Genomic DNA, 60,948 nt, shown 5'->3' with positions numbered 1-60,948 from the left:
GTGTTAACCACTTAACTCTCGTATAAAGCTTAAAGGACAAAAGCATTAAAATAGCTATGGCTGCAATAATTAAATGGATATATAATACAAAAAGTGTAAATTGACATCAGCATCATAAAATGGGGGATTTTTAAAAGTATAGCTTTTGGATGGAAGTTAAGTTGTTTTGAGCATAAAATAAACTGTTATATCAGTAAGATGTTTCAAGTAAGCTTCATGGTAACCACAAAGCCAAAACCTCAGTAGATACACCCCAGATAAAGAGAAGAGAATTAAAGTATACTTTATTCAAAAAAATGAAATTGGACTGTGTATCTTTATGCAAAAGAGTGAAATTGGACCCCTATCTTACACCACTCACAAAAATTAAAATGGATAAGAATCTTAAACATTAACTCTTGAAACTGTGAAACTCCCAGAAGAATTCTTAGAGAAAGAGCTCCTTGACACTAGCAAAGTTTTTTTGGATAATGACACCTAAAACACAAGCAACAAAAGCAGAAATTAACAAGTAGGACTGCATCATGCCAAAAACCTTCTGCACAACAGAGGAAACAGAATGAAACAGCAACATATGGAATGGGGGAAAATATCTGCAAGCCATATATCTGGTAAAGGGTTGATAACCAAAATATATTAGGAACTGATAAAACACAATGGAAAAAAAAAACCCAAACAATTTATTTTAAAATGGGCAGAGGAACTGCATGGACATTTCTCCAAAAAAATACATACAAATGGCCAACAAGTACATAAAAAGGTGCTCAACATTACCAAGCATCAGAGAAAATGAAAACCACCGTGGCATATCACCTCACACCTGTTAGAAAGATGCTTATCAAGAAGACAGTTAACAAATGTTGGTGAGGAAGTAGAGAAAATGGTACTCTGGTGCACTCCTGGTGGGAATGTACAGTGGTAAGGCTACTATGGGAAACAATACAGAGATTCATCAAAAAGTTAAAAATAGAATTACCATATGATCCAGAAATTGCCCTCAGTATATATCCAAAGAAAATGAAATCACTGTCTCAAAGAGATACTGACACCCCCATGTTCATTGCAGCATTATTCACAATAGCCAAGATATAAAAACAACCTAGATATCCACTGACAGATGAATAGATAGAGGGAAAAAATACACACACACACAGACACATACACACACACACACACAATGAAGTCTTATTCAGCCATAAAAAAGAAAATTGTGCTGTATGAGACAACACTGATAGACCTTGAGGGCATTAGGCTAAGTGAAGTAAGTCAGTGAAGGACAAATACTGTATGTTCTCATCTATATGTGGAATCTAAAAATATCTAACTCAGGAACAGAGTGTAGAATGGTGGTTGCTGGGGCTGAAAGTTTGGTGGGGGTGGGGGGGAGATGTTGGTCAAAGGGTACATAAGATGAGTAAGTTCCATGGGTCTAAGGTAGAGCATGGGGACTATCCAGTCAAGAACACTGTATACTTAAAATTTGCTGTGAGAGCCCAGCTTCATTGTTCACACATAACAACAAAATGGTAATTAATGTTAACAATATGTAGGGAACCCTCCTACACTTCTGGTGGGAATGTAGTTTGGCGCAGCCATTATAGAAAATAGTATGGAGATTCCTCAAAATCTAAAAATAGACCTACCATATGATTCAGCAATCCCACTTCCTGATATATATCTGGAGGGAACTCTAATGTGTAAAGACACATGCACCCCAATGTTCATAGCAGCACTGTATACAATAGCCAAGATGGAAGCAACCTAAATGTCCATCAACAGATGACTGGATAAAGAAGTTATGGTATATTTGTATAAATATGGAATACTACTCAGCCATAAAAAAGAATAAAATAATGCCATATGAAGCATCATGGATAGACCTAGAGATCGTTATTTTAAGTGAAGTAAGCCAGAAAGAGAAAAAATATCATATGATATCACTCATATTTGGAGTCTTAAAAAAAAAAGAAGAAAAAAAGGACACTATAAACTCACCTACAACACAGAACCAGACTTGCAGACAAGGTAAACAATCTTATAGGTACTGGAAAAGGAGTTGGGAAGGATAAACCTGGGAATGTTAGCCACTATACATAAAAATAGATGTTTTAAGTTTCTTCTGTATAGCACAGGGAACTATGTTCAAAATCTTGTAATAACCTTTAATGAAAAAGAATATGAAAATGAATATATGTCTGTATATGCATGACTGGGACATTGTGCTGTATACCAGAAATGGACACATTGTAATTGACTGCACTCCAATTAAAAAAGAATAAATAAAAAAAGAATAAATATTCTACAATGGTTGTAGATTTATTTTAAGACTACATCCAGTCAAATGTGTAATTCTTCTTATGGGAGAAACTACTTCTAAAATACATGGCTATTCATGCACTGGCTGTAGTAGAAACCAGTTTTTGTTTTTGCTTTTGTTAAAGTAGTAAGAATAGTAAGAATGAATATCTATATTCATTACCCAGTCTCCATACCATGCTTACTGAATTGAGACTCGAGGACAGAGTTTTGGATGAAGTAGAAGAGGCTGGTTTATTTCTTTGCCAGGCAAAGGAGATCACAGTGGGCTAATGCCTCTAAGACTGTGGGCCTGCTGGAGAGAGAAGGCAGGGGGCTTTATAGTAAAAGTTCGTAAGTTCAAGGGGTAGAACTAGTTTCCATAGAGATTGCATAAAGGGTAACAAATTTTTACAAAGTTGTTCTTTTTTTTTGGCAGAGGCAGTGCTCCCCTTCCCTCTGCTAAGTATGAAGTTCACCTCTGGCTTTGGGACTCTTTTAATATTCTTCTACCTAGAAGGAAGGATGCATAAGAAGGGGTTGTGCGGGAAAGAGCTCTAGAGAAAAACTTGTGCAGTTTAAAGTCAGGTTGATAAATGCTTTTAGCTTTTTTAAGCAGGCTGAGGCCTGGACTCTCCTGCAGCTTGAACAACAGGATACAAGGAAACCACAAGGGGTCAAGAGGAGGGCACTGAGGTCAAGAGCAGGGCACTGAGCATAATCCCTGCATGTAGCACCAGCACCACAAAGGGGTTAGGTGGACCACCCAAGCCTCCTTCCTTTCCAGCCTAACCCTGGTCAGCAAGAGCATGAGAAAAACCTTTTTAACTATTATACAGTTAAGTAGTTACAAACAGCAGTACAGATATCAGATGGTCACTGATGACAATAGGGTCCTGATCGGTTACAGTTTCTGGCAATCTTCCACATCCCTTGGCTTATAGATACAGCACTCCAATCTCTGTCTCCATATTCACATGGCATTCTTCTGTGTCTGTCTCCTCTGTCTTCTCTTCTTATAAGGACACTAGTCTTTGGGTTAGGGTCAACCCTAATCCAGTATGACCTCATTTTAACCTAATTACGTCTACCAAGAATCTTCAAACATAGTCACCTTCTGATGTTGCAGAGGGACATGAACTTGAAGGCAGGTGGCACTATTGTACTCAAAACAAAGAACAAACTTAACCACTTTATAACTGTGTAGTTCACCTTTCCCAAATGGTCTCTAAAATGTCCTTTACATCTTATTCTTTTCAACAGATTCACTCACAAACCCAGCATAGCACTACAGTAAACAGTAATTGCAGTCTCTGGCAATCCTGAAAGAATCAGTCTCAGGGAGCTCCAGGACCAATCAAGTCAGAAGGGAGAGACCCCCCCCCCAACCCCGCCCCGCCTTCAGGGTTAATTTTTCATACCCTCCCCGAGGTTGCAGCGCCCAGGTCTCATGGGAACTGTAGTCCTGCGTTGTCTTGGCTCACACAGCGCAGGGTTCAGGAAGCCCATCTTCCCGCTTGTTCTGCGCATGTGCACTTCGGTCTCCCAGGTGTCTTTCTCCGTCTTCTGCTTCCTGCGGAGAAAAATCCTGGAACCGCCAGGTCTGCATGCGGTCAGGGATGGGGAGCTGACCCAGTGAACGTGGCGGGTGCGCCCCAGAGTCCAGCCCGGGCCGAGGGGTGTCCTCGGTGGCTCGGTGGAAGGGTGGGAGGCAGCACTGGGGAGGAGACTCGCAGTGGGATCCCTGGTAAGTGAGCAGCCAGGGAGGGTCTGGGCGGCCTCTGCCCCCGGGAGGGACGGCAGGTGTCGGGGCGGGTCTGTCAGGGGAAGGGGCAGGCCTTGGCCTTGGGGACCCCGGGGTGCTGAACCCCGGGAGGCTGCAAAGTCCACGCAACTGAGGCAAGGGGTCGTGAGCTTTGTATCCAGGCAGAATCAGGTGTAAATTAATTACCACCAGCAGGATGACTAGGTTTCCTCATCTGTCAAAGGAGAATATTAATACGTGCCACACGGTGTTTTGAGGATTGTTTTACATACGTTTTAAAACTACGTACATAAAGTTGTTGCATATAGCGCAGAACTTAGTAATTAATATTAGCTGATAAGGTGTTTGGAAGATGCTTTGTTCTTTTCGTTAGCTAAATTTTATTTAATCTTCACAACAGCCTTTATGTAACTGTTTTCTATTTTGACAAAAAAGGAAACAGCCTCAGAGGCTTCAAGTGCAATACACAAGGTCACACAGCCACAGTAGACATCCAGCCTAAAACCAGCATTGTGTTCCCCACATCACCTCCCTCGGGGCACAGGCAGTGTTTGGGCTGAATCTCACTTTGTGGTCATGTATTCTGGGATTTCCTGGCATCTCAGAACCCTTGGGTCAGACTGCATAATGTCTTGCTTGGACTGCTGCACTGTCCAACCTTCAGCATCCTCGGTGGCCTTAGAGTTTAGACAAGTGAGTTCTATGAGATTTGGAGCCCTGGGATGAAGCTTGTAAATAAAATGAGAGCAGCTCCTGTGAAGTAAGAAGAAGGGGCCCTCAGGAACAGGAACCTGCCTTGAAGATCATTCTTCTGACCTGAAACTCTCATCACAGCTTCAGAGCAGAGTCAGGAAACTGTCAGAAAGGAGCAGATTCTGGGTTTGCATAGCCTGAAGTAGCGGTCGTTATCCGGCTCACGAATATCACCACATCCAGAAGGCCTCACCGTGATGGTGAAAGGTCTGCACCAAGTTTCAGGAAACAGGTGAGCAGGGCCCTGAGATGGTGGGCAAAGAAATAATAATTTTTTGGAGGGCTTGTGTGGGCATAGTCTGTAGGGAGAGATCACTATGCACAGCTTTTAATAAACATACCATGCCTCAAATGCCTCTCTTTCTCCAAATTCTGAGCTGCTCTCATGTGATGTCCATCATGATATTTGCCCTCTAGCCGTATGCTCCCACTCCATCCACCTGCCTTCATAGAGTCATAGAATAGGGTCATCTGTGTCTGCTTTACTTCAAAGCTGAGAAACCTTGACTGTGAGTGTACAAGTAACCTGCCCAGAATTACCCAGTTTGTTAGTGGTAGAACTAGGTGCAGAGAAAGTCTGTTTATGTTGTAACAGGTAAGTCGCCCACCAGGTTCTATTACATTTTAGTTGAAACAAATGTTTAAATAGACCTTTTCCTAAAGGAACTCTTATCCCTTTCTTCAGAGTGATTTCTCTGACTTGAAGGGTATGTAACTCAGTAGGAATATAAACAAACAGATATCTTGAGTATTTTTCCTGCAACATTGATCATGAAAAATAATAATTTGTCTTCTGATACAATATTATTTGTTAAATTAGTCCTGAGTTGGTTCTAAAAGAAAAATGACATTAATAAATCATAAGGAAGTAAATCCAGTGTTAAATTGCTCATGTGAATTCTCCTTCCACGTGGATCTGGCTTATTCCTCAGAGGCCAAAGAAATTTTTTCCCATAGAGGGACATTTCACCAGCTGGTAGGCAGAGGGTTTTAGGAAGCTGAATCTCAAAGATTCATAGCAGCCAGATCTTACCTGACCCACTTCTGTTTTCTTTTCCCACAGCTGTATGTTCCATCTTCTCTGTACTTTCCCAAAAGGAACAGAAAAAGAACAGATCCCAGGCGAGTTGTTTATTTATTCACTTCTCATATTGTCTTCCATTGCAGGAAACAATTAAAGATTAAAATAAAAATTATCAAGGAATATATAGAGTTAACAGATCTAAAACAAGGAAAAGTCAGCATTTAGTTATATGGAGATAATCATAATTATTTTATGTGAGTATTTATGTTACACATTAAATGATATAACTATCATTTTTGTAGTAATAATAATGTGCAGATTTATCTCTGATACTTTGTACAAAAGGAAAATGCTTTGCTTTGATTATAAGAATCAACAAAAGTAATTCTTCATGGAACATAAAGACCTCCTGGCCTGAAGTCTGAAAAGAATTTCTTTGCCTTAATGAAAGTAAGGTGGTTGACAGCCTTATTTAATAAGCCTGAAATGAATGCTACCTATGTTTTTCTTTTCTGATTGTTCTCTAGTGGGCACAGAAGGCAGGGAGCCAAAGCATAACTCAGTTATGTAAGTTGATTTCCTCTGTCTGCTTCATGGCATTGTCTTCGTCCTGTTGCCTTTTAGCAAAGCTTATCCCCACGCATTCATCCTTGGTCTCTTAGAATTCTTACCTTACTATTGTTCTTGACTGATTTCATACCATGTGGATTTTTAACTATATCAAAGACAATCACTCAAAATTTGAAACTCAAAAGCTGAATTTTGTGCCATTTAAGTAAGTGAGAGCTATCACTGGTCAGATAGATTCTCAATGAGCCAAGCAAACTTGATTTTCTATTGGGTTTTTGCAAAGATTTGGTGTATTAGTTTCCTGTGGCTGCTGTAACAAGTTACTACAAATTTGATGGCCTCAAACAACAGAAATGTCTTTTCTTGCAGTTCTGGAGGCTAGAAGTCTGAAATAAAGGTGTTGTCAGGGCTGCACTCCTGCCTAAGGTTCTAGAGGAGACTCCATTCCCCATTATACCTGGCTTCTGGTGGCTGATGGGAGAGAGGGAGGAGGTAGAACGGAGAGAAACTTAAGATGAAGAAAAATAAATATTCCTTAAACCCTCTATCAGTCAGGGTCTTCCAGAGAAACAGAACCAATAGTATGTGTGTGTGGGAGGGTGTGTGTTTACATATATACATATAATATGTATGTACACGCCCATATATATTCATACATGCACATATTCATTCATCTTAAGGAATTGGCTCATGTGATTGTGGAGGCTGGCAAGTCTAAAATTTGTAGGGCAAATCAGCATGCTGGAAGCCATTAGTTGTAAAAGTATATGGAAGTTAAAAAATAGTACAACTAATATTTGGTACCTAGTTCCTGGTCACTAAGTTCTCCTGGCTGCAGATCTCGAATGTCTTGAATGGCAGCAGTGTCAGCATTCCCACAGTCAGCTGTTTCTTCTAAAGCGTCATTTATATTCAGTTTGAATTTGACTCCTACTGTAATCACTTTTCACAGCTTTACTGCTCTTTCATCTTTTTTGGCCACTTTTGCAAATGCCTTGTTGCTAAGAGACAAGGAGGCAACACAACTACTTGCTTTGCTGTCTGTGTGTGAACTGAGTGATGGATGCACAGCAACTAGTCACTGGCGGACTGAAAATAAATGACATGGCTGATCATTGTTCATTATATAAACTTCTGTTATTTTGTATTGATCTGTGGACTGAAAAAAAAGCAGTGAAGTTTGTATTTAATTCAATTACTCACAGTTACCATAGTAACTAAAAATCTAACCCATGTTGTCAGGCTGGTGTTATGTAACTAAGTTATGGTAATTGAAATCCATGCATATCAGAGCCATGCAAAGGTGGACTACCTGTATAGACATTCGTACCTACCTATCTATTACCACAAAGTTTTAGATGCTTAAAAGTTTTTCCTGACAGAGTGGGTCATCAGATACTTAGGAGAATTCTTGTGTAAAGGAATAATCTCAAGATTACACATCATCTATTCCCTGAACAGACCAGAGCATTTTATATCATTAAAGCCCCAATTCTCTCCTGATTTTATGCTATTTGATAATCTAGTTTGCATCCGTACCAGATTCTAAGCTTCCTGAGGATAAAAACAGTGTTTTGTGTATTTTAATATCCACAGAAACTAGGAATCTTTCACACATATAATGTATTTTATGCTTGTGTGTAGGAAAGCAAAATCTGTCACCCCAAAATGTGTTTCTTTGGCATGAGGATTAATTTAAGCTGATTAATTTTAAGAAACAGAAGACTCAGGAAGTCTTTCTTTTTACATAAAGAATTTAGATATGGGGCCTGTTCCTGAAATAGAGCTATAGCCAGAGATACCTGCAGGTTAGGTGTGGTGGGAGAAACTCTGCATAGCCTAGAACCTATGTGTCCCATCATCTCTGCATGACCCAACAAACATTTGTTCACCAAACATTACTTTTCCATCTCCATGTAAATTGCCTTCCTCCCCTTTGAAGTCCACTACCCTCAACATCCCCTTTGTGGGAATGTAAATTGGTGCAGCCACTTTGCAAAACAGTATGGAGATTCCTCACAGAACTACCGTATGACCCAATTCCACACCTGGGTATGTGCCCTGAAAAAAATGAAAACACTAATTCAAAAAGGTATATGTGTCCCAGTGTTTATAGCAGCATAATTTACAATAGCTAAGACATGGAAGCAATGCACAAACCCATAAACAGATGACTGGGTTAAGAAAATATATGTTACTCAGCCATAAAAAAGAATGAAATTCTGCCATTTGCAGCAATGTGGATGGACCTAGAGAATATTATGCTTAGTGAAATAAGTCACATAGAGAAAGACAAATACTGTATGATATCACTAATATGTGGAATCTAAAAAATAACACAAGTAAATGTATACGCAAAACTCCAGCAGCCTCACAGATATAGCTTGACCTAGAGAATATCCTTCCTTTTGTTAATGTGGTCTATCATATGTTGAACCACTCTTATGTCTCTGGAATAGATCCAGCTTGGTCCTGTTGTATGATCCTTTTTATATATTGTTTGATTCATTTTGCTAATACTTTGTTGAGGATTTTTACATCCGTATTCATCAAAGATATTGGCCTGTAATTTTCTTTCTTTGTAGTGTCTTTGTCTAGTTTTGGCATCAAGGTAATGGTGGCCTCAGAATGAATTTGGGAGTGTCTCCTCCTCTTCAGTTTTTTGGAATAGTTTGAGATAGGTGTTTGGTAGAATTCCCCTGTGAAGCCATTGGTCCTGGACTTTTGTTTGCTGGAAGTTTTTAAATTACAGATTCAGTTTCACTTCTAGTGATTGGTCTATTCAAATTTTCTGTCTCCTCTTGACTCAGTCTTGGCAGGCTATATGTTTCTAGAAATTTGTCCATATCTTCTAGGTTATCCAATTTGTTGTCATATAACTGTTTCATAGTATTCTCTTATGATTTTTTTTGTATCTCTGTGGTATCTAAATTAGAAAGGAAGAGGTAAAACTCTCATATCAATTTAATTCTTAGACCAGCCAGAAGAACCTAGAAGAGTAGAGGAAATTTTCTTCCTCCCTGACAACGTTATGCATGAATTAATAAATTAATTGGGTATTTTCACTATGTTTCTATTTCTCCCACCATATATAACACAAAACAGGTATTATGGTAAGCATCTTATGCACACTTTTTCTAAGTTCACTCAACAGTGAACATGATGAAGAATTAGTTCCTAAATGTCTTTTCTCTGTCATACAGTTTTGAATACTTCAGATTGATCAAATATGTGCTATTACAGGGATCAGTTTCATTTGGGGATGTGAGTGTGAACTTCACCCAGGAGGAGTGGGGTCAGCTGGACCCTGATCAGAGGACCTTGTGCAGGGATGTGATGCTGGAGAACTACAGCATCCTCATCTCACTGGGAAAGTAGAGCTTCTTTGAGTAACACCATCAGGCATGTCCTTTCTTTGTTACCAAAGCATATGGGTCTTTTGTAGACTTTAATGATATTTAGGTTTGGACACCAGGAATATTGTTTGTGTTTTCACTTCCCCTTTGAAAGATTTCAGTGGGCCCCTTCATTGTGCACCTCCTGAAGCTGGACCTCAGTTTTTCTTCTGAGTTCCTGAAGCCAGGCAGCTTCTTCTACATCCTGTATCACTTTCTAGTATCAGGGCATTGCATTACCAAACCAGAAGAAGCACCATGGATATTAGAGGAAGAATTCGCAAGCCAGTGTTACCCAGGTGAGTAATCCAGGGGAAATTAGATCCTGCATTGTTGGTTTAGGTATAGACATCTTTGGAGCATTAAAAAAAAAAAATCTCTTTAGAGGCTCCATCTGTTTGGAAATGACCTAAGGATATTTAGCCTACATGCCTCAGATGCCTAGATTGACCAGATACACTCTCAGACATAAACGTTTTCTTTTTTGTTTGGCTTTTTAAAAGTTTAATCCCTATTTCCTGTACCTTAAATTTCATTCTTATCTCATAGTAAATATTTTATCTGAGTCTGCTTTTCTCTCACATTCTCAGTTACCCACATTCCCTCCTATCAAGGACTTCTTTTGTTTACAGGAATTAATTAATTCATTTAACCAGTACTAATTGAGCTCTCGCTCCATGCCAATCATGTTCCAAATGGCAGGGATACAGCGGAGGGTGAACTAAGTCCCCTGCTCTCAGGGAACTTACATTTTGGCAGGAGAGAGACACAGGAAGCTGACTGCCCTGTGAGAAAATGATTTAGCATGGCAAAAGTAGAAGCGAGCAGACCAGTCAGGAAGACTGAAAGCACCATTGACTAGGTTTAAGGGGACAGAGCATACAGAGTGATGGTTCTGGGTGCACATTGAAGGGAGAGTTAACAAAATTAGCACCAGGACTCTAACCCACCTCCTCTAAACACTTTCTTCCTCTGATAATTTCTTAGAACAACACCCTTGTCTACTTGTTTTCCGTGTCATATTTACTGCTTAATTCTCTGATTGAACATATCTAACTGTGAATTCCACTCTTGTAAGTCATCCATTCTTACTGAACCTTTTTTTCTCTATTATGCATGTTTCTTTCACCACTTCTATCCATTTTGGAAGGTACATTCGTAAAGAGCCACATAAACATACGTCCATTCATAGCCAACTTTACTCTCCCCTAGTTCAACACATTAGTTTTGTTTGATTGGTTGATTTATTGTTACCCTTTCCCCTCAGCTTCTCAGAAAAGTGGAGGAAATGGAAAGTTTTATTTGGAACTTTTATCTCAAAAGACTGATACTAAAACCAAAGAATCAGATAAATGAAGAGCATTTGTGTATTAGCCCAATTTTATAAGTAGTTTAATTCGTAAGGTATGTTTCATTTTCCTTATTTTTAGAAGAATTGAAAATTGATGCCATGATGGAAAGCAAAGAAAACCAAGACAGACATTTATGGTGCACTGAATTTACCAATAACAAAAGAGTAATTACAGAGAAAGAGCGTTTATTGAGCAAACCATTTAATTTTTGCACAGACTGTATTCCTTCTAGAAAAATGCCCAGTAAATGTAGCCTTGATAGAATTAGTTGAGAAAATATGTCAGAGGTAACCACTAATAATAGAAATTATTCAGGAAAGAAGTCTCACATTTCCAATGGGTATGAGAAGTCGATCCCTGAAATTAATCATGAGAAAACTCATACTAGAGAGAAACTTAGTGAATTTAATAAAAATGAGAGCACTTTCTATTGTGACAAGGGTTTTATTCAAGAGAACCACAGTGTGGAGCAACTATTTGAATACAAAGACTGTGTTAAAGCACTCCACAGTAATGCTCTCTCCATTACACAAGGGGAAACTTCTCACACAGGAGAGAAACTCTGTGATTATAATGAATGTGAGAAAACCTTCAGGGATGAGTCAAACCTCATGTTATGTCAGATGATTTACTCCAGGAAGAACCACTATAAACTTAATGAATATGGGGAAACCTGTGATAAGGCAGCCCTCTGGAAGAAGCATCATAGACTTCACGTGGGTGAGAAATGTCATGAGTGTAAGGTACGTGGGAGAACCTTCCTCTGGAAGTCAAACCTCACCGTGCACCAGAGAACACACACAGGAGAAAAACCCTATCAGTGTAATGAATGCGGGAAGTCTTTTTACCATAAGCCAGCCATCACTGTACATCAAAGAATTCATATAGGAGAGAGACCTTATGAATGTACCAAGGGTGGGAAAACTTTCTACCAGAACTCAGCCCTCCATCAGCATCAAAGAACTCACACAGGGGAGAAAGGCCTTATAAATGTAGTGAGTGTGGAAAATCTTTCTCCCAAAAGTCAGATTTGACTGTGCATCAGAGATCTCACATGGGAGAAAAATGTTATAAATGTGATGAGTGTGATAAATCCTTCAGTATAAAGTCAAAACTCATGATACACCTGAAAATACACTTGGGGAGAAGCCCTGTGAATGTAGGGGATGTGAGAAGATGTATTATGTGAAGTCCACCCTCAGTAAACATCAAAGACTTCACAGAGGGGAGAAAATATATGAATGCAATTAATTTAGGAAGATCTGCCATGGGAAGTCAGTGCTCCTTAAACATGAGAACACATACAGGAGAGAAAACTTAAGAATGTGTTGAATGCAGGAAAAGCTTTTCTGGAAGTCAACCCTCAGTAAACATCAGAGGATTCATACTGGGGAGAAACCATTTGAATGTAACAAATGTGGGAAAGCATTCTGCCAAAAGTCACAACTCATTCAACATCAGAGAATTCATACAGGGGGGAAATCCTATGAATGTAAAGAATGTGGGAGAATGTTTTGCCGCAAAGGATCCCTCAGTGTACATCAGAGAACACACACAGGAGAGAAGCCCTATGAATGTGATGAATGTGGAAAATCTTTCTAGGATAGTTCAACTCTTGTTAAACATAAGAGAATTCACTCAAGGGAGAAACCCTCTCATTGTAACAGATGTGGGAAGACCTACAGCCACAAACCAACTCTTGCTGCACATCTGAGAATACACACAGAAGAAAAATGATGGAAAGACTGAGGTGCAAAACACTCCTACCATGATTTAGAGCCTTCGGTGGGACAGGAAGTATATCTAGGGAAGAAACTATGCATGTAATGAATATGAGAAGTTCTACCAGAAGTCAGCCTTCAGTTTACATCAGAGAACTCACACAGGGGAGAAACTCTGGCAATGTTTTTTATTGTTTGTTTTTCTTTCTTTCTTTTTTAATCAATATGTGTTTCCTTTTCCTACTGGGCACAGAGCTAGTCTATATTTCTCTGCTTCTCTACTATTTCCTGGCATATATTAATGGGTGTGGCCATTGTTACTGAACTGCCTATTCAATAAGGAAGCCAACAGTATTTTTGCCAGTCACATGTTTTCTCTAATAATTATTTACATACAAAATAGAGGCTTACATTCACAATTTTTACCTTTGGCATGAGCCTGAATTTGAGAAAACAGCTGTGAACAGTAATGCTCAGTAAGAAAACAAGCCCATCTTTCAATATCCTGAAATGTTTAAATGAGGAGCCTAAGATGGTTTGAGTATGCCAGCCCAATTTAGATGTAACCTGGGAGTTACTTCTATCGTAACATGCTATATATCTTTGTCTTTACTTCTAGTATAAGTAACCATGGTACTGAAGTGGGAGGAAAGGGGGCAGGGCACAACCATTGAAGGAATGACACAGCCATTGGGCACAGGACAAACCGGTTAGAACCAAGATGGCAGAAGATTCGACTTCCAGTAGACCTGGAGCCTCATGGTGCACCCCCAGGCGCCATCACAGTTCCCAGGCTGACCATAAAAGGTCAAAAAGTGCGGTGGAGGGGGGCATTTCTTGGAAATCCTTGCCCCTTCCTCAAAGTAATTGGAATAATCCTCCTACTCATTAGTATGTGAAATTGCTGAGTCCATAAAACCTAACAACTCCCACACCTCGTGTTCACTCTCGCTCTGTTGCTCTCACCTTCTGAGACAGCCTGCACTCTGCTATGGAGTGTGTATCTACTTTTACTTTAAACACCCCACACCTCTCAGCTTCTCTCCCTCTCACCTTTCTGAGATGGCCCACATTCTGCCTATGGAGTGTGTATCTCCTAAGCCATTTTCCCTTCTGAGTGAGACAGGCTGCACTCTGTCTATGGAGTGTGTATTTCTCTAAATACACCTACTTTCACTTTACCATGCCTTGCTCTTGAATTCTTTCCTGCACGAGGCAAGAACCTTTTCTCCCCCAACAGTATGGTGCAGAAGTTGGCAGACATTTTCTGTAACAGGCCATATAGTAAACATTTTAACCCTGTTGGCCTCATGTGCTTTCTGTCACATATTCTTACAACCTGTGAAAAACATTCTTAGCTTGTAGACCATTGGAAAACAGGCTACTGGCCAGATCTGGCCTGAGGGCCATAGTTCACTGACCCCTGATAGAGCAGTTCAGAGCCTGGGCTCTGGAACCAGACTTCCTGGACTCAAATCCTAGTTCTACTACATACCAGCTGTGTGAGCTGGGGCAAATCCCTTACATCCGTTCTTCAGTTGCCTTATCTGCAAAATGATGATAATGATATTACCTACCGCATGGGGGTCTAGTGGAGATTAGGTAAATTAGTCAATGTAAAGTACTTAGACCATTGTATAGTGTTACAACTGTTAGCTTTTCCAAGACTAGCATAATTTCCTTGCAACAGATTTGTAGGAGCTTTTACAGATTTTTGATTTGTTATTCAACAGCTGTCTCTCACTTATTCCATGCCAGCAGAATGTTGTTTTTGTTTCATTCTCTGTCTTTCCTATGTATGATGCAAGAGATAACAATCTAACCAATTTTTTTCAGCTTTTTGGAGGTATAATTGACAAATAAAATTGTAAGATACCGTCAGCCCTTCACATTTGAGAGTTTCATATCCACGCATTCAACCAGCCACGAATCAGAAATAATCTAAAAATAAGTTCTAGAAAGTTCCAAAAAGCAAAACTTGAATTTGCTGCATGCCAGCACTATTTATATACTATTTACATTGCATTTACAACTACTTGTATAGTATTTGCTTTATATTAGGTATTATAATTAATCTAGAATTGGTTTAAGTATACAGGAGGATGTGTGTAAATTATATGCAGTTACTATGCCATTTATATAAGAAACTTGAGCATCCCACAAATGTCAGTATCCGAGGTGGGTCCTAGAACCCTTTGAGGACATTTGGTCCTGTCCAAAACATCCACTGAGACATTTGATCTACAAGAGGTCTTTGCTATTTGGTCCTATATGAGACATCTGCCCGCACCAAAAAGATCCTTGAAATTTGGTCCCATCCAAAATGTCCATTGGGATATCGGGACATTTGGTCCATGATTCATTAAACAATACAAACATTTAACTTCATTAAAATTTTATGTTATTTTTGTTGTATTTCACGATGGATTTTGGATTTCACATTAACTCTTCGTCCTCTTCGTGACGTTTTTAGCAGGGTTACTCTGAAGTCAGCGACCAATTGCTCTTGAGTATGTTTTGACCTGATCATTGGTTTCATATTCCTTATACCTGGGAATAATTTCGGTTATATGAAATTGATTTTGTCAGCATCGTTGTGAAGTTGGCAGCCATCTTTGAGTGTGGCCACCAGGAACCTGGGTGATGACGTGTTCATTGTTTTGCAGCTCAGCCTTTAGCACTCCAGTAAACTTCCAAATTGAAGGATGATGCACTATCAGCAGCTTTTGAAATCTGCTGTGCCAGCCTTTTACTGTGTTGTTTGTCCTGTGAACTCCATTTAGTACTGATGTATAAACCTTCCAGGTTTCTGGTGGAAATCTTACAGTTTCTGGTCTTCTGCCTCTGCCATGCCTTCCAGGAACATATACTCTTTCAACATACTCCATTAGGTTATCTACATTATCTTCTGCATTCTCCACCGTATATTCAAAAGTTTTATTTACACCATCCAAAGGCATAAATGGAAGTCCAAACAATATGGATGCACACTTACAAGTGTTACTTTCCATTGTCACATATACCATTGTGACAATGTACCATCCATTTAAGAGGCAAGACAACAAATGCTAACATCCTATGTACTATGTACTATGATCAGTTTATGATTTCTGTTTCACTAAATTCTGTGTTTCTGCTTATGCCAAAGATAATGTTTTAATTAGTATGGCTTTGTAATGCTTTTTTAATGTAGGGCATGTTCTTTATATTGCTTGAAGGTTTTTTTTTTTTTTTTTTTTTTTTTGGTCCATATACTTTTTGTTGTCAAAGGATCCAGCATTTGGTCTTGTCAATTAAAAAAAATTAGTCATTCTATTATGTGTGTAGTGTTATCTCATTGTTGTGGTAGACTTGCTTTTGAAAATAGTTTGGCAGGATAATATGAGCCCCTGTGGTCTGGCAATTTCATATGTGCACCAAGAGATATTGTAAGAGTAAAATCAAAAACTAGTAGCAACTGGGACCTTAGTAGACAGAAGAATGAATACATTTACAATGTTATATTCATATAATAGAATATTGTGTAGCAGTCTAAAATATTTAACTTACTGTATTACTTAGGGAAGTGTAAATAGCAATAAAACTATAATGAATATCTGGGTAACGATAAATAAATTATTAATAGCAGTTACTTTTTTCAGGATCTTATTAAGGAGTTGGTTATACTATTTTCCTTTGGTTGGGTAATGTGCATACCTGTGTCTGTTTTATTATTTTTATCTTATATATGTATTATTTACATTGCATTCGTTTTATAGTAGAGGCTAGTGGCATTGCCTTATTTCATAATGCAAAGAAATAAGTACTTGATAGGCAAAAATGTTAATTCTCCCTACCCTAAATGCTGCCAGGCTTTACTCATGTGTCTTTGTCATTGAATGTCAGTGTGCCATTGAAGGCCTTAAGAAAGGGAATTCTGCCTCCAGGAACTCAAGCTGAAGCATCCCTTGAGTCTCAGCCCCATGGCCTACCCTGCAGATTTCAGACATGTCGGCCCCCACAGTCACGTGAGCCAGCCCCTTAAAATAAACTGTCTTTGTCTACATACAGACACACACACACACGCACACTCACATTCAATTGGTTCTGTTTCTCTGGAGAACTCTAACATGTCCTTTATATCTATTTTAGAGATAACATTAAAAACATCTGAAAGTGCCTGTCAAATTGTAGGTACTTAATAAGCATGCACGTTTTTTCTCTGACTTCTGCTTTCTATCAGTGTTGTTTAACAGTTTCATGTCTTCTTTTCCTGTATTGGTTATTTATTGCTGTGTAACAAATTACCCCAAAACTTAGTGGCTTACAACAACACTTTTTTTTTTTTAATTTTAAAATTTATTTTTTGGCAGGGGAAGGAGGTAATTAGGTTGTTTTTTTTTTTTTTTTTAACAGAGGTACTGGGGATTGAATCCAGGACCTCATGCATGCTAAGCACACACTCTACCACTAAGCTATACCCTCCCCCCAACAATAACACTTTTATCTCACAGTTTCTGTGGGTCAGGATCTGGGCACAACTTACCTGGGTGTGCCTCTGGCCCAAAGTCTCTCACAGATGGCAGTCTCAGCTGTGACCATCTCAAAGCTCACCGGGGAAAAGCTCAGTTTCCAGGATCACTCACTGTGGTTGTTGGCAGGATTCAGATCTGTGCAGGCTCTTATCCTGAGGGCCCAGTCCCTTGCTGAGAGGAACCCTCAGAGGCTGTCCTCAGTTCCTTGCCATCAGGGCCAACCCACATGCAGCTTCCTTCATGAAAGTGTGCAAGCTGAGACGCAGTGGAGAGTATACTCACCGGAAAGAAGTCACAGCCATTTATAATTTAACCACAGAAGTGACATCCCATCACTTTTGCTAGATTCGATTCATTAGAAGCAAGTCACTAAGTCTGGCTCACTCTCAAGGGTGAATTCAAAGGTGTGAATACCAGTGGGTGGGGATCACTGGGACCATGTCAGAAGAGGCCTACCCCATTTTCATTTTCAAATCCATTCATTATTCAACAAATAGGTATTGTATATGCCAGGCACTATTCTAGCCACTTGCGATGGATCAGTGAATGAAACAGACAAAATTCCCTGCCTTCAGCAAAGAGGGATAGTTAATTACACATTTGTATGTTTCAAGGTGATAAATGCTATAAAAAGTAGGTCAGGATAAGAGCACTGGGAGAGCTAGGAGTGAGGGTAGGGGGTCAGGAAAGGCTTCACCGAGAGGGGACAGTTAAGCAAATGCTTAAAGAAGGTGAAGGAGTTGGCTACACTACTATCTGGAGGAAGGGGAATGGATGCAAAGACTCAAAGGCAGAAACATGCCTGCATCTTCAAGGAAGAGCAAGGAGGCCAGTGGCACTGAAGTCCAGTGAGCAGAAACAAATGTGTAACAGGAGATGAGGTTTGAGGAAGGACCAAGCCTGCAAAGCTGGGAGGTTATTGTAAGGATTTTGACTTTTTCCTGAAATGAAATGGATGCCTGTGAGAGGTTTTGAGCAGAAGAATGACATGATCTTATATGGTTTCGTTTTATAAACTTAAAAAATAAATAGAATATACATTCAGAAAGTACACATGTCACAAGCATACAGCACAATAAATATTTACAAAGTAAACACACCCATCAGTTAGCACCAGCTGCGGAGACAGATCAGTAGCATTTCAGAAGCTGTCTCCATGGCCCCTAGATTCACACGTCCCCTTCTCTACAAAATTAACAATTATCTTGACTTTATTGCCATGTGTTAATTTTGCCAAGTTTCAAACTTTATATAAATGGAATTATACAACATGTTCTCTCTGTCTGGCTTCTTTTGCTAAAAATCATCTATGTTGTTGCTCATGGTAGCTTATTTTCATTGTTACATATTCCATCGTATGAATACACTGCAGTTTATTCATGCTTTTATTGGTGGACTTTTGGGGTTTTCCCAGTTTGGACAATACTCTGAACATTCTTGTACGTCTTCCAGCATATATTTCTGTCACTGGCTTATAGAGTAGGTGCATGCTTAGTAATAATAGATATGCAAAACCATTTTCCTAAGTGCTTATCAAAATTTAAATTCCCAACAGTGCCTTATGTTTTAACAGGATCACTCTGGCTGCTGCATGGTGAAGTGACTGTGCAAGGGTAAGGGTAAGGCTAAGGGAAGCAGGAAGACTGATGAAGAGGTCATGCAGTCATCCATGTGGATAAGATGGGGCTCAGCGGTAATACTAACTGGTACAATTGGAGATGGTGATAAGTGGTTAGCTTCTGGTTATATTTTAAAGGTAGAATCAATAGGAGTTTCCTGATAAGCTGAGTATGGAGCATAGAAAAAGAGAGGAGACAAGGATGTGTCCAAGGTCTTGGGCCTTATTAACCTTATGTACATAACTGCTATCAATGTAGATAAAAGCAGGGCAGCTGGTTTGAGAGAGATCATTAGTTCCATTAGGGCATGTTCTGTTTGAGATATCTGTTAGACGTCCAAATGGCTATTCAGGGAGACAGCTGGAGTTCAGAAGAGAGGTCTGAGTGACTGATATAAAATTGGAAGTTGTTGGCAGATGATATTGTACTGATCAGCACCCAAACAAGAAAGAGAAACCACACAGTAACTTGAACAGGAAAAATTTGTATTAAGAATCATTAAGGGATTTTTTTTTTACAACAATTCAACAGAGTTGGAGGCTAGAACCTCTGTAGAATTATCTCTTTCCCCTCCTCCCCACCACTTTCCTTTCCTCTTTGGATTTTAACCTGGTGGATGTGGACGTATAGCTGCTGAGAGCCATCTTGATACCAAGTGAAATCTAAATACAGAACTCATGATAAAGGACAGGATAACTGCAAATGGAGAGGGCTTCCACTGTGTGTGCCCTTGAATCAAGCTATTCTTGAAGTTTTTTATACTGTTGGGGCTATCAGTTCTGTTACGCAATAAATTTTCCTTTTGCCCAATCCAGTTTGAGTTCTGTTTTCTCATATTACAGAAAGAGTTGTAATACAAATGCTTAGTCTTCAGTGTATTTGCAATATTTTCTTGGGAGATCTTAGCTTCAGATTTCTCCTGTATTAGCCCTGGTGTCACACTGTCTGGTGTAAGTCTGGACCCTGGCACTGTTACGTAATCACCAGCTACTAAAGCTCGCTTTGCCTCATTTTCCTTAGTAATAAATTGGCAGTGAAAATATACCTTATTGATAGTGGTTTTGTGAGGAATAAATAAGATGAAATGTAAAGTGCTTACTAATTGTCTTTCACGTGGGAAATAAATGTTAACCGTTTTTATTGCTTAATAATTAAATATTGTTATTTTTTTCTGTTTTGAATGCTAAGAGCTATCTGGTTTATTCTGCAGTGTGTTTTATTACAAATCTGCATATTTTTGGCCTTTAATCTCCCAATTACTGAATTTTAAGGCTTGTAGTAGCGGTTTATTAAATAAATCATGCATATCCCTATTGCTAAAGTGTGTGTAAACCTAATCTCATAATTTATTTTATACAATATGTCACTGGTGACATATCACAGCCTATGAAATTCTCTTATTTAAGAAATTTAAAACAAATGATAAAAGAAGAGTATAAAATTACTAAGATAAATGGGCAAAAAAATAAAAAACAACCCAAGAATTACTAACAACAAGGAATTGGAGCAATGAGGCATGGGCTTAGTAAGAAGAGAACTCTAAAGGGTATAGAGGAGGGGGAGGGTATAGCTTAGTGATAAAGTGCATGCTTAGCATGCATGACGTCCTGGGTTCAAGCCCCAGTATCTCCATTTAATAAATAAATAAACCTAATTACCTATCCCCTCCCCAAATTTTTTGAGGGTATAAGAATAGCAGCTCTGAGGAGCAGCCACTACCCTATGGTGGTGATGGAGGGTCCAGGAAGGGGTTCCCTGTCCCTGCACCTGCTCCACAACAGCTGAGATGCAGACCTCATTGGAAGGGGTGTGGCCATGGCCCACCAGTGTCAGGGGGAGTCCCTGTGGTTCAGCACCATTGAAACTTGTTGGAAATCCCTCTCTTAGGTACTGGAGAAAGGGGAGGTGTCTCAGGAGAGTAACTCCATGACAAAACTGCTGGGAGGTGGGAATGGGGCAGTGGGATGCTGCTGGTCACCACACACCAGAAGAGCAGGCCCTGCAGGAGTCACCGACCTGAAGAAGTGTGGCCAAAGCACAGCAGAACCAAGAAGGAAGACTGCTTCTTTCTGCAAAGTCTCTCCATCACACTCTATTGACAAAACCTAGGATCCCACTAGCGTCAAAGGAAAAATATTTAAAGGGCCAATTCCATTTTTGCAGAGTAGGCAATGAAGGGTGAATCTGTAGCAGAGTTACAATAAATTGATAACGGATACAGAGGGCATATAAAACTTAAAGACATGATGAAATCACCAAGGGAGTAAGTATAGACACAGAAGAGAAGACGACTAAGGCTGAGCCCTCTGGGCTCTAACGTTACCAGGCAAGGCTGAAAGAACCAGCAAAGGCCACTAAGAAGGAGCAGCCTGGGCAGAAGGTGGTATTCTGGGAGCAAAGTGAATCAAAGAGAAGTAGGACAGAAGAACCAGAAATTTTGTACAAAGGGAACAGACAGACGATGTAGCGACTGGTATAGGAAATGGGGTCAAGAGGTGGTTTTGAAGATGAGAGAAATCATTACATGTGGTATGATGATGATGATGATGATGATGTTGGGGATAGTCCAGTAAAAACTGCTGATGTTGAGGAGACAACAGACTGGCTGGAGTGATGCCCTGGAGCAGTAAGAGAGGATGGGATCCAGTACTCAATACAGAATTCCTTTAGGTGGTCACAGTGGTAGTTCATCTACAGTAACAGGCAGGCAGCAGAGAGGGACATGAGTGGATGTGGCGGTGGAGATCTCTGGTGGTGGTAGTCTCCACTTCCATTTTCTTAGTGAAGAAGGAAGGGGGAGGCGGTGAGAAGGACTGAAGAGAGGAGGTATGAAATAGTCGTTTGGAGGAAGGGCATAGACAGGCAAAGTCAGAATCATTAAAGTGAGAGCGCTCAGCATGGTTCTGGGTTTTCCTCCAGCCATGTTTAGTTGCATTGCTATAGCATGGAGTAGATGGGGAATTCGGTTTATCCAGGGCTCTCATTTTACCAAGCAAGTATGATGAGGTGACAGTGAGGCAAAGGAGTTGAAGAAGCATGCAAGACACTGATGATAATGATTGACCATGGAGTTTAAGCTAGTTTATTAGAGACGGAGAAGTTATCAAGGGAAGAAGGTAGTGCAGTTTGGATTGGAGGTATGGGTAGGGTTACAAAGTCTTGATTTCAGGGCATCAGAGGGAGTTACCTGTAAAGAAATCAGGTGGTGTTTTAGAGTGGGATGCTTCAGGAGTTCCAGTCCTTGGACCTGCCAAAACCTAGAGTATGATCACAGGGGGAGTGAGAATCTGAGGTAAAGCAGAAGATAAGAATGGGATCCATGGAGCCAAGAAGTTAGGATTATCTACCTGTATACTGAAATCTCCAAGAAGAGGATAGTGGAGTGAGTTACAAACTTATAAGCTCTTTACAGATGAGGGAAGTGTTTGCCTTGTACAGCAGCCTCCCAAGCACACCACAGAGTGTACAGGATATGCAGAGCGAATAGCTGTGGGATGCTGAGGGAGAACAAGACCGCTTTGAAAAGGCATGAGGCGTAGTGGGGTCTCGATTACCATAGTGAGTCTAGTACTGTGAGGTAGAAAAATTGAGCCTCAGGTGCCTTGGTGGGGTCATATTGAAAAGAAAACCTCCAAGACCCTGAAAATGTACCTAGTTCCCTAGGCACTGGCGCATCTCAGCTCACCGGAGAGGTGGGAATGGGCGGAACCCTGGGAAGATAATTGTGCTCCAAGGAAACTGCAAGAAGCTGCAGCCCCGCAGGGAAAGCTCCTTTCCCAGGAACAGGGAAAGCTCCTTTCCCAGGAACAGAGAAAGGCCAAGTCATTTCATGCAGGGTCAGAGACTGTTGGTCCCGGCAAAAGAGGGTCCCAGCACCAAAGACTTCCGAGAAATCTCTTTAAGTTATCTTTAAGGATGAGCAAGAGGACCAACTAGTGTGACTCCCAATCAAATGCTACTCCTTTAGGCCAGTTGGAGGACGGGTGCCTGGAGCTTTCAGAGCAGACGGGCCTGGTGACTCCGGGGTGAGCAGGCTAAATCTGTTGTTTTCGGCTTTTCTCCCGCACCTGGAAACAGATGCCAGGCGGCACTCTTCACCGAAGTCTCCGGGTAAACTCGAGCATGAACGCCGCTCGCTGCTCCGAGACCCAGAGCTGCAGCGCCGAGCGGCGGCGGGGCGCTGCTTTAGGTGGAGTGCGCCGCTCAATAGTCGCCTGCGACCGCCCTCAGCCAATCACGACCTTTCCTTTCGGGTTTTCCCTGAAAGTCGTCCCTCCGCGGAACGCTTTCTTTTGCTCCCTTTGTTTCCCGCCGGCGTATAGAGTTTGCTCATAGAGTGCATTTCCGCTTCCGGCGCTGTCCATGTGGGCTGGAGGAGGAGTAGCAGTTGTGAACCCGGTAACGGCCGCGGGCTGGGGGGAGGCCGCGATGGTGGGGTCCTCAGGGCTGGGGCTCCGGGAGGGTCGCGAGTCGCGCGCGTGGTAAGGTCCTCCCTCGGCCCTCCCGGACAGTCTTTGCTCCCGAGAAGCGCCTCTTGCCACGGGCAGACATACTTCGTACCTGCCGGGAAAGTGTTGAAGGAATTCGCGCAGAGAGCCGGGACTGGGAGGGGAGGTGTCAGGGAGAGGTGAGAGGTCGTTAAAGGGCAGGCGAATCCTAGCAGATAGCTTAGAGCTGAGCCAGATCTGTTGACTCCAAATTGTGCCCCCACTTCCGGAAAGAAAAGGAGAAAGGCGTCATCAGTACAAGTTCGGAACCAAAATATAGTAGAGAAGAAAAATAATGTCTCTGAAATCACACAGCTATTTAGTTAAAGAGTTCCTAGAACCAAGCTCTCCTAAGTCCCAGCCATTGTATTTTTGACATTGTGCTGGTATATGTGGACTTTGTATTTCCGCTGGTGTCTGTCCGTGGGAAATCTGACCGATCAGCAGTTGTGCAGCCTTCTGATGTGGCCCTTACTGCATGGTACAGGAGACATTGGTTTGGATTTCCTCCACTAGTTCAGATCATAGCTGTAGTCATCTCCATGCACAGTGCCTAGCGCATTATAGGCAGATATGAGTGCTTATTGAACTGAAATGAACCTTAATTGAATGAAATGAGCACCCCCTCCCCGCCTTTTAAAGCAAGCGCTCATATTGTATGTGACCTGATTTCCTAAAAAAAGTAAATAATCCAGTGATGCCCAATTTATGGGCCATGAATTCCTGGGACTCTCAGAAATTATTGTGAGGATTTTGCAAATCCATATGATGTCCAGGCATCATCTAGGGCCAATCATACTGCACACACGTAGGGATTGTTTTTTTAATGTATATACACGACTATTATGATGTAAAAGTTTTAGAGATTCTGCAGTAACTTTAAGTAATACTGCCATTATGTTGGAGAGTTATTAAAATGATTTACTTTTTCAAACTATCATAAACATAGTGTAAGTTTGGAAGCCACTTCATTAGTCCAATTGATATTTAGGACTGAGTTAGTATGGTAACTACTAGTTACATATGGCTATTTGAATTTAGAGTTGAATTAATTAAAATTAAATAAATTTAAAATTCAACTTCTCAGTTTCACCAGGTACCTTTTAAGTTCTCACTAGCTACACGTGGCTGGTGGCTGTATTCAAAAATATAGAATATTTCCATCATTGTAGAAATGAACAATGCTGATGTAGACATTTAAGACAAAAAGTAACCTAAGCAGAGGTAAATGATTTTTAGCATAATAGAAGTGAAATTGGGGATAATGTTAAGCAGTTTCCATCCCTAATGGGTGAGCAAATGCGTATCTCCCCATAAGGAGATAAATGAAATATACTGTTTTTCTCTGGGTGTTTTCTGGATTGTAAAATGTTTCCCCCATCCTTACCCCATTCAGTGTATTCAGTGTAGGTTAGAGTTACGTGTGAATTGGTAAAAAGCCACTATGGAGACTAAAGACCAGAAGAAACACAGAAAGAAAAATAGTGGACCCAAAGCTGAGAAGAAGAAGAAACGGCATTTGCAGGATCTCCAACTTGGAGATGAGGAAGATGCCAGGAAGCGAAACCCCAAAGCTTTTGCAGTCCAGTCTGCTGTGCGAATGGCTAGATCCTTTCACAGGTATGTTTAGCTGGAGTCTAGTAGTTTTTCCATTTATTCTTTTTAAACAGTAGGAGCCTCTCCAGATATTTGGGTTCATGAATCCGTTCCAACTCTGAAGGACATGGAGATGCATGCTGTATTTTTTTAACTAAAATGTGAGAAGTCTTTCCTTGCCTCTAGCATCTGCACACTTACTGACTTTTTTTTGCCCAAGAGAGAAGCTTGAGAGTTTCTTTATTGTATTTGTTTGTAAACTTTAATTTCTAGGTTAATAGATGTGGTATTACATTTTCTGGATATGTTTCATATAATTGTAATATGTAGTATTAAAAAGCTTTATCTAATGAGTGCTTATATGTACGTTAAAGGCAGTGTAATTTAACCATTATTGAATTCCATTTTCCCAGTAGAAGAGCCAAAGTTAACTCCAAAGCCTCAGCTCTTATTTATTATGGTACACTACCTCCACGTTTGCCTTATTGTTTTCTTTTTAAACTAGTACAGTCAACTAACAAAGCAATCAGACTTAAGGTGTATATGGTTTTCCGCACTGTACTGTCGAAGTCAGTCTGTTACATATAGTTACTGAAGTGGTTATTTGGATTGGGGCTAGAAGTTAACAAGTTAATTGTGCTCACATATTGTCTGTTCTGCTCTCTTGAAAATCTTTGCTTCTAGGAGTGATGCCTTTTATATTTTGAAAGTGAATTTACTTTTTTTTTTTTTTTTGTAAACAAATAGAACTCAGGATTTGAAGACAAAAAAGCATCACATTCCAGTGGTTGATCGAACTCCACTGGAGCCCCCACCAATAGTGGTGGTGGTGATGGGGCCTCCAAAAGTTGGAAAGAGCACTTTGATCCAGTGCCTCATTCGGAACTTCACCAGGCAGAAGCTGACCGAGATCCGGGGCCCTGTAACAATTGTGTCAGGTAGGAGAGTGCTGTCAGAGACTGACGTGGCACATCCTTTCGTCTGGGGGACATGCATGTCTTTGTTGAATATTTTCTTGACAGGTGACTGTTAAAGTAATACTGTCACTTCATATTACCACTCTTGTACTTTTAGTAAGGTGGTTGTAGCTTCAGAAAAGGATAGATAATAATGATGTAGATGTATACCTTCTTCTGACTGCTGTATGGATTTGCCAGCTGTGGTCCTCTGAAGGGGTTGGCAGGCCTAGGCAGGCTGGCTTGGTCAGAGTGGAGCACCTTCCTTTAACAGATAGTGAGTCCCTGCTACATACCAGGCTTGCCCACACGAAGCCACGTTCTTGTGGAAGTGAGGGAGTTTTTCTCTTTTTTTCCTGAGAGCTTGTCTGCTCTGGGAAATGGTGACCTTTCTAAACTTTTAGGGACACTGAAGCAGATTCCCAAATGGCAGTGGTAGAACCTGAAATCTCTTATTAGAGCAATAATATAGTTGAATTGAGGCTTTTCTTATTAAGGCATTCCCATTATTTTGACTGATTTCTTTTAACTTAATTTAGAAATAATGATTATGCCATGAACATTCTGTTGCATTAGGTTTTAAGATGTTTTAGCTGTGGTGAGAACAGAGGAACTTTATTAGAGAGAGAAGCATTGGCCCACTGCTGAAAAGGAGGATCATGATCATCATGAAGCCTACTTGTCTGCCCATTCCAGTTGGAATTGTACATGTTTGAGCACTTGATTCATATGGCTAGTCTTTTGGTATTATTTTAAAATTAGTGAACATAGCAAGAAAACTAAGATGGAATTTATTTTTTATGATCAGTTTTCTCTTCTGCAAATGAATTTCTGGTATACTCTTTGTAAGTGTGTAAGGTGCTTTAGTGAATGCAATTAAAAATGATAATTAGAGTTAATAGATTTTTTTCCAAGGTTTTTAAAAGTAAAATTTTTATCTTTCTACTTACAGGTAAAAAGCGCAGACTCACCATTATTGAATGTGGGTGTGACATTAACATGATGATTGATCTGGCTAAAGTAGCAGATTTGGTAAGTTATTGGGGACGGCGTGAATTTCTGGTGGGGACTTGCTGCATTATGATAGGTTGTTAATCCCATGTTGAAGGGAAGAGGTTTATGATTATTAAAGGAATGGTGCGTATCATCAGGGATACAATAGATGTGTTTGAATTGATGGTAATGATAATAATAATTGTTGTAATAAATGGGTAAATAATATAAATGGAATGCACATAATGAAATGTATTCTGAAATCTAAAAGCAAACCATAGGACAGAGAAAAAGTTTAATGAAAGTACCATTTTTTGGACCCTCGCTAGGCACTGTGCTAAAGGCTTTCTACAAATTTAGCTCATTGAATCCCCCAGCATGCCTTAGAGGTAACTGGGTCTCCAGTTTACATATGATGAAATCGAGGGTCCCGGAAGTTAAGTAATTTATCTGAGGCTGGGAACTTTGCTCTTGATGGTATCAGGAACTCTGTTCTTAACGGTTATGGTAAAAATAAGTACATGGATTACCCTTGAGAAGTTGTCAAAGTTTATAATAGAAAATCTAGACAGTACTCAGCATATGGAAGTTGTTTAGTCATGAATGCGCTTACAAAATGGTCATGTTCATTAATTACCTTTTAAACTAGCAAAAATAAAGCTAAAAAGAAAAAAAAATTAAACCATATTGATTAGGAAGTGTGGGGTGACAGATATGTTGGATTTTCTTATTCATTTTCATTGGTGACAAAGAAGATGCAGGTTTTATCCTTTGGTTCAGGAAGTCTCCTAAAAAATAAAAAGTAATTTAATATAGTTATTATAGTTGTGCCATCTTAATATCCAGAAACTAAGTACCATTCACATTTTGCTTATGTAATTCTGCGATTAATAAAAATAAGTATGTCGTTGGCCACACAAAATAGCACAGTGTTATTAAATCTTGTATACTTGACATGATTGAAACAATTCAGCATGTCATTAATTTCTTTTATGTAACATATACCATATATTAATTTTAAAAGCATACACATATTAAGAAAGATGCCTTTCGTATACATCTTTTTAATCTAGAGCAGGAGTAGGCAAACTTTTCAACAAAGGACTGTATATAAAGATAGTAAATACTTCAGGCTTTGCGGGTCACAGTTTCTGTTGCAGTTACTTAGCTGTGGTTGTAATGCAAAAGCAGTTGCAGGCAATATAAAGAAATTAATATGTCTGTATTCCAGTAAAACTTTAGTTGCAGAACAGGTGATGGGCCAGATTTGACCCGTGGGCCATTGTTTGATGATGGTCTGTTTTGGGTAGCCTCCTTGAGAAATTTTGTTTCTCTTCTGTTTTTAGGTTCTGATGCTTATAGATGCCAGCTTTGGGTTTGAAATGGAAACATTTGAGTTTCTAAACATCTGTCAAGTACATGGCTTTCCTAAAATTATGGGCGTTCTCACTCACCTAGACTCCTTCAAGCATAATAAGCAACTGAAGAAGACAAAGAAGAGATTAAAACACAGGTTCTGGACAGAAGTCTACCCGGTAGGAATAGTACTATAATCCTTTAAAAATAGAATGAAAAGGAGAGATTAACAAACCTCTCTACAGGATCGCCTCCTTAGTTTCCTTTATATATCTGTTCGTAGTCCCTGGAATATTTCCTCACGATAGTCTTCATTCTGGGCCTCTTGGTGTGTCTTATTTATCTCTGCTTCTCCCAGCACCAGCACGAGGCAGCGTCTGGCTGTATGTCTTTTGGATTTGTGATTTAGTAGAATTTGTCCAAAGTTTTTCCTTGTCACAGGACCAAGAACTGTATTGCACACACACTGCCACTGCTTCCTCTCCCCAAGACCACTGTGTCCCATTGGTCACAGAATTTTTTTGCTGCCCAGGAGCCTCATTTCTCCTTCTGTGCGATGCTGCACTCAAATGTCACTGCTTGACTTGAAACTAAATACATCTACAGCTCTGTCCCTACAAAGCCCTAACAAGATGAGTCCTGAAAGAAGCCAGAGGCCTTCCGGAAGCGCTGGCACAGATGGGTTGCTAGAAGTCTCCCTTTCTTACCGTTGCAGCTTCTTTTTTTTTTTTTTTTTAATTTTCAGTTTACAATGTTGTGTCAATTTCTGGTGTACAGCATAATGTTTCAGTCATACATATACATACATCTATTCAGTATTGCTTCTTATTTAGAGGCCTTTATTTTGGTGTGGTAGTGACAAAAATTCAGTTGAAATTTAATTGATTAATTAATTAATTTTTAATATTTAGGGTGCGAAGCTGTTCTACCTTTCTGGAATGGTGCATGGAGAATATCAAAACCAAGAAATTCATAATCTGGGCCGTTTTATTACAGTTATGAAGTTTAGGCCTCTTACATGGCAAACGTCTCACCCTTATATTCTTGCAGACAGGTAAAAAGTGAATGTAAACTTCGTCTTCCTGACCCATATGTTTCAAAGCGAAAAAGGTTAGAGAAGGAACAGTACTAGAGCTTATTTTGTCTTAGTTTTAAACAGTGAAGAGAGAAATATAGTTGATGGAAAATACCTGCTTTTTCGTATCCTTTCTTAAAAATGCTATGGCTTCAGGAGTAAATAAAGAATAAATGTTTAGAAAAATGTGAGGATTTTGAAGCATTTAAGGCTACAGGATGTAGTCTTCATTTTCAGTGATGCTGCCTTTGGACCATGCTGCTCCTGTCACTCAGATGTGCCCTGTGCTTTCCTTCCTTTATGCTTTCTTCGTATTTTTTTTCTTGGCCTGGAATGCCCTTTCTCCACCTGCCAGAATCTAAGCCACACTAAGAAACCCAAATCAAAGCTTAATCTTCCATAAAGGGTTTTTCTGGATATGTTCTCCACTCTTGCATAACCCCAGGTGTATGTCATTCCCCATTTTTGGCATCTTGCTTATAGAGTGTGTATCATGTAGAGCTTGAGAGAGAGGCAGTCATGTGTCTGCTCCTTTTGTTCCGGTAGATGGTGAACTGTTCTTATTTCTGTATTTTCTATAATTTTCTAAACAATATGTTTAGTGAACTGCTGAATGTGATGAATCATTGAAATGTGAAGAGAGATATAGGAACTTTGACATTAATTTCTGCCATATAATTGAGTTTTATTTTTCCAGGATGGAAGATTTGACAAACCCAGAAGATATCCGAACAAATAGCAAGTGTGACCGAAAGGTGTCTCTTTATGGTTATTTAAGAGGAGCACATTTGAAAAATAAAAGCCAAATTCACATGCCAGGTATCCTTTTGTGGTAAAATATACTGTATTTGTAGAGCTCTTGGGATGACTTTCTTTCTCAGGATGCTTCATCTTGCTGGAGGGTTTAAGAGTAAGTCAGCTCTGCATCGTTCAGCAAAGGTGTTAAGTTGACCAAATTTCCTCCGCTCTGATGGTGGTGTTTAGCTAGAGAGGCACAGTGCTGGTGTCAACCAATGCCTTTGTTGTGGCTGAAGCCTTCTGACTGTGGGCCATTTCTGCCAGCGGTCACTTGTCAGCTGAAGCCATCTTTCTGGGTCTGTCTTCCAGGTGTAGGAGATTTTGCTGTGAGTGACGTCAGTTTCCTCCCAGACCCCTGTGCGCTTCCTGAACAACAAAAGAAGCGCTGTTTAAATGAGAAAGAAAAGTTGGTGTACGCACCTCTGTCTGGAGTTGGTGGTGTGCTGTATGACAAAGATGCTGTCTACGTTGACCTTGGGGGCAGCCACGGCTTCCAGGAATCGGTGAGAGGGAAGTCACGGGAAGTACTGTAGTCAGCTTTTGTTTACTGAAGCTTTTTATCTTCATGTGAATATACATCTTGTAAATATACGGAACACTTAACTACACCAAGCAGAAGGTGAAAGTCACATCCTCTGTACCTCCCTGCTGCCAAGATACACAGGGGACCCACGTCTCCCAGTGTGAGCTTTGGAAACAGTTTGGCATACTTCCTGCTTCTCATTATACAAAATCAGTGTGTTTTCTGGCTCTCTTTGGTCTTTTTCTTTTTCTTTCTCTCTAAACATACACATGTTTATTTAGACTATATTGTTTATATCTTTAGATTATTATACATTATATGTAAACACCATTTGTGTGGTATTTGTGTATGTGTGAGAGAGAGCAGTAGTATTTGTTATATGAGACCCAACTATAAATGCTCTTGCAACTCTTTGGGGGCACCTAAGAATATGTGATGCCATTTTTCCCCTGTTAGTATTTGTAGAGATGCTCCAATCTCTTTATAACTCTAGTATTTCGTTGTATCGATAACTCTCCTTTACTGAACCAATCCTTGGAGGGCCGTGGGGCTCACCCCCAGTTTCCCCTGGTTGGAGCAGTGCTATAGTGAGTGCCCTCACACATGCAGCTTTGCTCACTGGGAGGGATCTTTTATGCAGTAAATTCCTTGAATAAAATTTTTGTATAAAAAGATAACAAATAAAAAAAAGTAAACTTCAGATTTTTAATTTCTTTGTTCTGAAATGGGATTTTTTTATTGGGCCAAAATAAATGCTTTCTGTAGCATTGGCACCTCTGTATTTAGGTTATTAGATTGTATACTCCATGAACTTTGGAAAAGTTTAATGAGAGAGAAATCAATTTTAGGCTTTGTTGTAAGATTTTTTTTTTTTTTTTTGAAGTAGTAAGAAAGGTTCTTAGGAATGGTGTTTAGGGTAATTTTGAGAAACTGATTGAAACCAGTGTATTTTTCTTCAGAATCCTTGTGCGTTCCTCACTTTCTCTTTCTTGGTGGCCTTGACAGGAGGAGGTGAGGCCCACCCATGAACTGGTCCAGAGTCTCATTTCCACCCATTCCACTATTGATGCCAAGATGGCTTCAAGTAGAGTGACACTTTTTTCTGATTCCAAACCGCTGGGGTCAGAGGATATAGATAATCAAGGGTAAGTTTGCTATTTTTCTATTTTTAATAAAAAAAATTATAGAAGATTATATCACACATAATTCTGCCATCATAAAACATTTTGGTGGGATTCATTCCAGGCTGTTTGGTTTTGCTTTGCTTTGCTTTGCTTTGTACGTACATGTGTTTCTGAGGGCTCTTCGCTTATGTGAACATCATGTGTAAGTATTTTCTTGAAATAATATATGGGATTCAGTTTTTACAAACTCAGAGTATTCCTTGAATATCACAAAACCTTTCCATTGGTTGATTTGTTTCTTAGGAGTCCTAAGGCCACTTGGCTTTATTTTAATGTCCATAATAGCAAGCAGAGTCAGGAAGCTTGCTCAGGTGGCTGTCCGGAAGCCACATGTGTTGTCTCTAAAATTTTTACTTAGATTGCGTTGTAATGTCTTCTGTGGGTTGATTTCCACTAATATCTGGCTTATGTGAATTATTTTTAGTCAGAATTGGGAATTTGTATACCTATACATAGTGGGTGTTCTGGTTTTATTATAGTGATTTATGACTCCCACTAAAAATTAGTCTGAAAACAAGATTAGTTTATAATTGTAAGTATATATAAATGCAGGAAAAATTTTTTGGGGAAACTCATCTGCTGCCCTCCAACTAGCAGTTGGTATATAGCATGGTAATTAAGTGCGATAGGACTACTGGTTTTGGGAAATCAATCTCTCTAAGCCTTAATTTCCTGATATCTCATAGTTTCATCTGTTATTATCCCATTACTATCATTATTTTTTGTGATGCCTTTAGTCTGTCTTTGTCCTTTTGGCTTGGCCCTGTTAGCCCTTGCCTCCTTCTTGCTTTCTGACACAATAGGACGTTCCAGGCTTACTTTGTACTTTCCCTGCCTTGGACCTGGAGTCAGCCATTCCTCTAAGGATCATCTGTTTCAAACTTGGAAATGATGAGTCTTCTAAAAGATCTGTTAAATACTCACTTCCCTTTTGAGCAATTTCTTTCTGAAATCGGACATTTTTTAAAGATTATTTCTTTATTCTCTCCATAAATTCTTTTGAAGAGTGTGTTTTTAGGGAAATGTGCATGAGTTTGCTTATCAACTATTCCAGTATTGAGCAAATCGTTCCTCTCTGTGCTGTGTCATTTAAAACCATTTCTTAAAGTTATTTACTATCTCTTTGCATATTTATTGACTTGCCATTTCTAGATTAGCCAATTATTGTGCAAATTGAGTTCTGTTGTTTCCTTTCTAATACAGGCTGTTGATGCCGAAAGAGGAAAAGCAGTTGGATTTGAAAACTGGGCGAGTGCGTCGGAAAGCCGTTTTTGCAGATGAAGAAGACGAGTCTGGAGACAGTGATGATGAAGATGATGAAGAAATGTCTGAAGGTGACAGGTTGGAAAATAGCTCTAGTGATGATGAGACAGAAGAGGAGGAAGATGCTGAAATGACTGATAAACAGTATATGTCTGGTAAAGGTATCAAACGGCAAAAACTTGAGCTAGAAGAAGACGTGGAGATGGATTTGCCAGCGTTTGCCGATAGTGATGATGACCTTGAGAGGAGCTCAGTGGAAGAAGAAGCAGAGGAAGCCGACGAAAGCAGTGAGGAAGAGGACTCCACTGCAGAGGAAGAGAGGAGTATTTTACAATCTAAGGCTGTCAGAGAAGGCACTAAGCGAGGACCATTACAAACTAATGGTGTGAGTGATAGTTTGCATCTGGAGAAGTCTTTGACAGTGAAAAAGGCAGCCCTCACCACTTCAGATTCAGGCCATTGCACAGCTGAAGAGGCATTTGCATCCGAAGATGAATCTGAAGAAAACTCTTCTGTCAGTACAGAGGAGGCGGAGGGTTCAGAAAATGAAAAGGTTATTAGGAAAAAGTTCCCAGAGCCTTCTCAAGTGGTCAGTAGTCAGAAACTGGGGTTAGAGAACTTAACCGATGAGACCAGTGATATAGAAGACTTACTCAAAGAGGAAGAAGATTACAAGGAAGAAAATAACTATTCCACAGAAACTTCAGGTGTGTTTAAATTTAATTTAACGGCCATTATAAACTTGGCACTGAAAATGTTCTACAAACTGAATGTCTACATTTGAGGGTCTGCTGTTCTGGAGATTTTGTTAACTGTTCAAATATTGCACCTCATAAAGGGATTTCAGAATGAATGAGCACTGAGCTTGAAGCAGAGAGGACAGATAAACAGACTTAACTGATGTTGGTGTTGGTCCTTTCAGGTGCCCTCAAGTGGAAGGAAGACCTGTCCAGGAAGGCAGCTGAGGCCTTTCTGAGGCAGCAGCAAACAGCTCCAAATCTTCGAAAGCTTATTTATGGGACAGGTAAAAGAAGCTCTGGTTCAGATCTAGAAACATTTTAGTTTCTTAGACTATTTTCTGAAAAGGGGGTGAGAAAATTGGTTGGAGGATTTGGGTGGTACTTTTGGTATCCATAAGATATTTCCGGCTGTCAAAGTTTAGATCTGGCAGATGTTTTTAATCATCAGGTCATGAGGACCCAAAGTCAGTCATAAGAAATAGATTTATGGGTTTGCCATAAAACTTTTGATGAGAATACTCTCCATTATGTAATTTTGTACCTCCTATACAAAGTCTTTCATTAAAATTTTTGTAGAATTTAGTGCCAGAAAAATAATTCTGCCTATAAAGGCATTTTTTTTCCCTTCTGGAGAATGAGCTCTGTGTTTAACTCATTCTCTTTCCCCCCTTTGCCCTTCTCTGATTTTGTATTTTATTAATATGTCTATATATTCTTTTTGAAAAGAGCTTGACCCAATAATGCAAAAAATAAATACAAAGCGGTGAACCTGATATTGTGGTCCTTATTTTGTGATTAGAACAAGGCCAAGGAGTATATGTGAGCTAGAAGCATTTAATCGGAGGGTTGGTGTTTACTGATTTCCGTTCAGGTTTTGCCTTAGTGCTGTTACTAATTAGAGACTCAGTGCTCTTCAAGAAGAACTCTTTATGATAATTGAAAACTCTGCCTTTAAGTGTCTCTTCCCTCCCCCAAGCCCCAGCATTCTCCCTCCTCAGTGCACACTTTGCTGCTGCCTTGCGGGAGGGCAGCTGCCCTCCAGACGTTGAGAGGAGTTCCTTGGTCTTCTCTGTCTGTGGCTGATGTGCTCAGGGGCACCACCGTACTTACCACAAACAGGGACCCTCAGTCCTGAGTCCTCTAGTGGGTAGATCTGTTCTCACTTTTCTATCATGGCGGTTTCTTTAGTGACAGAGGATAATGAAGAAGAAGAAGATGGTGATACCAGGGAAGAGCTTGGAGGGTTGTTTCGTGTCAGCCAGCCTGCCAGAGAGTGTAAGCACAAGGCTGACTCTTTGGATTGCTCCAGGTTTCACGTGGAGGCGCCCCATGACTGGGATTTAGAGGAGGTAAGGCTGAGTATGAATATGTGACTTATGAGAGAATGAGGGAATTGTTCTAAAAGAAGATTATGTGATTTCAATATTGCCTACCTGTTATTAGCTTCTTATGTTTATGACATAGCAGGACATTTCTCTGGCAATTGGAGTGAATGTTTCATGCATTCTAAGCAATAATACGTTCTGAGTTTAGTCAGACCACGTGCATGTGTTATGGAGAAAAGGAAAGTGTTCAGCTCTTAGTGTGAATAGTATTATAAATCTGTATTTTGAAGCATTACACATAAGTTTTCATACATTTGAGATATTTTGTGTTTTATAACTAGGAGATACCTAGTGTCCCAGAAGTTAACTTTTATAATTTCTACCATTTGTAAGCAAACGGCAGTTCATGACAGTGGTAAATTTTCTTTCCCTGCTCACCACTCTAGTCACACTGGAGAATTCATTCAGTTCTCAAACTTGCCAGGTTTAATCCCATCTTGAATTTCTTGTGCTCTATTTTCTCTTCTGGAATGTTCTTCTGATCTTCCCAAGGCTGGCTTCTGATCATTCAGTTTAGCTGAAAGGTCACTCCTTTGGAAGCCCACTCACTGTCATATTATCTATATTAATTCACTGGGTAGCAGTTTTATGCACTTTATGAGATTTTATGTAGCCATTTTTTATGGTAAAATTTAACACAGATTATAGAAAACCACAAAAAATAATTGTTTAACTTAATGGATTATTAGGTGAGTACCTCTGTAACTCCGTGTATCCACCCCAGTCATCGTCCTCTCCTCCCTGCAGAAGGAACAATGACTCCTATAGTAATCATTTCTTCTTTTCTTTATAACTTCATCTTCCAAGTATACATCAATAAACACCAGGGTTTTTTTTAGTTTACCAGGTTATCTTTGTTTGTTTTTCTCTGCCTTTTAAGTCTCTTAATCTACGGTATTCCCCTCTAGTCATCTCTTTTTTTTCCCCTTACCTTTTCACTTGTTTAAGAAACTAAGTATTTGATGTATAGAATTTCTCATATTCTGGGTGTCCTGAATTGCATCGCATCCCCATGTGCAGTTTGTCAGGCTCCACTCTTCTCTGTATTTTCTGTAAATTGGTACAGAGCAATACCAGTAGAATTGTCTGTAGTGATGGAAATGATCTGTAAAGAACTGTCCAGTGTGGTCGTTTGTATATATTATTTAAAATACTGAGCACTTTAAATGTGGCTATGAGACAGAAAAACAAAATTTTTAATTTTATTTGTCTTATTTAATCTCAATTAATTAGAATGTAAGTTACCATGTAATAGTTGTAGCTACCCTATGGACAGCACATCTAGAAGTTTGATTAGATTTAGGTGGGTTTTTTTGTTGTTATTGTTTTGTTTTCAAGACTGCTTCCTAGGTTGTAGTGTTTTTTCATTAGGAGACACACAAAATCACCTTGTGCTGTTAGCAGCTATAGATGCTCAATGCCTAGATCCATTAATTTATTAAGGATGTAAAATGGTAATATTTTGTTCAAATTTCTCTTCACTTGTTAGCTGAAATACTTCTATAAAGAGAAACTTCTCATCTACTATTTGGTTACCCAGTTCCATATAAGCAGTATAAATACTTGATTCCTTTTTTCAGAATGATTGTCCAAAGGTGACTTTTTTTTTTTTTAAGTTTTATTTTTAACTTGGAGTTAAATATAGTTGATGTGTTCCCTGCCACTGCACTTGTTATCCTTACTGATGACCATATTTGTCTCATCTGTGGCCAGTGGGAGTCTCTTCATATTGGCTCCTGAGTCCTTTTGACATGATCCTAGGAGTCCCTGATTGCTTTATTGCTGTCTGATAGGAAAAGATGTCCCAGCATCATCTTGTACATTTCTGATGCCAGACTTGGAAACAGCCATAAGAAGTCCTGATTGTTTCTAGGCCTCTTCAGTGACCAGAGCTGGGAGAATTCATATGTACATTTCCAGTTCAGATTAAGGACTACAGGGTTTTTACTTAACCTCTTTTATCTTACATTTATATCTCTGTTTTTCCACTGGAGAATTATTCCGTTTGAATTGGAAGATGATTAAATTAGAAAGTTGTATAATTACTCATTTACTTTATCCCAGTTATACACAGAAGTGTCTAGCATTACACTTGTTTCTATTAATATGAATACTGAAAACAGGTAAAGTTTTTTTCTTATATGTTCTCCCTTCTCTCTTTTCAAAAGTGGCTACCCATTTTGCATTCCCACCGGCAGTGTGTGTGGCTTCCGATTTCTCCACATCAGAATAACATCACCAACATTTGTTACCACCTGTTTTGTTGTTGTTTTTTGTTGTTATAATCATTCTGGGAGGTGTGAAGTCATAACTAATTGCACTTTTGATTTGCCTTTTCCTGATGGCTAATAATGTTAGGTATCTTTCTTGTGCTTATTGGCCATTTGTGTATATTATTTGAAGAAATGTCTATTTATATTGTTTGCCCATTTAAAAAATTGGGTTATTTGTCTTTTTATCATTGAGTTTAAGATGTTTCTGTATTCAGGATCCAAGTCCCTTATCAGATATATGATTTACAAATATTTTCTCCCATTCTGTAGGTTATCTTTTCTGTACCCTTGAAGCACAAAGTTTTGAATTTTGATGGAATCTAATTTCTCTATATTTTTGTTGTTATTTGTATGTTTGGTATCATACCTAAAAAACCATTGCCAAATCCAGGATCAGAAAGACTTACTACTCCTGTGATTTTGTGCTTTGTAGTTTAGCTCTTAAACTTGGGTCTTTGCTACATTTTCAGTTAATTTTTATATTTGGTGTGAGATGAGTCCAACTTCATTCTCTTGCATGTGGATATCCAGTTGTCCTAGCACCATTTGTTGAAAAATCTTATTCTTTCCCCCATTGCCTTGTCTTGGCACCCTGGGTAAAAATCACTTGATCATAGATAGATAAATGGGCTTATTTATGGACTCATAACTGTATTCCACTGAGCTATACAACTGTCCTTATGCTAGTACCATAATATTTGATTACTATTGTTTTGTAGTAAGTTCTGAAATCAGAAAGTATGAATCCCTTGACTTTGTTCTTTTTCAGGATTGTTTTGTCTTACCTGGATCCCTTGGGTTTTCTATATTTTATAATCAACTTTTTCATTTCTACAAAGAAACAAGCTGGGATTCTGATAGGGGTTATACTGAATCTGTATTTTGGATAGTATTGGTATCTTACCATTGTCTAATCTGTTGACACTGATGCCTTTCCACTTTGTTAGATCTTTTCTTCCAAGAATGTTTCGTAGTTACCAGAGTATAAGCTTTGCACTTCTTTTGTTGGATTTATTCCTAGTATTTTATTCTTTTTTTGGTGCTATTGTAAAAGAAAGGGACTGTTCTGTGAATTTCATTTTTGGATTGTTCATTCCTGGTGTATAGAAATAAAATTTGTTGTTGTGTATCGATCTAGTATCTTGCAACCTTGCTGAACTCATTACTCGGATAGTTTTTCAGTGGGTTCTCTAGGAGTTTCTACATATAAGATCATATCACTTGTGAATAGTGATAGTTTTTCTTTCTAAAGTGGACATCTTTTATTTCAATTTCTTGCTTAATGGCCCTGGCTGGAAGGTCTGGTTCAGTGTTGAATAGAAGTGGTGAGAGGAGACATCCTTATCTTACTCCTGATCTTGAGGGGAAAGCTCTGTCTTCCGCCATTAAGTATGCTACTAGCTGTGGGTTTTTTATGGATGCCCTTTATCGGATTTAGAAAGTTCCCTTCTATTCCTAGTTTGTTGAATGCTTTTATCATAGAGGGTCTATTTTTAAAACTTTATCTGGACCCTGGTTCCTTTAAGTTAACTATTGTTAACTTGCTTCCTGAAAGCAAGGATCTTCTTGGAACATTTAGTGCCCGCAAAGCTTCTTGACCACAGAGTAAATATTCAGTAAATATTTAGTGAGTGATTGTAGGCATGAAGGAATGAGTAAATGAGCAAATTTGCTTTTGCATCCATTATAACCATGCTAGCTTCAAGGCTACTCTTTGAGAATGAGGTTGTGTATGAAAAATACGAATCATGATCAAAATCTGATTGAAAGCCAGGACCTATGTGAAGATTTCTATATGTGTGCTTCTGAGGCCTTGGCAGTGAGTGACAAGTGCTGTCTTAGGTCAGGTTCCCCAGGAAACACTCTGAAACAGAGAGTTGTGTACACGTTTTAGTCTGTATTTGAGAGATGCACCCAACGTCCACTTCATGTGTATATTGGATGATCTGGCAGATCTGGAACTGGGAACCTCATCAGTACTCTTTGCACTATTGTGCTCATACGAGATGCTTTGTCTTTGTCAGAATATTATCATTGGCTACAGGAATTAAGTTTTCAAACAGCCGTGATAAGTCTGAACTAATGAATTAGTTAATATCTGTTTCTTTACATATGAAGTCAGTGGGCTAGTTGTATTTTCCCTATCCACTGGTTAATGCTGTGATATTTATGTTTTTATCTGTTGTTATACCATCTACATCAAGATAGAGCTATTTCATAGGCCCATCTGGAATGAGAATGTCCATAAAAGTGTCTTGAAAAGTGTTTAAAGGCAAGCTATCACCTTCTGTTTCTCAATAGCAATTATTTTGTTGAATGATTGGAACCTGTCAACTAAGTGCTGACTTTTCTGTATAAGGTTATGAACAGTATCAGAGATTGCTTCGTGACTGGGAAGTGGGAAGAGGATAAGGATGCAGCCAAGATCTTAGCAGAAGATGGTAAGTAAAGGGCTGTATTTTTCAGAGAAGACTGCCTTCTCTATATCTTATTTTCTTTCATATCTTTAGTAGTCAAGTTGAAAATAATAGTCATTTGTGAAATGCCTTAGGGAACTCTGACAGAAGTAATAGTCTAGTTCCTCCTTTCATAATGATCTTATTTTCTCCCTCTGGTTAATGGACTTACTAGATACGGGCATTGAAGAAAAGTGGAAAGCTTTCCATAAATTTTATCACGCATTTGTTAAAAATAGTCATTCTTATATGTGTGGCGTGATTGTATTCAGGTTAAGCATTTTGGCAAGTAAGCATATATATGTAAAGGCTTCCTTAGAAACATTTTCAGTTTCTTCTGTGATCATTGGTCAAATCATTGATTTTCTTCCAGTGTTGGTTGTAGTTTTTGTGTTTATATTTTAACATTTTCCTGAGCTATTCTTCATAATATTTTGTGACAAGGCTTTTCACTGAAATTTTGAATTTATAATGGAATAAAGCTCTCATGTGTTATTTGCATGTTCTCAATTGTGTTCTTTTTTTTTTTTCTTTTTAGTTAGATTTGCAAGTTACCTATTTTGTTAGATCTGTAACGTTCAGATTTATTTTTTATTCTCCCATTTTTCTTACGATTAAAAAATTAACAAGGTCTGATTTTTCCTTTTACTTGTATTCATTAGTTGCGGGATCAGAAACGGAGTTTTTTCATTTTGTTTTTAAGGAAAACACTTTTAAAATAAGATACAGCTTAATGTTCAACTTACTGTATTTTGTTAATTATATATACTTGTATCCATCACACAAAACAAGAATAAGAACATTTCCATCACCCCCAGAATGTTTGCCTGTGCCCTTTGAAGTCAGCACCCAACCCCTACCACAGGCAGCCACTTTTGGATTTCTGTCACTGCAGATTTATTTTGCCTGATCTTGGACCTCATACAAATGTTCTGGCAGTATGTATTCTTTAGTGTCTAGGTTCTTCCCCTCAACATAATGCTTTACTTTTTAATAAATCCACCTTGTTGAGACATATTTTACATACAATTAAATATACTTGTTTTAAGAGGATAGTTCGGCTAGTTCGGACAATTGTATATACTCATGTACCACCACTACAATCAAGAAAAAAAGAATTTCCATCACAACAGAAAGCACCCTCAGGCCCCTTTGCAGTCAGTCCCTACTCCCACAGTCACACCAGCCCCGAGGAAACCAGTGGTCTGCTTTCTGTCCCTAAATGTTAGTTTTGTCTTTTCTAGAATTATATGAGAAAATGTACTCTCTTTTGTCTGTAGATGCTTTTACTTAACATACTGTCTTTGAGATTCATTCAGATTATAGTTTGTTTCTTCTTACTGCTGAGTAAGTATTCTGTTCTGCAGATATGCCACAGTTGTTGATCCATTTTATTCTTGATGGCCATTTAGGTTGTTTCCAGTTTTTGACTACTATAATTAAGGCTATATAGATCTTTTTGTGGAAATTAGTTTTTATTTCTCCTTGGTAATACCTGGAAGTAGAATGGCTGAGCTATGGGATGGGTAGATGGACACCCAACTTTATAGGAAACTAATAGTCTGACTCCATTTTGATGTTTGACCACAGCTCTTAAGCCTTACCCTGCCTGTCCCCCTTTCTCTCCTGCATCTAGGCAGGCTGATAAAAAAAGCCCAGGTGCTCCTCTTTTGGCACCAGGAGGAAGTTTAAACCATGTACACTACTGCCCTCACCAAAGCCCCACCTCCAGACCACCATTAACAGCCCAGCTCTTCCCTTTTCCCTCCCTGCTCTCCCAGGCTGTATTTGAACTAGCTTGGGAAGTCTACCTTGCTGTCCCCAGGAGGTATCATTATGTGAATCATAATTCTTTCCACATCCTTTTGATTCATGCATGTATTATCTGTCTCTCAGTATCCAAACCAAATTTTCCCAAGTTCTTCCTTTCTCTACAGGTTGATCACAAAGTAAACCACCCCACAGTTCTTCAAAGAGAACTCCAGCACTGGATGACAGTTTCAATGCACGTCCTAGTGGGTGTAAAATAGTGTCTCATTGTGATTTTAATTTATAACTCCCTGATGACTAATGACATTGTGTGTCTTTTTGTGTGCTTACTGGCCAATTTAATATCTTTGACCTTTATGAGATGTCCATTTAAGTGTTTTGCCTATTTTTTTAAAGAAGTTTATGATAGTTTATATTTAGAGAAAAATCGTGAATATAAGAGTTCCCATATACTTCACACACAGTTTGCCCTATTAATATCTTACATCTGTATGGTACGTTTGTTAATGAACAGAACGCTAACAGAATCTTAAATCTCTGCCAGTTTAAGCACCTTTTTTGTGTGTTAAAGGCCATTTGTATTTCCTCCATGAACTGTCTTTCAGTGTGCTTTGCCCATATTTCTATTCGGTTATTGTTGATATTTTTTCTTATTTATAAGAATTTTTTTATATATAAGAGAAATTAGTCTTTTGTGGTTTGAGGTCATTTACCCCCCTCATTTATCATTTATATTTTAATTTTTTGATTCTTTTATGTGGAGTTTTTTTTGGTGAAGTTAAATTTACGTTTTGCCTTAAATGGCTTTGGGATTTGTCTTATACTTAAAAAAATTTTTTTAAAAGTTTTTAAAAAAAATAGATACATATATTTATATATACATAAAATATATATATCTTTATATACATATATAGAGAAAATAATTTCTCGTTGTTTCTTCCAGTACTTCATGATTTCCATTTTCTTTTTACATTTAAATCACTGATTTATCTAGTACTTATTTTAGTGTGAGTTGTGAGGCATAGATATAGTTTTTTCCAGGTTCTTTTGAATAATATTTATTCTTTTCAAAACTGAATAAAATGCCCCTTTGTTTTTTCCTTTTCTAAAATTTCTTTTTCTTTCTCTCTTTTTTTTAATTTGGAGGGAGGTGGGTAATTAGGTTTATTTATTTATTAATTTTGATGGAGGTACTGGGGATTGAACCCAGGACCTCGTGCATGCTAAGCACGTGCTCTACCACTAAGCTATACCCTCCCTGCTACCAAATGCCCTTTTTGTCATATTCTTAATTGATAGATACAGAAATCATTTTCTGGACTTTTCTAGTCTGTCACTGATTTCTGTTGGTCCATTCATTATTGCTATGTTTAAAACCCTTATATAGCTTCAGAGTATGTTACTAAGACACCAGTTATTAAAACTGGCATGGCTGGTTCCTGTCTCTCCCTGCCTGTGCTGTGTTTTTTAGAATTCTTCTGACTATTCTCTCTTACTTATTTTTCCATAGAACTTAAGAATCAGTTTTCTGTTTCCAAAAGAAAGTGTGGTGGATTCATGTGTTTTTTAGGAGACATATTGAGGTTTAATGGACGTACAGTAAACTGCGCGTATTTAAAGCGTACATTTTGATAAGCTTTGACATTTGTACACTATCACCACAATCAAGATAATGAACGTGTTTGTCACCTTAAAAATTTCCTCATGCCACTTGTTATCCCTCCCTCCTGTCCTCTCCCTGTCACCAAGTAACCACTCTTCTGCTTTCTGTCACTATACAAGAATTTGTACCCTCTCTAATTTTATATAAATGGAATCATACAGCATGCACTCTTCTCTGTCTAACTTATTTTACTCAGCATAATTATGAGATTCATCCATGCTGTTGCATCTTCGTTCCTTTTTATTGCTAAGTAGTTAATTTCTTTTTATTGGTGAGTAGTATTCCATTGTATAATGCACAACAGTTTGTTTTTTTTGTTCACCTGTTGATGGACATTTATGTTATTTCCAGTTTTGGGCTATTACAAGTAAAGCTACTGTGAACATTCTCATACAGGTCTTTGTATGAACAACTGCTTTCATTTCTCTTGGGTATATACCTCAGAGTGGATTAAATGGATCAGATGGTCGATGTATTTTCAATTTTTAAAGAAATAACTAAAGTGTTTTCCTTCATGGTTGTACCATTTTGCATTGCCACTAGCACTTTATGAGACTTCCAGTTGCTCCACATTCTTGCCAGTACTTGATAAGGCTGGTCTTTTGAATTTTAGACATTCTTTTAGGTTTAGAGTGGTATCTCATTTTATTTTCCTAATGACCAAGATACTGAGCTTTTTTTTCATGTGCTTATTTGCCATCTGTTTCTTCAGTGAAGTGTCTGTCAGATCTTTTGCACATTATTTTAATTTGGTTGTTTGTCTTCTTAATGAATTTTAATTTTTAACATATTTTTGATACAAGTCCTTTATCACATGCAGTTTGCAATTATTTTTGCCCAAGGTATGGCAAAGACCATCAAATATCATCTGTGAATAAAGACAGCTTTACTTCTGTGCTGTCTGGATGACTTATTCTTCTTGCCTTACCTTAGTACATTGGAGTAAACTTCCAGTACAGTGTTGATTAGAGGTGTTCAAAATAGACACTATACGTATTTAATATCATACCTACTGATACTGACATTTTACCACTTTGAGTAACATGTGGAAAACTTTCTATATCTCCCCACTTAAAAATTTTTTTTTAATTATACAAGTTACAGATGTATAGTGTAGTGATTCACAATTTTTACAGGTTATACTCCATTTATAGTTATTATAAAATATTGGTTATATTCCCCGTGTTGTACAGTATATCCTTATAGCTTATTTTGTACCTAATAGTTTGTATCCTACCCTATATTACCCCCCCTTCCCTTTTCCCACTGGTCGTCACTAGTTTGTTCTTTGTATCTGTGAGTCTGTTACATTCATTAGTTTGTTGTATTTTCCTCACTTTTAAATATCATTGGCTTCAGTATTAGATGGTGGTATAATTTTTTTTGAATCATGATTTTAGAAATTAATAAGAAGATGGATAGTCTGTTCTCTGTATCCATATTTCTGGTCTTTTTTTTTTTTTTTTTTTCTGATGATCCCAGATTTCTCCATTTATAATTTCCTTTCTGCTTAAGAGCTTTCTTTAGCCATTTTTTTTTAAGGGTAATTATGCTAGCTACAAATTCTTGTAGTTTTCCTTCATCTGAGAATGTCTCTGTTTCCTCCATTTCTGAAGAGTAGTTTCACTGGATATAAAATTTGGAGCTGACAGTTGTTTTCCTTCAGCACTTGAAAAATAATGCCGTTTCCTTCTGGCCTCCAGGATTTCAGAGGACACGTAGGCTGTCATTTTAAAAGTGTGCCCTTGTAGGTAATCTATCATTTCTTTCTGGCTGCTTTCAAGATTAAAAAAAAATGTTTTTTTTTTAGTTTTCAGAAGTTTGAGTGGTGTAAATTTCATTGGGTTTACTCTGAGATTTACTCAGCTTCTTGAATCTGTAAGTTTATGTCTTTCACCAAATTTGAGGTTCTTCAGTCATTATTTCTTTCAGCCCCAGATTCCTCATAAGACTTTGATAATAGAAGTGTGTGGATCTTTTGTTTCTGTCCCACAGGTCCATGAGGCTCTGTTCATTTGCTTTTAGGCTGTTTTCTCTATGTTGTTCAGACTGAATGAATTCTATTATGTGGCCTCAAGTTTTCTGATTTTATCCTCTGTCTTCTCTACTCTTACTATTGAGTCCATCTACCCAGTTGTTTGTTTCTGTTACTGTGTTTTTTAGTTCTATAATTTCTACTTAGTTCTTCAGTTTGTTGCTGAGGTTTTTAAGTTTTTGGTTCTAGCCATAAGATTTTTTGTTGCTTGTTGAAGCTTTTTTTTGGGGGGGGCTTTTATAATTTTATTTATAATGGCTGCTTTAAGATACTAGTCAGATAGTTCCAACATCTGATTCATTTCAGTGTTGTTTTCACTTGTCTTTTCACATTCAAATGATAATTTTCCTGGTTCTGGGTATGACAGGTGAATTTTTACAGTATCCACACATTTTGTTTGGAGACTCTGGGTCCTATGTAATTTTTAAATTTTAGTAGGCAGTCATCCTGTTTAGGCTTAGTGTGCAGATCCTGGTCTGCTTCGTGGGCTGTGGTTCCAATGACAGTTTAATTTCAGAGCCTTTGTGGTGCTGTTTTGGTCTGCTTGGTTTAACTGGTGCTACTGGTCCCTGCTGGTGCTTTCTGAGGGAGCAGAGGAGCTTCCCCAGGCTGGGCCATCTGTGTAGCTTTCCTTCATCACTTACTGTCAGTGGGATGCCCGATCCATCCCCCTTGCCAGTGCTGCTCAATTTACCTGGATTGCTGATGAGATCTGGTTCAATCTGAGGCAAGAATGAGCCTATCTGGGCTGCCTTCTGTTGCTAGCTTGGGACTTGAGAAACACTGGTCCTGAGTTGCCTTTCTGTGAATTGTGATGTAGTAAGACATAGGCCACTATGTCATTCCTCTGGTCCTGGGGTCCCTCACCAGCCCATCCTTGCCTTTCCACCTTTCAGATTTCTCCTCTGGTTATCTCATGCTCTTGCATTATTTCTGGAGTTGATGGTTATACATAGTCAGGAAGAACAGAGGAAGTGTGTCTATACCATCTTTTCCAGACTAGAAATCCTTGGTGGTTAATTTTCATTGCAACTGTGTAAAAGAGAAAATTAGAATGTTCATAATACTGAATCTCTCTTTCCAAACAAATGTACTCTTTATTTGTTCAGTAGATAATATTAATAATGCCTCCTTCATTATTGGGTTGCGTTGAAGAGTGTAGTTAAGGCATGTAAAGTTCTTAGAGCAGTGCCTGGTATGTGAAGCACTCAAAAGCATTAGCTATGTTATTCCATGTGTTCTTTAAAGCATATTAAAGCTCTTACATTTTTAAAAATAAAGTTTCAGCACATTTATTGTTAGGTTTATTTCTAAATATTTTACCCTGTTTTGTTTTTATTACAAATAAAATATTCCCATCTTTTCTGTCTCTTTTGGTTCTTTGGCTCTTCTTTATATGAAAATGTTTTGATATCCTTGTAAATGTCCCCTCCCAGAGGAGTTTTAACTTGGTTATTTCTTTCAAGGGTAGCATCCATGACTAAACTTAGGGCTCCAAAAACAATGAATGAGCTCTTCTTATGGGCTAGGCAGTTTTGGATATTACTGTTACTCTGAATGCTGTGTTTTATGTAATCCAAGATTGTCCTTAGGTCTGTCACATGGTTGTGCTGTTTTGATCTTACTGTTGAGACTTTCATATGTGCTGTTTTCTCATGCCATGGCTTCTCAAGTCACTCTTTGAACTGTCGGTTTGGAGACTCACATGCAGGGCCATACATGCCACCTCTGTGTGCATCTCTGCTACAGAGTGTCCATCACATATACTGGAAAAATAGCTTTTGCCTAAATGGGATTTTGAAGTAAAGTATGGAAAAGTAGATTGGGTCCATTTACTTAATGGAAACAGGTGATGGAATGCCAACAATTTAACAAGAAAAAGAAGCCTGTGTAAGTGCAGGATTCTTCTGGAGTGTGTAGAAATAAGAGCAGTAAAAATGAAGTCTGAGATGCAGAACACGCAGTCCACCTGGTGCTGGGTGGCATTAGAGTGTCACGTGCAGACCTCACTTACAGGAGTCATTTGGGTGTTCTTTTCCCAGAGGAGCTCTATGGCGACTTTGAAGACCTGGAAACAGGGGACGTGCACAAGGGAAAATCAGGCCCGGATACCCAGGTATGACTTGGCCATGGCCAGCTGTCAGCCACTGGTCCTTGATCTTTGGTCAGGATGATCTGCAAGAGGCTCATGTTGAGAAACACAGATCTTACTTGTTATCTATAGATTACGATTGGATGGATTTCTTCCTAAAAATAAGGAGGGCGGGGAAAGATCAAAAGTTCTTGGCTTATTTGTTATTCTTGATCTTTTGAGTAATGCTTGCTGCCTCTTGTTGTTGTGATTCTTCAATCATTGACAGTTTTAGCTCCTGGGTCACTGTCTTCCTCTCCACTATTCCTTTTGCCATCATTCTGCTCTTCTTAAATTTAAGTGCCATTTAAAAAAAGCTGATTCCCTGTTCTCTCTAATATTTCTTTAGAACAGTATCTGGAAGCATCCGGGTTGGGGACACTTGCTGTTATTTTTATTCATGTTTGGCATTCCCAGCCGTATTAAGGAATGGCAGATAATTATAGTGTGGATGTCTAAATATCTCTTGTTGCAATACATGTTATTTAGATCCCAAGGTTGCGTTTTATTTTGTTTGTTTTATTTTCATGAAGATCATAACTAAAATTTTTGCAGCTCAAATAGAACTTTTAAAATCTGCCTTAATGTTTAAAGAAAAGGTCTCCACAAATTTTTACGAAATTTTCTCTTCTGGAAATTTAAGACTGATGACACAGAGGAAGAAGTTAAAGAAGAAACTGACCCCAGCGCAGAGGAAAGTGCCAAGAAAAAGCATTTGGATAAAAAGAGAAAATTGAAAGAGATGTTTGATGCAGAATATGATGAAGGAGAAAGCACATACTTTGATGATCTTAAAGGAGAAATGCAGAAACAAGCACAGGTGAGAAAACTCAGTTTCTGTCAGCCTCACTTCAGGGCTGTAATCGTGGTGCGGATACGTAGCTTTGTTTAGGTCTCTGCTCCCTGACCTGCTTCTGGGCCTCTCGTTTGGACTCCTAGGTTGAGATGCAGATGAGTATGTTTATTCACGCAGTCATCTAATTGTTTCTCCAGTTAGACGTTCATCAGAAAAATATCTGTCTATTTTGTATGAAGCCTTAAGTGTTGAGGAAACACAAGTAGCTGAGACACAGCCACCGTTTTTGAGGATCTCACAGTGTAGTGATTTGAGGCAGTGTGTTTGTTTCTTTGCAAGCATTGCCTTAGTTTTCTGCCTACTGCTCCCTGGAAAAACATAAGAAAATGGTGAATGGGTATGTGAGTCTTGGCCTGTGTGGCTTCTGTACACACCAGGGCTCTTTGGGGAAGGTTTTCTGAAAAACTCACCTTGGTCAGAGATATTGGGTGATGAAAGGAGAAAAGGTGTGAAATAATTGGAGAGTAAGAAAAGTTTAGATGGGAAGTTGAACACTGTTTGCCAGCCAGCATTAAGGGCTGCTTTCAGAGTTGTTTATATTCGCTATACTATATCTTGAAGCAACAGAGAAAACAGTTGGGACATATCCTGAACAAACTATGAAGATAAAAGGTAACGATTTAATTAGAGTGAAGCCTAAATAGTTCTGTACTTGGTTCTGTTATTTGGAAATTGCTCACTTTTTTTAATGTTGATCTTATATTTATTAAAGATAATAGCATGATGGGTTTTTAATTGTTTTTTCCCCTCTCATATGTAGCTTAACCGGGCAGAATTCGAAGATCAAGATGACGAAGCCAGAGTTCAGTATGAAGGTTTTCGACCTGGGATGTATGTCCGAATTGAGATAGAAAATGTCCCCTGTGAATTCGTGCTTAACTTTGACCCCCATTACCCAATTATTTTGGGTGGTTTGGGCAATAGTGAGGGCAATATTGGATATGTACAGGTAGGTGTTCTCTACTGCATGCTTAACAATTGACGTTCTTTGGACATACTGGCACCAGAAATCTTATTGAAAATCTTTTCTTCCCTCAGATGCGTCTGAAGAAACATCGTTGGTATAAGAAAATCCTCAAATCTCGAGATCCAATCATTTTTTCTGTAGGCTGGAGGAGGTTTCAGACCATCCCACTTTATTATATTGAAGACCACAATGGAAGACAAAGGCTTCTAAAATATACCCCACAGCACATGCATTGTGGAGCAACCTTTTGGGGTAAAAAGGGATTAGAATCAACTTGTGTGTAGGTTCATTTAAACCCTTTAGACTTTATCATTATAGTTTTGTTTTTCTCCTTTCATAAATCCCAATTCATAAGATTTTTCTCTTTCTTTGGATTGGAGTATATATGTAAAACAGAATCCAAAATTGTGATTCACTGTATTTCTTTTTTCTTTTCTTTCTTTTTTTTCTGTTTTCTTTAAGGTCCTATCACGCCACAGGGTACTGGGTTCTTGGCAATACAGTCTGTCAGTGGCACAATGGTAACTATCTTGGATGTTTTATTTTACAGATTGTGTTTGAGAAGTATGTCTTGAATATGGAATGTGTACCTGAAACTTTAAGTTGAAAATTACTCATTTTAGTAGTTGTAGTACACTTTTCTTTGCTCTGAATTTTCCTACATTTTTAAAAGTAAGGTGTGGGAATGGAGAAGAGGGAAGTAGAAGAATCATAATGATACTGGTGACATTTTATGTTTTTATGATTTTATAGACATATTTTTCTAAAAATGTTTAAGCAGTGCTCACTATGAGCTAAGCACTCTACTAGATTCTGGGATGCATTGGATACCATATCTTATGCTTGACATAAGACTACCCCCTAGTAATGCTGGTTTAGCAAATTATGTTCACACAACCTTCCTTTGACCAACCAGAGAAGTTTTATTGGCCAATTTAACAGAAAAGAAAACAGATGAGGAGCAAATGGAATCCGCGGTGAATGTCCAAAATATAAATTCTCAAACACTGTAACCAAATTTTCACATCCTTTCATTCATTCATCATTGTGAAACTGTGTTATCATGAAATCACAGTCAGGAAAATACTCAAGATATCATTAGTTTTGGCTTATGTGTATTATAGTTTCAGGTAGGTTTTATTAAAATACTGTTTTTCATGTTCAGATATTCTTGTTTTTTCTTAGGTGATTGTAAGTGATGTGCTGTTTGGTAATTTACTTCATCACAGAGAAATATATATCTTGTTGATATTATTCCTGTATTCAAATTTTGGGGGTTTCTTTTTAGCCTGATTTCCGGATAGCTGCCACAGGAGTTGTTCTTGATTTGGATAAATCTATAAAAATTGTGAAGAAGTTAAAGTTAACTGGTTTTCCATATAAAATTTTCAAGAACACTTCATTCATTAAGGTCTGTATATCTGTATATTCACATATTTATAAATGTATATATTGTTAAAGGAGGAGTGAAATACTTCTAATGTAGGTCTAAAATATAGGTCTGATGTTTTCAGAAAAGTATTTGACATCTTTAATAAACTTTGTCTTTGATATTTTTAGTTTGCTTTTTTATATTGGTCTCTGTTACTTAAATATGCTTGGAAGTCTTAAGATGAAGTACAATAGAGATACTATATATTGAGGCTGTTACTTCCATATGAGACTGTGACAGAGCTAATATTGAAAATATGTTATTTCATTCACTGGATTTTGTCCCCTACCTTTTTGGTTTGTGTTAAGAGAGGGGGAAAAATCAGGTTTGTCAAAAAGATCAGTAGAAAAATAGACAAAGCAGTTCACAAAGTACTTGTTGACAGGGCACAGAGAAATGGACACTCTGTTATGCAATATAACATGGGAGGGTAGTTTGAGCAACATTTGTTGAAAATTTCAAAGTGGAGAATGTTTCCATTAAAAACACAGAGTTAAGATGATCATAAAATGTTCCTGTAACTCAAGGTGATACTGCCATCAGCATTTATCTAACTGTGTTGGTTTTCTGAGCGTGTGCACCTAAGTAATAGGATATGAGCTGTAGTCCAGCCCTGTGAGATGACAGCAAAGGCCATCTAGACCGGTCCAGTCCAGTAAATATCTTTTAGATCTTCTCTTCAATGAAGATAGCATTGAGCATGTTAATGAGCCCACAGTCTTGATCCATGTTATTTCAGGGAAGATAGAGTTGTATTTCTTTTGACATAGTAATTCCACTTTTGGAGGAAAAATACATTTTGATTATTTTATCACCCTTCAATGGATTATTTTTTGTTTTTTAACCAAGAGTATATTTATGAACTAAGAAGTAAAATATCTGACTTTGTGTGTATGTACTTTTTTTTTAATATGTGTACTTGTAGGGAATGTTTAATTCTGCCTTGGAAGTGGCCAAGTTTGAAGGTGCCGTGATTCGAACTGTCAGTGGAATAAGGGGACAGATCAAGAAGGCTCTCCGGACTCCAGAAGGAGCTTTCCGGGCCACCTTTGAAGATAAATTGCTGATGAGTGGTAAATATCCTTTGTGGTGTGTTCAAAACAGTGTGTTACCATTCACTGTTGATTTCTAGCCAGTGTGAATTATAGGTGGTAGTTTAGGTCTTTAGAAGCAGGAGGCAGCTGTAGCTGTCCCCAGTTGGAGCATCTTGTGCAGTGTGCCAAGTCACACTGCCTAGAGCCATGTGATTCACACCCAGTGACAGTTTTGTGCTATTTGAGAGTAGTTCACTTGTGAAGTTTCTTCAAATACCGTGCAAACAGCTAGAGGAGTCTGGAGTGAATATTTTGTTCTTTTGTTTAATGAGATAGATAAGAATCTTCTTTTGAAAATGTTAATGTAAATTTCCTCTCTTTCCAGATATCGTCTTCATGAGAACTTGGTATCCTGTCTCCGTTCCAGCCTTCTATAACCCAGTCACATCTTTGTTGAAACCAATTGGTGAGAAAGATACCTGGTCAGGAATGCGGACAACTGGTCAACTCCGGCTTGCCCATGGCATCAAACTAAAGCCCAACAAGGATTCTCTGTATAAGGTACAGTTACACATGTACTCTGTAGATGGGTATCATCCAGAGGCTTTGTGTGTAATGTTTTTTTTGTGGTTTGAATTTTTAAGTGGAAAGCCTTACACTGACTTTGAATGAACATGTTGTTCATTCATAGAGTACTTTTGGAAGGAACACAGGACAAGTGGTAACAGTGGTTTTCTGTGGGTTGGAAAGGAGACAAACTCCTTTCACTGTATATAGCTCTTTTGAAGTATTTCTTTTCCCACCATATACATATATTGCTTTTTAAAAACATTAATGTGCTAATTCTTTTTTTTTAATTGAAATACAGTTGATTTACAGTGTTGTGTTAGCTTCTGCTGTACAGCATAGTGATTCATATGTATATATGTAATTGTGCTAATTCTTTTTGAGGCAATCTGAGGGTTTTGTGGGGGAAGTTTTAATAAACTTTTTTTGAAATGTTAACATACATACAGAAAAGTACGCAAATCATAAGTGTGTACAGCTCCATGAATTTTAACACACCTAAGTTGCCATCGCCTGAATCAAGCAGAGAATTATCACGACAGCAGATGCCCCACTTGTGACCTCTCTCAGTCACTACCGCACCTCCACCTCCACCTCAAAGAGAGCCACTTTCCCAACTCCTGACATGTAAATTCGTTCCGCCTGTTCTTGACTTTTATAAATTAGGGCATATACCATTTTGCCTAGTTTCTTTCCTTCAGTATTACGAGATTCATCCATGTTCTTGTATACAGCAGGCATTTATTTGTTGTTATTGTTGAGTAGAATTTCATTACATGAGTGACAGTTTATCCATTGATGGGCAGTATTTCTAATTTTGGACTATTATAAATGCTGCCTTGAACACTTGAATGCAGCTTGTTTGCTATGCATGTGCACACATTTCTGTTGCACAGCTCTCTACGGGGGCGGGGGCGGGGCGGGTTGCCAGGTTACAGGGAACGTGTGTTTAGCATCAGTGTACGTATTCTGAACTCATACCAGGTTAGACTCTAACAGCTGCTCAGAGTTCTCTTCTTCCATATCTTTTCCAGGGGTTGGCCTCACCAGTATTTTTTGATTCTAAGTTCTCAGCACCTGTCTGGATTCCCATTTTCATTCACATTTTGGTCTCTGAGAACTTTCAATATTTTGGTCACAGGTTAACAATGCATTTGAAAAGACTTGTTTGTGTTATTGCAGGATGTTTAATTGTTTTGCAATAAGAGAGTAGTTTGGGGTATTGGTCTGCCATTCTGCTAGAAACAGAAGTTTTCCAGGCATTAGTTTTTCTATAAAATAGTTAATAAAATTTGAATCATGTTGCCATGAATTTCTCTTAAAATACACTTTAGGATGGTAATATCTGTTGTCCAGTCTGTGGTGCTTACTTTTTTTCTGAGAAGGAGATTTCTCTGATTTCTTTCATTCTAAAGCATTTTGGTTTCTTAGAACATTGAATATTGTTGTGGGTGATGTCTTTAATAATAAATGTAAAGACATATGAAAAATATTCTCTACAGAGTTGTCAATCTTGGTAAAGGCCTAGGGCAAAAGTTTCAACTTATTAACTATTTCTGAGGCAGTTAAAAATATTGGTCATTTCAATTTAAGCATAGAATTTGGTTAGCTTGAAAATTTAATGTAGAGAGAGTTTTGCCTTCCTTTGTTGTTTAAATCTCACTTTTCTCAACCAGCCTTCTAGTAGAAACAGAATAAAGTTAAACTTCTTAATGAGATCAGAGATGTGGACACTTCGGCTGCTCATTGGAGGAATAACTATGTCCTTAAATCCAGAGAGGTTGATAGTCAAGATGAAAAGCTAGATGATTATTATTAGGCTAGAAAAAAACATCTCAATGCCCCAAAGATGAAGCCTGAATTTTCCATTAGAAGAAACTTTGGATCTTCTCATTTGCTCTGTTGAGACCCTGCTGTCCATAATGTAGAAATGGATACAGTTGGTTTCTTGGAAGAATTGTAAATACGTATATTGTTTGTTTTGCCTGGAGCCGTGTGTGCCCATTGAGCCGACTTATATTTGATGGATGATTGAGTCGCCATTTCTGACGGTCAGCAAACTCTGATGTTACTGATCTTGTGGAAAAAGTCAATCCATTGAGAAGATTTTATGCAAGTTTTAAATGCATATAGATCATAATTTAAATATGTCACAGTCTTTGTTTTATTTTTCTTTTTCAGCCAATCATGAGGCAAAAGAAACATTTTAATTCACTCCACATTCCGAAAGCCTTGCAGAAGGCCCTGCCTTTTAAGAACAAGCCCAAAACCCAAGGAAAGGCAGGCAAGATTCCGAAGGACAGACGGAGACCAGCCGTCATACGGGAGCCTCATGAAAGGAAGGTACTGTCGACCAGTGGCTTCCAGCACGTGGCATTTAGATGTGAAAATAATGCTTTTAGTAACACACTTGGCATTTCTACTGCATTCTTATTTTTCATCAGAAAAGGATAGGAGCCAGACTTATTCAAGGCACTTGATCTGGAAGTTAGAGGAAAGGCCAGAGTTCATTTCTCTTCTTTGGTTTAGTCATGCTCTGCCTTATGCATTTTAATGGGGAGTAATAGGCACACAGCTGGCAAATCACTCTGTCTTCTTTGTACGTCGTATCCACAGAGTGATTAACAAAGGTGGTTTTGTGGTGAAGGCCACTATAAAAATACTTTTGCTTAATAAATATGCTTCTCCTTATATTTCCAAGCAAATTAAAATTTCCTAGTTCAAGACAAATTTTCACTAGGTTAATATTCATTTGGCTCATGAACTGACTCTAGTTTTGATACAGTCAGCTGAGGTGTTTAGGCCTCCTGAAATTTAGAAGGAAAGCATGCTGTAACCGGAGGAATATTCTGATGCTCACTGGGTTGTATCCTTGTTAGATCCTTGCACTGCTGGATGCTCTGAGTACAGTGCACAGTCAGAAGATGAAGAAAGCCAAGGAGCAACAGCATCTACAGAACAAAGAACACTTCAAAATGAAGCAGAAGGAGGAAGAGGAGAAACTGAAGCGACAGAAGGACCTCAGGAAGAAGGTCTTCCGAATTCAGGGTCAGAAAGAAAGAAGAAATCAGAAGTCCAGCCTGAAGGGGCCCAAGGAGCAGTCGAAGTGAGCTCCAGACAGATAGAGTCGTTTGAATCTGCACTGATGAATGGTTTTATATATTGTAGTACTTGTAAATAACAAGTCAGGGGACTGGAGCCTAAAAACGACCTCTTTGTTGGGTATACCGCCCAGACTGTGCCTTTGAGAGGAGAAATGGAGACTGCTGGTAGGACGCCTGTTCATTTTCAACATCTAGGTTATGTCAACATAAAGCAATATAATTTATGGTTCTCTAGATTCTCTCACATTCCTCTTACCTGTCTTAATTTAATCTTGTGCTACAAAAATATCATTAAAATATTTTCCTGTTAATTTTGGCTTAGTAGTTTTCATTAGGGATGAATGCTTGATAATTGTTTATTCTGCCGCCTTCCTGATGAGTCTTCCAGAAGGGAAAAAACATTAACTTGAATCCTCAGCTTTAAGGTAAAATTTTAGAGAAAGATGTATAGTTATTTTTGGTTTTTTGTCTGTCATATGTTATATTCTCTGATCATTGACCCTCGTGGACATTTGCCATCTTATTTCACATGTTTTGCATGACAGTATAACAGCTAGAACAGTAAGTACTGTTTTAATGCTTTAGACTGGGGATGACGTCTGTGGAGGTAGGAATGCTGCCTGAAGCTCAGGTTGATATACTGTCTGGACCTAAAATGCACTCGTGATAGACATCAGCGCCTACCTGGGAGTGGCTGGAATCATCTAGGAAGGGATCAAGATGAAATACAGCCAGGTCTCAGTCCAGCATTCTTTCCCATAGTTCAGTATCTTCATGTTCCTCAAAGAAGTTCACTGAGTGCAACCCACATATGCCGACCAGCACCCGAGAAGCTCAAGTGATCCTGCTGAGATATTCACTTGACTAAAAGCCGAGCAGGTCCAGCTAAGCAAGGCTGTGCACAGAAACCAAATATGTGACATGAACAGAGAGGGCAACTTGTCTTTCCCAATCCCTTAGACTACCACACGCAGACTTGACTACCCCAGTGCTAAGTGCAAGGAGGGTCTGGGCTCATTGTGGCGTAACTCTGGGCAAGCCCCTGAGCATCTCTTGAGTTTCAGCTTTCTTATCTGTAATATGGGGACTGATAGACCAGTCTTGCAGTTTGTGAGGATTTAATGAGGCTAAATGCAACGTGACTGGTACAGAACAGATTTTTAAATTTTTTTACTTCCCTTTCTGGTCCCATTTTGAAAAGTTGTGTGAGTCTGAATCTTAACATTTATATAGATTTTAACACATACCTGTATATTCAAGTAACCACCACCACAGTCAAGATACTAAACAGTCCCGTCTCTCCAGAGCATTCCCTCATGCTATGTAGCCCAAGCCTTCCCCTCCCCCAAACCCCACTAACTACTGTCATGTTAATTTCATCACCATAGCTTTGTCATTTCAAGAATGTCATGTAAGTGGAATAATACAGCATGTAATCTTTTGAAACTGGCATCATGTCTGAGATTTCATCCCAGTTGTCCTGTGTGTCAATGATGTGTCTCTTTTGATTTCTAAATAGTAACCAGCTGTACAGAGAGACCACAGTTGATTATCCATTCATCAATGGAGTGGCATTATGGTTGTTTCCAGTTTTTGGCAATTATGAATATAACTGCAATAAACATCTGTGTAGAGGTCTTTGGGTAATTAAGTTTTCATTACTCCAGGGTAAAAATACCCAGGAGTAGGACTCCTGGCTCATACAGTTTAAAAGAACTGTCAGACTTTTCCGAAGGAAAGTTTGTTTTTGAAGAATGATTGACTTTTGTGTGTTGAACTGATATTCTGTTTTGCATTCCCACCAGCTAGAGGGTATGTAGTAGTACCTCACTGTGGTTTTAAAAAATGTGTATTTGCCTAATGAACAATAATATTGAGCATCTTTTCATATGCGTATTTGCCTTTCATATACTGTGTCCTCTAGTGAAGTTTATGTTCAAGTCTTGCCTACTTTTTATTTGGATCATTTTCTTATTGTTAATTTTGAGAATTCTTTATATATTTTGGAAGAAGTCCTTTGTCAGGTGATTTGCAAATACTTTCTCCTAGTCTATAACTTTCTTTTCATTCTCTTAATAATGTCTTTGCAAAATTTAGACTATTTGTCAAGACTAATGTATTAAGTTTTTAAAATGAATTGTGCATTTGATGTCATGACCAAGAACTCTTTTCCTAACCCCAGGACATGAAGATTTTCTTCTGTGTTTTCTTCTAAAAGGTTTTAGCTTTATGATTTTAATTTTGAGTTAGCTTTTGTATAAGGTATGAGATTTAGATTGGGTTGTTTCTTTAACTTACAGACAACCAGTTGTTCTAATACCATTTGTGGAAGGGTTATCCTTTCTCCATTGAAATACTTTTGCATCCTCGTCAGAAAGCAGTTGGGCACATTTGTGAGGGTGCATTTCTGGGCTGTCTGTTCTGTTCCATTGATAGGTCTCTCCCTTTGCCACACAATCTTGATTATCGTAGCTTTACGATACTCTTAAAATTGGGAAGTGTGATTCCTCTAGATGAACTTAGTCTTCTTTTTCAAAATTGTTGCAGCTGTTCTAGGGCCTTTCCCTTTTGGTGTATTTTAATAAGCTTGCTTATATTTACCAAAAAATCCTGCTGTGGTTTTGAGTGTATTAAAACTATAGATCCATTTGGAGAGAATTAACATCTTCATTCTATTGAGTCTTCCAGTCCATGAATGTGGCGTATCTCTCCACTTACTTAGGGCTTTTTGGGTTTCAAATTGTTTACTGCTAGTGTTTTGGGAAATGATTGACTTTTGTGTGTTGAACTTACATTCCATAACTTTAGTAGACCCATTTATTAGTTAGAGATCTTTTTTAAGAGAGGGTAACAAATTCCTTGGGATTTCATACTTAGACTATCATGTTGTCAACAAGTAGGGACAGTTTTTAATTCCTTCCTTTCCAACTGTTTGCCTTTTTTTTTTCTTGATGTATTACACTGGCTAGGACTTCCGGTGTAACGTAGAACTGAAGTGGTGACTGTGGGCATCCTTGCTTTGTTCCCAATTTTTTTTGTAGATGCTTTTTCCCATTTTGAGGAAACTACTTTCTGTGCCTGGTTCGCTGGGAATCTTTATCATCAATGAGTGTTGGATTTTGCCAAATGCTTTTTCTGCATCAATTTATATAATCATGTTCCTTGGCGGGAACAGGAAGACTTTCCTGAGTGCTCTCTGCTCCTATGCCCACCTCGGGCTGAATTCAGGCCTCCGAGAGTAGGGACAGCTGTGAGCTGCGAGTGAAGGGAAAATGGTAAAACTCACCACCAGCTCAGTGCTACTCTGAATGATGGTCTCCTGTCCCAATTCTGCTATTATTTGATCTTAAAGTCCTCAAATAGCTTCTCCATGCATTCTGTTTAGCTTTTATAGTTGCATTTCAGTGACAGACACAGTGAAATGTACCTACTCTGTTTTCCCCTGAATTAAGATTCCCTTTGTTTTTCTCCTTAAAGCAGATTCCTACAAGTGAGATCCTGGGGCCATTGTTTAAAAATGCTTTTTTAATTCTGAAATAGAGTCACAGGAAGTTGCCAAAAAGTGTACAGGAAGTTTCCTTATGCCAGTTAGCTAGCTTCCTCCAGTGCTAACGCTGCGTAACAGTAATACAATATCAAAATCAGGAAACTGACCTTGGTACAATCCACAGAGCTTATGCGGGTCTCATGAGTTATTCAAGTACTAATTTGTGTGTGTGCTATTTTGTGCGATACTTTATCACGTGTGATACATCACAGTGTATCATGTATCACAATCATGATACATAACTGTACCATCACTGCAAGGCCTCCACACGCTACCACTTTATAGCCACGAAGCCCTCACCCCATCCCTAACCTCTAGCAACTATTAACCTGTTTTCGATCTCTTTAACTATGTTACTTCACAACTTTGTGGAATCATATAGCATGTGGCTTTTAAAATTGACACATTTCATTCAGCATCATTTTCTTGAGTTCATCTAAGTTGTCACAAGTATCTATAGCCTCTTCCTTCTTGATGCTGGATGGTATTCCACAGCATCTATTACTTTCTACAGTTTGTTCAGCATTCACCATTGAAAGACACTTGACTAGTTCCCAGTTTGGGGCTATTACAAATAAAGCTGCTCTGAACATTCATGAATAAGATTCTGTGTAAAAAATTAGTTTGCATTTCTTCAGTATAAATGCCCAAGATTGCATTTTCTGGGTCAAGTGGTAAGTCCATTTTTAGTTTTAAAAGGAACTGCCAAACTATTTTCCAGAGTGGCTGAACCATTTTACATCCTTACCAGCAATGCTTTGGTTCTCTGCATCTTTGGGAGCATTTGGCGTTATCACTTTTTAAAGCCGTTCTAATGATAAGTAGTCATAATTTGTTGGGGTTCTAATTCACACTTCTCTAATGGCTAATGGGATTGACCATCTTTTCATGTGCTTATTTGCCATCTGTGTATCCTCTTTGGTCAAATATCAGTTCGTGTCTTTTGTACATTTTCAATTTTGTTTATTTAATAATGTTGGGTTCTGGGAGTTCTTTATAAATTCTAGACATAAGTTCTTTGTTAGTTATGTGATTTACAAGTATTTTATCCCATCTGAAATTTTCTTTTCATCATCTTAACAGGACCTTTTGTAGAGCAAAAAAAAACAAAATTAATTTTGATGAATGTGGTCCGTTTATCAATTTCTCCTTTTATGGACTATACTTTTTGGTGTTAAATCTGAGAATTCTTTGCCTAGTCTCTCCCCTCCCCTTCTGCCAGTGCCTTGATCTTGGACTTTTCAGCCTCCAGAACTGTAAGAAAGAAATTTCTGTTGTTTAAGCCACCCAGTTTATGGTATTTTTGCTTTAGGAGCCCAAATGGACTAAGACAATGGGAGATAAAAAGAAAACCCAGGAGCTCAGTCCAGTGTCATCCCTCAAGTCCTCTGCTTCCCAGCCAGTCTGCCTTCCTCCTTCCACCTTAAGAGATTCCTTTCATGCTTGTCTGTCAGATGATTTCCAGTGCATTTAGTTATATTTAGAGGGAAGAAGTAGGAACAGGTGAGTGTACACCATCTTGTCATGGAATGCCCCGTCAAGCATTTGGAACATGTCGCCACAATGTCTGTCCCCTGGGAAAGCCGTTAACAATTCAGACCTCACCAGAATTGTATGCTTCCATTTTCTTCAACCATGAAAACATCTGCTGTGATTTGTGTTTTTAAATTTTGCTTTTGTTCCTAATAATATGATTAATTAATATGGAATGCTGACTGTAGTCTGTGAACCCAAACCTTGGAGATGCCA

At 38.6% G+C, this 60,948-nt stretch overlaps 1 protein-coding gene, 1 long non-coding RNA gene and 1 pseudogene across 2 annotated transcripts; all 3 read left to right on the top strand.

Annotated features, from left to right (window-relative positions):
• The first annotated feature begins 3,741 nt into the window (after nt 1-3,741).
• On the top strand, nt 3,742-20,330 carry LOC123615149 (uncharacterized). The gene is made up of 4 exons (XR_006722705.2): nt 3,742-4,042; nt 4,895-5,045; nt 5,877-6,404; nt 18,963-20,330. It is a non-coding gene; the product is annotated as an uncharacterized LOC123615149 (long non-coding RNA).
• Nucleotides 6,419-16,117, top strand: LOC141579181 (zinc finger protein 658-like; annotated as a pseudogene).
• Nucleotides 20,331-23,283: 2,953 nt separating the features above from the next.
• BMS1 (BMS1 ribosome biogenesis factor) lies at nt 23,284-55,963 on the top strand. Its single transcript, XM_010949411.3, has 23 exons — nt 23,284-23,406; nt 24,892-25,115; nt 25,839-26,029; nt 27,000-27,079; nt 28,387-28,575; nt 29,308-29,450; nt 30,169-30,290; nt 30,579-30,772; nt 31,798-31,937; nt 33,180-33,946; nt 34,162-34,263; nt 35,168-35,328; nt 39,997-40,078; nt 47,604-47,677; nt 48,336-48,512; nt 49,309-49,497; nt 49,587-49,767; nt 49,978-50,036; nt 50,804-50,926; nt 51,873-52,020; nt 52,367-52,542; nt 54,730-54,891; nt 55,428-55,963. The coding sequence occupies exons 2-23, from the start codon at nt 24,940-24,942 to the stop codon at nt 55,656-55,658; spliced, it is 3,867 nt and encodes a 1,288-aa protein (XP_010947713.1). The 5' UTR covers nt 23,284-23,406; nt 24,892-24,939; the 3' UTR covers nt 55,659-55,963.
• Nucleotides 55,964-60,948: the final 4,985 nt, after the last annotated feature.

This window comes from Camelus bactrianus, chromosome 11 (genome assembly GCF_048773025.1).
Source record: "Camelus bactrianus isolate YW-2024 breed Bactrian camel chromosome 11, ASM4877302v1, whole genome shotgun sequence".
NCBI classification, from domain to species: Eukaryota; Metazoa; Chordata; class Mammalia; order Artiodactyla; family Camelidae; genus Camelus; species Camelus bactrianus.
This window is presented reverse-complemented; position numbering and strand designations above follow the sequence as displayed.

Bases quoted from the DNA above. Each gene is read 5' to 3' on its own strand.
- BMS1 (XM_010949411.3), top strand. From the start codon at position 24,940: ATGGAGACTAAAGACCAGAAGAAACACAGAAAGAAAAATAGTGGACCC. The intron at 25,116-25,838 runs GTATGTTTAGCT...GTAAACAAATAG, and splicing joins ATGGCTAGATCCTTTCACAG to AACTCAGGATTTGAAGACAA. The intron at 47,678-48,335 runs GTATGACTTGGC...TGGAAATTTAAG, and splicing joins AATCAGGCCCGGATACCCAG to ACTGATGACACAGAGGAAGA.